Here is a 72,089-nt window from a genome sequence, read left to right as displayed (position 1 = left end):
TTACCCAGTCCAAAGATCAGGGCTTGATCCATCACCGTTATTTAGCTCACTGCCCCATCCCAGCTCAGAACCTGGCTATATGCAAATTAGTCTGTCCCTGGCCCAGTGCATCATGGGAACAGGGCAGACCAAACTGCCAAGCCAATTCCTCACCAGAAAGGAGACAAGCTTCCGGGGACCGGTTTCTGCCATTTCAGGCGTCGTCGGCCCGGCTTGCTTGAATCCTGATGGAGCAGTGAGCAAGGGACTCATGTCTGAGTATACCCTGCCACACCTATAGTGGCCAAAAACGATTCAGAAAAGGGGGTGGTGATGAACAGAGTGTCTGAATTAAGCAGACCACTCTTACCCAGTCCAAAGATCAGGGCTTGATCCATCACCGTTATTTAGCTCACTGCCCCATCCCAGCTCAGAACCTGGCTATATGCAAATTAGTCTGTCCCTGGCCCAGTGCATCATGGGAACAGGGCAGACCAAACTACCAAGCCAATTCTTCACCAGAAAGGAGACAAGCTTCCGGGGACCGGTTTCTGCCATTTCAGGCGTCGTCGGGCCGGCTTGCTTGAATCCTGGTGGAGCAGTGAGCAAGGGACTCATGTCTGAGTATACCCTGCCACACCTATAGTGGCCAAAAACGATTCAGAAAAGGGGGTGGTGATGAACAGAGTGTCTGAATTAAGCAGACCACTCTTACCCAGTCCAAAGATCAGGGCTTGATCCATCACCGTTATTTAGCTCACTGCCCCATCCCAGCTCAGAACCTGGCTATATGCAAATTAGTCTGTCCCTGGCCCAGTGCATCATGGGAACAGGGCAGACCAAACTGCCAAGCCAATTCCTCACCAGAAAGGAGACAAGCTTCCGGGGACCGGTTTCTGCCATTTCAGGCGTCGTCGGCCCGGCTTGCTTGAATCCTGATGGAGCAGTGAGCAAGGGACTCATGTCTGAGTATACCCTGCCACACCTATAGTGGCCAAAAACGATTCAGAAAAGGGGGTGGTGATGAACAGAGTGTCTGAATTAAGCAGACCACTCTTACCCAGTCCAAAGATCAGGGCTTGATCCATCACCGTTATTTAGCTCACTGCCCCATCCCAGCTCAGAACCTGGCTATATGCAAATTAGTCTGTCCCTGGCCCAGTGCATCATGGGAACAGGGAAGACCAAACTACCAAGCCAATTCTTCAACAGAAAGGAGACAAGCTTCCGGGTACCGGTTTCTGCCATTTCAGGCGTCGTCGGCCCGGCTTGCTTGAATCCTGATGGAGCAGTGAGCAAGGGACTCATGTCTGAGTATACCCTGCCACACCTATAGTGGCCAAAAACGATTCAGAAAAGGGGGTGGTGATGAACAGAGTGTCTGAATTAAGCAGACCACTCTTACCCAGTCCAAAGATCAGGGCTTGATCCATCACCGTTATTTAGCTCACTGCCCCATCCCAGCTCAGAACCTGGCTATATGCAAATTAGTCTGTCCCTGGCCCAGTGCATCATGGGAACAGGGCAGACCAAACTACCAAGCCAATTCTTCACCAGAAAGGAGACAAGCTTCCGGGGACCGGTTTCTGCCATTTCAGGCGTCGTCGGGCCGGCTTGCTTGAATCCTGATGGAGCAGTGAGCAAGGGACTCATGTCTGAGTATACCCTGCCACACCTATAGTGGCCAAAAATGATTCAGAAAAGGGGGTGGTGATGAACAGAGTGTCTGAATTAAGCAGACCACTCTTACCCAGTCCAAAGATCAGGGCTTGATCCATCACCGTTATTTAGCTCACTGCCCCATCCCAGCTCAGAACCTGGCTATATGCAAATTAGTCTGTCCCTGGCCCAGTGCATCATGGGAACAGGGCAGACCAAACTACCAAGCCAATTCTTCACCAGAAAGGAGACAAGCTTCCGGGGACCGGTTTCTGCCATTTCAGGCGTCGTCGGCCCGGCTTGCTTGAATCCTGATGGAGCAGTGAGCAAGGGACTCATGTCTGAGTATACCCTGCCACACCTATAGTGGCCAAAAACGATTCAGAAAAGGGGGTGGTGATGAACAGAGTGTCTGAATTAAGCAGACCACTCTTACCCAGTCCAAAGATCAGGGCTTGATCCATCACCGTTATTTAGCTCACTGCCCCATCCCAGCTCAGAACCTGGCTATATGCAAATTAGTCTGTCCCTGGCCCAGTGCATCATGGGAACAGGGCAGACCAAACTACCAAGCCAATTCTTCACCAGAAAGGAGACAAGCTTCCGGGGACCGGTTTCTGCCATTTCAGGCGTCGTCGGCCCGGCTTGCTTGAATCCTGATGGAGCAGTGAGCAAGGGACTCATGTCTGAGTATACCCTGCCACACCTATAGTGGCCAAAAACGATTCAGAAAAGGGGGTGGTGATGAACAGAGTGTCTGAATTAAGTAGACCACTCTTACCCAGTCCAAAGATCAGGGCTTGATCCATCACCGTTATTTAGCTTACTGCCCAATCCCAGCTCAGAACCTGGCTATATGCAAATTAGTCTGTCCCTGGCCCAGTGCATCATGGGAACAGGGCAGACCAAACTACCAAGCCAATTCTTCACCAGAAAGGAGACAAGCTTCCGGGGACCGGTTTCTGCCATTTCAGGCGTCGTCGGCCCGGCTTGCTTGAATCCTGATGGAGCAGTGAGCAAGGGACTCATGTCTGAGTATACCCTGCCACACCTATAGTGGCCAAAAACGATTCAGAAAAGGGGGTGGTGATGAACAGAGTGTCTGAATTAAGCAGACCACTCTTACCCAGTCCAAAGATCAGGGCTTGATCCATCACCGTTATTTAGCTCACTGCCCCATCCCAGCTCAGAACCTGGCTATATGCAAATTAGTCTGTCCCTGGCCCAGTGCATCATGGGAACAGGGCAGACCAAACTACCAAGCCAATTCTTCACCAGAAAGGAGACAAGCTTCCGGGGACCGGTTTCTGCCATTTCAGGCGTCGTCGGCCCGGCTTGCTTGAATCCTGATGGAGCAGTGAGCAAGGGACTCATGTCTGAGTATACCCTGCCACACCTATAGTGGCCAAAAACGATTCAGAAAAAGGGGTGGTGATGAACAGAGTGTCTGAATTAAGTAGACCACTCTTACCCAGTCCAAAGATCAGGGCTTGATCCATCACCGTTATTTAGCTTACTGCCCAATCCCAGCTCAGAACCTGGCTATATGCAAATTAGTCTGTCCCTGGCCCAGTGCATCATGGGAACAGGGCAGACCAAACTACCAAGCCAATTCTTCACCAGAAAGGAGACAAGCTTCCGTGGACCGGTTTCTGCCATTTCAGGCGTCGTCGGCCCGGCTTGCTTGAATCCTGATGGAGCAGTGAGCAAGGGACTCATGTCTGAGTATACCCTGCTACACCTATAGTGGCCAAAAACGATTCAGAAAAGGGGGTGGTGATGAACAAGGTGTCTGAATTAAGCAGACCACTCTTACCCAGTCCAAAGTGAGCTAAAAAACGGTGATGGATCAAGCCCTGATCTTTTGACTGGGTTGGAGTGTTCTGCTTAATTCAGATACTCTGTCCATCACCACCCCCTTTATGAATCATTTTGGCCACCACAAGTGTGGAAGGGTATGCTCAGATGTGAGTCCCTTGCTCACTGCACCATCAGGAATCAAGCAAGCCGGGCCGAAGACGGCTGTAATGCCAGAAACCGGTCCCCGGAAGCTTATTTCCTTTCCAGTAAAGAATTGGCTTGGTAGTTTGGTCTGCCCTGTTCCCATGATGCACTGGGCCAGGGTCAGACTAATTTGCATGTAGCCAGGTTCTGAGCTGGGATGGTGCAGTGAGCTAAAAAACGGTGATGGATCAAGCCCTGATCTTTTGACTGGGTAGGAGTGTTCTGCTTAATTCAGATACTCTGTCCATCACCACCCCCTTTATGAATGAGTTCAGCTTCAGGCGTCTGATCTTCATCCAGTCGACGACGGCCTTCATTCCTTCGTGGAAGTTGGCTTTGGCGGTGATGGGGTCCTTGGTGAGGGAGAGGATCAGCTGAGTGTCGTTGGTGTAGGAGATCATGTTGAGGTCGTGCTGTCGGGTGACGTCTGCGAGCTGGGCCATATTAACGTTGAACAGTGTCGGGCAGACGGAGGATCCCTGGGATATGCCGCAGATAATCTCAGAGGCTGCGGATCAGAATGGGGAAGGCAGACGCTCTGGGTTCTGCTGGAGAGGAAGGAGGTGGTCTATTCCAGAGCCTTGTCTTGGATCCCTGCGGCGTGGAGGCCTGCGGTGGCAGACGGTGTCAAAGGCAGGGGGAGGTCTAAGAGGATGAGTGCTGCAGTCTCACCGTTGTCCAGCATTGTCCTGATGTCGTCGGTGACGGCGATGAGGGCGGTCTTGGTGCTGTTGTTGCTGCGGAACCCTGACTGGGTGGGGTCCAGGATTCTGTTTTCTTCGAGGTATCGAGTTAGCTGTCTGTTGACGATCTTCTTGATGACCTTGGACGGGAATGGGAGCAGAGAGATGGGCCGGAAGTTCTTGTGGTCTGTTGGGTCTGCCTTGGGTTTTTTGAGTAGGGTGTTGATCTTGGCATGTTTCCAGCTCTCTGGGAAGGTCACGGTCTTGATGGAGAGGTTGATGACGTTGCGCAGGTGGGGTGTGATGGAGCTGCTTGCTTTGTTGAAGACGTGGTGCAGGAGTGGGTCTAACGGAGAGCTGAGTGGATTGTGCTCATGGTCTTGATGGTGTCATCGGTGCTCATGCTGGCCGAGGCTAGCATGGGGTCGTGGTCGAAGATGTGCTGAGAGTCTGTTGTGTTGGTGTCTGTTGGGGCTGTCTGGGTGTTGAAGCTGTCGTGGATGTCTACTATCTTGCGGTAGAAGAAAGTGGCGAGGGAGTCGCACAGGGCTTGCAATGGTGGTATGTCGGTAATGGAGCTGGGGTTGAAGGGTTCCTTCACGATGTTGAAGAGCTCTTTGCTATTGTGTGCAGTGTTGTCGAGTCGGTCTTTGAAGGATGTCCTCTTGGCAGCCCTTATGAGATGGTGGTGGTTGCGGATGGCGTCCTTTTGTGCTGTGTGGCTGTCCGGGGTCTGTTCACTTTGCCATTTCTTCTCTAGTTTCCGGCAGGCTCGCTTGGAGGCTAGGAGTTCTGGGGTGAACCAGCTGGCTCTCTTGTTGGTGTCTCTGTGGGGGGGTTTCTTCAGCGGGATGAGGGTGTTGGCGCAGTCCTCGATCCAGCGTCTGAGGCTGTGGGCAGCGTCGTCGGTGTTGGAGGGTACAGTGGGTGGGCTGAGAGCGAGGTTTGCATGTAGTTGGTCTTCGGTGATATTGCTCCAGCAGCGATTGAGGATCTGTTGGATGTGATGGTGAGTGGTGGGTTTCTGTAAGGTGAAGTGGATGCAGCGGTGATCGGTCCAGAGGAGTTTGGTTGTGTGGTTGAAGGAGAAGTGCAGGCTAGAGTAGAAGACGGGGTCGAGCGTGTGGCCGGCGGAATGGGTGGGCGTTGTGACGAGTTGTCTCAGTCCGAGGTTGGTGAGGTTATCAATTAGGGTTTTGGAGTTGCTGTCGTTGTTGTTCTCAAGGTGAAAGTTCAGGTTTCCGAGGAGGATGTAGTCAGAGGAGGTCATGGTGTGCATGCTGATGAAGTCGGCGATGGAGTAGCTGTACTGGGGGCGGAGACTTGGGGGTCGGTAGACGAGGGGGCCTCTGAGGGTGGAGTTGGGGTCTGTGTGGTTCTGGAAATGCATGTGTTTGGCGGTGCTGAGAGTGTCATCGGTGCTGGACGAGACGCTGAATGGTGTTCTTGTGGATGATGGCAATTCCTCCTCCAACTCCGTTTGTGCGGTCTCTGCGGGTGATCTTGTAGTCGTCTGGGATGGCTATGGTGATGTCGGGTGCGGAGGAGTCAATTCAATTCATGAAGCTTTATTCGGTACATAAATATGACCATAAAAGCACAAGACAAAATATAACAATCCATTAAAAAAACACACAAACATTTCATGATTCATGAGCTGATTCTACAATTTAAAATTAACAATCGAGATACGTTAAAAACACATACTTTTCCTTGAGTTGATGCATTGGTTTAAAAACGTTGCAGTATAAAAACAGATGTCTGCCGATTGCAAATTAAAAATTAAGGTCATAGCATGATTAACTGATCGTACACCATATTTGACAAACATAGGTTTCAGAAAGGTAATACGAAAATTCGTGTACAGTGTACAAAACAGCAAAAAGTGCAAAGTGCTCTGAGTAGATACTCCATCACACATACATGGCCCAATTGAATATTTCTTGATATTTGGATGGGCCACTAAATAATGTGCCATACCAAATCTAAGTCTGGTTAGCACAAATTTATGTGAAGGCCTAGTTACCATGGTTAGATACGTAGGAAAACATTCCACTGTACTATATCTGTTGTAAAACATGACAGTGGACATAGATCCTGTGGCAAAAGCCCGCTTCCTTCCCGCACATGCCAAGAATATACTTTTCATTTCGGCTTTAGGTATCCTTGATGCTGCACTGGGATCAATTAAAATGTTTAAGTTGAAGATGTCTGAGAAACAGGCAACAACATATTTAACCCAGGGTATCTCTCGATATTTATCCAATTGTAAACAGTCCTCAATAATAGATCTGTTAAATGCCTTCTCATCCTTCAGCCATATTGACCGCCAAATCATCAAGGGCCTAAGGGATAACAGATCAGTTAAATAATTGGTGGCTAGTTCTCGGTGAATCAATTCAGTTGGAGCTGAATCTGGCAATAGGAACTTTTTTTAAAATAGATTTTCCTCCAGCTGTAAATTATGGACGCAGCTGTGGCCCCATACTCCTGCCCCTTACAGCGCTATAGTAACACATCTAGCCTGGTAAATCGTGAGCATGTCCCTTGTGCGACGATCCCCAACCTTCGCAGCAAATCTATAGATACCATAGGCATTCTTTGCCATTTTGTTCCGAATGTTATTAAATTAATTGGTCCATTTCCTGTCTGTAGAGAAGGTGATACCTAGGTAACAAAATTCGTCAACCTGCTGCACCTTTTCACTGTCTATAAAAAAGCCATTTGACAGTTTACTTTTGGCCCCACAGATCATGGTGTGTGTTTTCCCTTTATTAATTACTAATTTTCTGTCTTTAATAAAGGAAGAAAAGCTATCCATTAATCGCTGTAATCCCACAGGGGTTCTAGAGAGTAAAACGGCCTGATCGGCATATAATAACACCGGTACCGGGACCCCTTTAATCTGTGGGGCGTCAGCATTAACCTTTTTTAAAATAGCATCAATTCCATTAACAAATAAAATAAAAAGGAGGGGGGCCAATACACAGCCCTTCCTAATTCCTCTTTTAACACTAAATTCTGGTCTGCATTCTCCTTTAATTCCAAAGCGCACACTAGTTTTCAGTTTCTCGTAAAGCCTAGCGAGAAAAAAAATTATACCTTCGGGTGCACCTAACTTCAACAGGGTTGGCCATAAAATACAATGGTCGATCATGTCGAATGCGCTACTCAGGTCTGCAAAGCAGAGGTACAGGGAGCCCGGTTTAGCTTCTGTATATTTCCCGATCAGTAGATCAAGATGGATGCACTGATCGAGTGTACCCCGACCCCTCCTGAATCCATACTGGCTGTCAGCCAGAATGCCATCCTGCTCGACCCATTCCTCTAATCTCACCAACATGACTCTACTCATGATTTTAACTGAGGAGTCGAGAAGAGAAATGGGGCGATGCTTTTTAGCGTCAGACCTACTTCCTTTTTTGTAGATGGGCACTATAATCGATTCTCCCCAGGTTGCAGGGGCCTCAGAACACACGGCTGCATTAAAAACGGTGGTCAAAAGAGGTCCCCAGACCTCTGGTGCAGCTTTGTAAACATCTATAGGCACCCCATCCGGGCCCTGGGCTTTCCCTCCCTTGCTTGCACATATGCCAGATTCAACCTCGCTAACTGAGATTTCCAGCAGCAGAACAGACCATCCATTGTAACTGGCATCAATAATTCTTTTAGAGTTAAAAATATTAGAAAAGTGAGCTATCCAACCGTCACTCGAGACTTTAGAGGTTAACTCGGGTTTCTTTTCATCCTTAAGGAAAGAGGAATTAACTGTAGCCCAAAATAAGGTACAATTTGATTGTTCTGCTGCTTGGTTAAGGGAATCCCAGGCCTGTTGCTGCAGTTCACTCTTCCTCTGTTTGAGCGCACATTTGTATTCCAATCTCAAATTAATAATTACATTTTTATCCCTTGGCTTTTTTGCTAATGCCTGCTTGAGATCAGTTAGTGCAGTGGTACAGGAATGGTCGAACCATCCCGATCCGTTCCTGCGTTTCCCGCTAGTATGGATATCACTACGAAAAGGTTGTTCCAACACTGGCCTTAATCTTCAAAAATTAGTATACATCCTATTATTCATCTAAACTAGGTGACAGATATATGACAGAAATCTATTATTTTATAAACTTTTTTATTTTCAGTTTGTCCATCATATTAATTTATTCATTATTTACTGTTTTGTAAAAGACATTTCATCACTTTTTTATAAGCATTTTACAAAGTTCATAACAGAGTGCGAGAGAATATAATAAGATAATAAATATGTACAAAAAAATATATAGCACAAAATACATCAAAGAAAAGACCCCACCTGATCTCATACACACAATCTCAAAATACTACCACATTCACACTCATACTTCTTTCAAACCACATCATCAGAGGAAAAAGGAAGAACTGAGTCTTGATTGTCAGAGTCTTCACGCCAATTTATAGGTCTCAAAAGCCAGTATGAGACCCTGCACCAGGTCAACTGGTCCAGTGAACTTAACGTCAATAGCATTATTGATTCCGTTGAAAGAGCATAGAACCTTCTCATGATCAGTTCTATTTTCCAAAATAGAAACAATGCCCAGCAGATTCTCCTTAATTATAGAGCTGGTTAATTCTTTAGCATTTTCCCCTGCCCATCTAAGCCTTACTCCGTTAGTCCTATGTGGTTCTATATTAGTGATTGTACTCCCTATACTGACTGCGCTACCTACCCAAAGAATAGTGTCCAGGATGATTCGATTATGGTCACTTGATAAGGTTACATCAACTCTAGGGGGGGCACAGCAAGAGATGATATTGGAGAAGACAATCACATGGTCAATTACGGAGCTAGAATGCCGGTTTTTAAAGGTGGGAATGGGTAAACCATTTACATCTTTACAACACTCCAGTATTTCCATATCATAACAGCACATGAGCTTATTCAATACTTCCCCGTAGCTGCTATGCCCAAAGTGCAATACATCCCACCCGGCATTATTAGTGACCCCGCAAACCTTTAGTGATGACAGTTCACATAGTGTAGTGTTAAAATCCCCTATCCAAATAAAATCAAAAACCACATTCACTCCTGAACATAAATCTTCGATGGCACTGGCCAATTCTAGTACTACTTTGACCCTAGTGCCATCAAAATATTATTGTAATAGTTAATTAATAAAATATTACGGTCTTTGTCCTCAGTGAGCCAAAGTATCTGCACAAGATCGCCCACTGGTATATACTTTTTAACAACAAATGGGTGACGAATCGATACAAGTGTCAAAAGACCACATTTGGCTCTGCCTGGTCCCACACTCACCACCAGTAGGTTATAGGAAACATATCCCTCATAACTGACTTCGTCTCTGCACCATGTTTCCTGGAAACATAAGATGTCATGAGCATCGATAAAATTTAACCATCCCAAGTCCCTCTCCTTAGATTTCAGACCTGCCCCATTCCAGCTGACGATTGTAGTACCTTTACCTCTTGTACCACCCCTGTCTAACATCAGGACACTCGCACTCTCATTCTGATTTATATTACTTGCATCCTCGTGTTCCATAGTCTCCCCTGAATCCCCCACCAGGTTTGACTCCGGTATAACTATTAACTCTGGGACCAAAATATTATCTTCGTAGACAACCATACGAGGGCTAATAGTCTCCTTGTATTGGGGCTGTCCTACCTGGACAAGTCAGTCATTTACATCCAAGGAGTTTAGAACCTGAAAACGATTTGGCATTGTGATATCAGGGTATGGCCTATGGGTAACAGGGCAGGATCTGCTTCTATTACTCTCATGGGGAACTGGGGGCCCGATTCACAGAACTAACTTAAGACAAAATCCTAAACTTACTACTTTTGGTATTCACAGAAGTTAGGATTTTGTCTTAAGACAGACTTAAGACAGACTTAAGTTAGGATTTTGTCTTAAGTCTGTCTTAAGTCTGTCTTAAGACAAACTTAAGACAAATGTGAATACCAAAAGTAGTAAGTTTAGGATTTTGTCTTAAGTTAGTTCTGTGAATCGGGCCCAGTGTTAAGATGACTATAGAAAAAACCAAGCGAGCGGGCACACACGTTGTTATCAGTAATTGGTAGAGAGGTAGCTCTCAGGAGTACAGTAGCAGCATGTTGGGGGTATTTAAAATTAACAATAACACAATCTCCCCTAGAGCACTTCCTGGAACTCCCTATCCAGTTGACCCTTCGTGTAGTCAAAACTTGGTCCGAATAAGCAGTCGGGAAACTGCAGTGTCTATGCAACCAGGATATCGTTTTATTTTTTAATGAGTCGTGTGTTTCCTGGTGATTCTCATTCTCGGGGGGGGGTACATTAGTTAAGACTACCACGTATGGTGCACAGTCAGGTGGGAGGTTAGTAGTATGCTTTCGCCTTACTTCAGTCCAGCCCTCTTTCCTTTCTATGACTGTTACATCCTACCTATCGTAACAGGCTGGGGGTGGGACAGGCGGGGTGGTCCGGACAACTTTCTCACTACCGCATGTGCCCCCCCCAGAAGGAACATTATGTTGATCAGTCTTTCTCTTTGTTAGGGCTGTTAAACTACCCACTTCCTCCCCATACTTGTTAAAGAGTCCTCCTAATCTATCAACTTCTGCGGCCAGCTGATCAAGTTTTGCCACTAAAGGTTTAATAATACCCTTAATCTTTGTATCAATGATACTGACTAGGTTTTTAAGGTGTTCGGCATCCAAAAGCCTAATCCTCGGCCGTATCACCATCATCCTTATCTATATTTTTAGGAGGTGTGGCAGCTCTTTTTCTTATGGTACGTGAACCCCCACGTTTGGTCTGCGCCTTCCTATATGCTCTGACTAATCTTTTCACAAGAGTCGCCGAATGCTGTGTTGTAGAGTCTATGGGGTCATCCAAGACAACTTGAGGGGAATTGGACTGCACAGGAGTTTCCCTGATGGAAACGTCGAGATTATTAAGACTACTACTATCATCCAGCGCCAGTGAAACAGGGACAGGACAGGTTATAGGAGATAAAGAGGAACTGCTTAATCCTAACAACTGTCGCCTTTCATTGTTAATTTTATTGACAACCTTAACTAAATAGTTGTCCAAGGTGCATGGCGTAGGAAGAGCCTTTTGTTTAGACATACTTAAAACTAATTGGTCACAGATTTATTGATAAAAGAAACTGAAATAAAGCTCTTGTGAGTTACACAGAATAAAACAAACCACTAACTAGTGGCACCGGTCTTTAAAAGGAACACAAGGTTTGAACATGGACCAAATAGGTTATAAAGTCTCACTGTATAAGGGGCATATGAGGTCCAGGGTCTGTGGCCCAGCCCAGCCTCGTTCTGTCCCGGACTGTCACAGACTGTCCGCCCTTTGTCCGAGCTTCGTCCGGCTTGTCCCACGCGCGTCCCGCGCAGCGGCAGTCGGAGGTGACTATATCCTCTGGTGTGCGAGGGGGCAGGGCACCTCACAGCTGCAAGCACGCACGGACTCCTGGTCACTCGAGTCCCGTGTGGCGAGCGGCGAGCGGCTTCACAACCTCAGCCCCCTCAAAAATGCCAGGCAAAGTTCCCTCGATCCAGGGCCCCTCCGGGGGCAACAACAGCTCCGGTTTTGGGAGGCAGGACAGGGGCAGCGGGACCCGCGCCAGCATGTCCGCGGCAAGCCGTAATGTAGCCCCGGTGTGCGGGGGGGTGGGGCACCTAACAGCTGCAAGCACGAACGGACTCCTGGTCACTCGAGTCCCGTGCGGCGAGCGGCGAGCGGCTTCACAACCTCAGCCCCCTCAAAAATGCCAGGCAAAGTTCGCTCGATCCAGGTCCCCTCCGGGGGCAACAACAGCTCTGGTTTTGGGAGGCAAGCCGTAATGTAGCCCCGGTGTGCGGGGGGGCTGGGCACCTCGCAGCTGCAAGCACGCACGGACTCCTGGTCACTCGAGTCCCATGCGGCGAGCGGATTCACAACCTCAACCCCCTCAAAAATGCCAGGCAAAGTTCCCTCAATCCAGGGCCCCTCCGGGGGCAACAACAGCTCCAGTTTTGGGAGGCAGGACAGGCGCAGGAGTCGTTCGTCCACATCTCTGTCAGTTAGGCGACGTCTGGGGATGTTGTGTCAAGCAGGTCCCAGAGCTCGATGGCGTGTTTGCGTGCAGAGCAGGTGTTTAGTAGAATGCATTGGAGGTGGTTGAGGTATTTCTTGGCAGGTGGTCCGTTGGGTCTGAGGCTGGTGTAGCTGCAGTTCTGGCAGGTGAAGGGGCCGTGTGTGCATTTTGGGGCGGCCTTGAAGCAGGTGTGGGTCCATCCGGGGTTGAGGGCGTGCAAAGTGCTGGCATTGTAATGGCAGCATTCCTTGTGGTGGGTGCGGGGACCAGGGGTTCTGGCGCTGGGCATGGTCCAGGCGCGGACGGGCAGAGACGGGCTTGCCTTAGGCGAGCCTTTGATATTTACAAACAGAGTGCATCAGTTGGCATAAATGTTAATACATGAACAGGGGATATCAAGACCATATCAATCCTATAAATCAATGTCCCTCATACAAGCTCATCGTTAATCCACCATAGTGCATATGTAGATCCCAAAGTCCCAATCAGCTAACAAGCAAGAGTGATCTTCCAGGAGTCACAAGCCATTCTCCAGAAAGGAATCGAATCCCTCCTCCCCCTCATGGGCGAGGTATGCTTGAAGTGGCCCCCATATATCCCTTGGTCTAGAGGCTACCGGTTGTGTTTCTGCATATACAGATGTTTGTTCCTGGAAATACACAACATCACGCATCCAGTCCTTGAACTTTGGGACTCGTCCCCTACCCCAACGACAGGCGACCCCGAGTTTGGCTAAAAAAAGGGTAATATCAAGGAACTTTCTATACTGCTTGGGCACATGTGCTGTATATCCCATTATCATAACCAACGGGTCCTTCGCCAGTTCAGTATCTAGCATGTGTTCAAGAGCGGTGTGTACCTGTGTCCAATAGTCCCACACCCTCGGGCACTCCCATGCCAATTGCAGGAATCCTGCGCCCGGTCTCTCACACCTATCACATCTATCGCTGTGCGACAGCTGAAACCTGAACTTCTTGGCAGGCGTGTAATATACTATCTGCAGGAATTTGTAGTGTGTTACCTTAAACCAACAACTAGCCAATATATGTTCTGTTAATCTGCAGCAGTAGCTCCATTGCTCATCCGTCACTTCCACTCCCAAATCCCTACTCCAGTATATGCGGGCTAAACTCGCTATGCCCTGTCGATGCATGCGTATGCACCTATGCAACCCCGACACCATATGCTTCCCATCCGGAGAACTAAGCATGTAATGTAGCAGACCGAAAATCTCCGGTTCACGGGGGAAGGCTGGAATAATCCCTTTCATCCCTTGCCTCAATCGCACATACAAAAAGACATCTAACGGTGTGGGTTGCACCCAGTGGCGGCTGGTGACATTTGAAACTAGTGGGGCGTAAAAGTTCTGAGTGCCCTGTGGTAAGAGTAGCAAGCAAGCATGATCGCCATAAGGGTGTTTCTGGGGGCTTCTCTCCACAAGAACATTTTTAAACAAGAGTGGGCAAATGGTGCATTTTCAAACAATTTTGAGAAAGTGAGAAGGTTAATAAAATAATTACGAAACAGTAGTTATATCACAAGAAATGCCCCATAAGATAACTTAGTGGGTACATGCACGAGGTGCAGAGCTCGGCAGTCGCCTACTGGCCAAAGGCTCAAATGATGTGAGATAGATGAGTAGGTGCATTGTTTACATTTTATAAAATAATTACCAATGTTATTAATCAATGTGGATATGTCTCCTTATCGTAAGGCAACATGCTTACTATTAATTTGCATAGAAACGTTTCCATGAAAATACATCAAATAAGAAAACAAGCTCACACACATTCATCAAATTATGTCACAAATGAATTGATTTGTGTAGAAACGAATCGTCCTTGAAAACAAAACAATTTGTGAAAAATAGAATGAAAGCAAAACAACACAATTTTCACAGAAACACATTGATTCAGTTCAGTTTTGTCTGTATTCGCTGAACGCAGATTTACGCATTTGTGAAAATTATAAAACCTATTTTGGCCATTCCTAAGTTCAACATAACATACCCAATATAAAAATTCCCCACCCCCACAACAGACCATGAGAATTTCGTTTCAGCGTAGGGCTGAACGGCTTTCCTCATTCTCCCACATTCGGACGTCAACCTTCCCTCCCAAACCACTGACCTCTCATTTATCGTTTCCATTCAGGGGAAAACGATGCGATTTTGGGGAGAAGTTGACCTTTTGCAGACTGGAGCGACAAGGTGTATGCAGCGCACACCACAAATCAAAATTAACTGCCTCATGCCGCTACACAATCAGCAGAAGGAGCAGAAAAAACAAAGTGAAGGTTTCAGGAAAAACATTGTCTGCAAAATACAAACAGGTCTCAGTTTGTCTGTACTACCGTCCATGGCTCACCGCTGCTGGTAGTAGCTTAGCTTTACCCTCCGCCGTCACAAAGTGCACCAGTCTCTGCCCAGCCATCAGAATAGTTCGACCCTTGCCCTGGGACCGAAGCCGTGTGTCGGATGCTCCTGGCAGAGATACCAGAACCCTCCAAAAACTGCACGCTCCCACTGAAGGAGAATGGATTGATGGAAAGAGAAAGGTAGGTAGTTTGAGGAAAGGAAAGATCCAGGGCTGATTTAAATATTTTTCCTAACGCCGCTGCTGGTTTCCAAACCGGTCCGTTACTCAAAGTAGTTAACTGCTGTTCACACTATGCAGGGGCAATAATACTGACTGAACGCACGCACCCCTTAACCACCTGGGCCTGTCGACTGCCTTGCTACCTCAATTACGTTACATAGCTCTGGGTTGTTTGGAAAAGCCCAAAAAGGGTAATTTTAATTTACCTGACCGCCGTCCGTCAGCTCCGCATCCTGGGACCTCCGACCTTGGCGCCTTCATGGAAACCGTTACCCCGCCCTCCGTCCTCAGCCAATCCTGGCGCTGGAGCAGCGCCAGGATTGACACAGGGCATGGTTGCTTTCTGCCCGCCTGCCCATTAGGAGAGCGAGGTTTCGCTCTTCTAATGGGCATACGCAGGCACCAGTGCGCATGCGTGGGCAAGGCTGAAAAATGTGCCTCCGTCCCCACTCGTGCGCACATGCTGCTGCCTGCACCAGACAATGCCTTATGCATGTCAGTCAACATGACACAGGACCGCCCACCCCCTTCAGACTCTGAAGGGGGTGGGCGGTCCTGCATCATGCACACTGACAGGCATTTGTCCCTCGGCGTTTTGAACTTAAGTAAACTGAGAGTTTACTTCAGTTCAGAGTACATCGAGGGAGCTGCGGGTGCGGGCGGGGGGCAACGCCCCAACGCCCCCAATGGACCAGCCGCGCACCTCCCGGAACAGGTGTTCCAAGGAGCGGAACAAACCATCCTGGAACAGGTCTCCCCAAGTATAGATATGAAGCCGCTTGCACATAGCCCGAAAGCCCACTTCCTGGCCACTTCGCCATACGTCTCCACGCATCCACCGTGATAGTGACCATCGTGAGTGGTGTCTTAAGGGCACGCACAGGTCCATGTATAAAACCACTCAGTGGAAGAGGATGTGCCAGCAAATCCTCAGTAGCGAATTGTGGCATGAACGGTGTGGGTCGCATCCAATGATATGCATAGTGTGCCTGCACATTTACGTAGTATACTTCGAAGTCTGGAATGTCAAATCCACCCTTATCATATGGTTGTGTGAGGACGGACCATTTAAGTCGTGGCTGTTTACCTCCCCATAGGAGACAGGTCAATTTAGCACGTAGAGTTTTAAAGAAGAACTTCCCGGATTAATAAGGGACATTTAAAAATAGATAAAGAAACTGAGGGAGGACCACCATTTTTATGAGTGAAGCTCTTCCTGCAAGCGACAGGGGCAACGAGATCCAACGCGTGACGCTATTGGTCAATCTTGTTATCGCAGTACCATTGTGTAGCCGAATTGTTTCTTCCCTATCCCTAGACACCTGTATTCCCAAGTATTGGAGATCAGAGTCACACCATTCAAGAGGAAAGTCAAACTGAAATTTAGTGAACGCAGACGTAAGCGGGAAAAATTGTGATTTTCCCCACTGATTTTCCGAACACTAAAAACTCTCGCAGTAGGGGATTAAAATTCTGTTGTGGATCTCTAATATATAATGTGACATCGTCTGCGTATAAGGAAATCAGGACCTGTCACTGGAAACACTGGAACGCCCTCTCCCGATGGAGCTGACGCAGCCTAGAGGCCAATGGCTCAATCGCAATGGCAAAAAGTAGCGGGGAAAGCAAGCATCCCTGTCGGGTACCAGGCGATATGGATAAAGCCGGAGACAGATGACCATTCATCAACACCCTAGCCGAGGGCTGATGATACAACAATTGAACTCACAAGATAAATAACTTAGGAAATCCCATTCTCTGCAGGACGCCAAATAGATATCCCCACTCTACAAAATCAAATGCCTTGGAGGCGTCTAAAAAAGCAGCAGCGATTGGAAATTCTGATGACACGTCTGTATCAGAGAGTATAAAGTACGTAAATTAGTAGTAGCCCTACCAGGAACGAACCCAGACTGATCGGGAAGAATGATTTTATCCATAAGCAGAGTCAATCGGGTGGCCAGCACCTTGGCTAAGATTTTTGTATTGCAATTGATGAGCGACAATGGTCTATAAGAGTCGTAAACCTTAGGAGGTTTACCGGGCTTTAATAGGGATGTTATTACTACTTCTCTCATGGAGGGGGGGAGTATTCCCACTTCATGGGACTCTTCAAAAACTTCCTTTAGGACAGGGGCCATTACATCTATGTAGCATTTATAGAACTCAGCAGGTATGCCATCTAAGCCTGGCACTTTCCCAGTTTTCAATGTCATGATAGCTTCTCTGATTTCATCAATTTCAAAAGCAAAGCTGAGAAACTTCCTATGAACATCGCTAAGCAAACACAACGCTACATCCCCCATAAATGCATCAAGATCCACCTCCCCTTGCCGTTGCTGGTGTATAATGCAGCAAAATGTGAAGTGAAGGTTTCAAGTATCCCCACAGTGTCCCGACAGATCCCCCCCCCCCGTTTTCTCTATCTCCAGTACTTGAGTGTTAAATCGCGGGCTCCAAGTTATTTCAGCCAAAGCTCTCCCTGGATGGTCAGCTTCCCCATACTTACGGGCCACCCAGTATTGCCCTCTAAATTTAACCTCCCAGGAAGCCTCTTCCTCATATTCAGATAATTTGGCCCTAAACTCCTTCTGAACTTGCCCTGTTTCCCCACCCAGCATCCGACCTTCAAGCCTCTTCAGGTCTTGTTCCAGCTTCCTCAGTGTGCGCTGTATGTCTCTCAGCACTTCAAAGCATTTAGAAATACAATACCCCCGTTTCGTGACTTTAAAAGCCTCCAAAATAACCTCCACACTGTCTACTGATCCTTTATTCCGCACAAAAAAAACCCATTTATTTCCTCCCCAAGTTCTGTTTGGAATACCGAGTCCAGCAGCGTATTCGGTTGCATTCACCAGGTGGGCCTGGGCCTATCAAAACCAGGTATAGTGAGTGTAACTCGTACAGGGCAATGATCAGAATAGGTCCTAGCGAGATGCGTAGCATTCCCCATGCCAGGTCCCAGCCCCTTAGAAATCAGGCAATAATCCAACTTTGCCCATGTCCCGGTGTGTGATGTACAGTGGGTCCCCTCCCTTGTCATCGGATGCAGGTACTGCCAACTATCTCCTACACCCCCTTCTTCCGCTATGCCCTCCAGCACCTCTCGGGATCTGGCATTATAATGGGCTGCAGCATCAGATCTGTCCTAAGCAGGAACCAAGGCTACATTAAAATCTCCCCCCAGATAATATGTGTAGATCTCAGATCCAATATCTTACCCCACAGGGATGTAAAAAATTCAGGCGTATCCACCACTGTACCAGCATGTGCAAAGGGCATCCGTTGTTTAACCAAAATGGCTGTGCCTCTTGCAGAAGAGGAGTATGAAGAAACAACTCATACACGCCCCCATTTACAAGCAAAGGTGTTAGGCGATTTCGGATGTATATGCGTCTCCTGCAGCAGTACCACCTGTATCTGCTGCTGCTCCAGATAATTCAAAAATTTTCTGCATTTCCTGGCATCATTCAACCCCCTAACATTCCAAAACATCACCCTCACCTCTGAATCACCCCCCTTCGTTGCCATATTTCCTTTGCTCATCACACTGACAAGTCTGGGACATGAAATAGTAGAGCACTTCATCCCAAAGAACATCATAAAACGCACCCATTGAGCATATGGTACTGTCAAAGCTGTGAACAACCCTTCCCTTACCTCCCCCACCCACTGAAGCATCCCCATCATACCAGTATCTTTCAATCCCTCCCCCAAACAATAAAGAAGAACAATACATCAGGGGTACTCCCGTTAGGGGTACTACTACCAGGTGGCCCATGGGTACCTCACACCTATTCAGGAATTCCACACCGGCTGTGAAGTCCCCTTAAAGGCAGCGAGTGTGTCCGTCTCTCCTTATCCACCACGTTCCGCCCTGCTACAACAGTGCCAGCATGAAGTCCATAACACATTACCAAAGATAAACCTATGTATCACTCAATGACCATCAATATAGACAGAAAAAGAACCAGTGGTTTCACATTTGCACTGAGAGCCTGAAAATAAAGCAAATAGAACAAAGTTATCACACGCTGTTGAAGAACTCATTCCACATCCGATAAGGTTGTAGCCTTTCGTCGTTTAAGTTTCTTGAGGAAGTCCTCTACTTGTTGCGGTTTCGTGTATATACTTTGAGTGCCCTGGTATGTAACTCACAGCCTCGCCGGGTATAATAGGGCATAATCCACTTGAGCTTGTCTCAGTTTTTGTTTGGCTATATTAAATTTGCGCCTTTCCTCCTGTACATGCGTCGTAAAATCAGGAAACACCGTGAAGGAGACACCATCATAGGTCAGCTGTTTTTTCTCTCTTGCCACTCTTAGTACAGTGTCCCTATCCCTGTAATTTAAAAAACATGCTATAATGGATCTGGGAGCACTACCAGGAGGAAGTCGCGGGCGGAGGGAGCGATGGGCTCTCTCCTCAACAAACTGGGGGGAAAGTGCATCCGCACCAATCACCGCTGTCATAATTTTTTCAACATACCCCTCCAGCCTGCCCGTATTCGTACTTTCAGGTACTCCCAAAATGTGAACATTATTACGCCTACTACGAGCTTTAATGTCTTCATTCTTTGCGTTGATAATTTTCATCAGTTTATCCATCTGGGTTACTGTTTTTTTAGTTGTGTCGTGACATCCTCTATATCCTATATTCTTTGCTCCACTTCTTTGAGGTGTGAGTCATGCCCTTTCAATTTACAGACTATGGCATCCATGCGCGTGTTTAGAGTGTCCATCTTGTCTGCCATTGTTGCGAATCCCTGGCGCACCTCTGATAGAATGGATTGCATATCTGGACTCAGTCCATCACCATTCTCAGGGGGTAACCCCTCTGCGCCATTCTCGGCCTCCGCAGCCTGTTGGCGCTCGCTCTTTTTAGATTCAAAGGTGAGCCTCTGTTGACGCGCATCCACGCGCACCATCTTGAAGCACTCGTGCCACCCAAGGCCCAGTTCAATAACCTTGCGTGATCAAAAATAGTAGTACGCCCCTTTGCACCACACAGCGATCACCCTCGTGACCTCGTGTCTCCTCAGAGGGCACAGTTCACTTCATGCTACGATCAACACAGCGCAGCGCACCTCAAGGCCTACTCCATGTCTAACGCCACCACTTGAAGTCCCTGCTGATGTTTATGGCTATTTCTGAGAGCATATATGTCTGTCACCTCCAGCTGACAGAGACGGGTCAATTAATCCCTGCTATGGTACACCCGCCCCATCACAGGAGCAGGTACAACATGCACCTTGTGGGCCTATAAGCAATCAGCCGCTGAGCACCAGTTTCCCCAGATATAACAGTGGAAGATTTCCAGGCAGGGCTCTTTCACCGCCAATTGCCCGATATCTCCTTGTCTCCTACTCGGGCCATACAGAGGTACTGCCACAAACTTTGCCCCTAGATGTCGATTCGCGCGTCAGCAAAACCAGCATCTCTGCGCGGGATCCGCATTAGGGCATAGTACTCATTTAACATCGAAGCCACTAGTCCTTAACAGCGTGCCTGCCGCAGCCAACAGCAGGCGGCCGCCATTTTGTCGATAAGGTCGGGTAATGGGGGGCAGGTACCCTTCACCTTCCACAGCGCTCTCACCTCACAGCAATCATATGGAAGCACAAGTTTCCCAGCAGTGGCTCACGCTTTGTAGAGTTTCCTCTTTGCGGCACCTTAAACAGTGTAGATCACTCCTGAAATGGCCCCTCAGTCATACGCGGCCCATACACCAAGCGGCGTCCGCGACACTTGCGAACCCCCCTCTGCCCAGTCAGAGTTCCAGGGCACTGTGGGAGTCCGTCCGCTCACCAGTGCCGGCCACGCAAAACTCCGCCACCTCTTCTCGCTGGGTAGGGAAACGAACGCGGCTCTCTCCACAGGCAGTAATATGCTCACATCGGCTTGGTCAGTACGTGCAGCAGGATCAAAATCACAGGATAAATAGCACATTAACAGTCGGACTGCGGGAGCCTCACAAAGCTGGGGCAATTCCGCTCCAGCGCCACCTAGCGCCCCCATTCCCACCTGACTTCTAAAACCCTATTTACTTTGATTCTGTTATATTCTGTTTGATCTCTCTAAGATCTTGACAGATGAGTCTATTAGGGAGATCAGTGTGTAGTTTCCAGGGAGAAAATGGACTCCCCTCTTAAAAAAACAAAAAAACTATGGAGAAGTTTTTCCAAAAGCCAGGTAATGGGGAGGTAGCAAGATTGTTAAAAACATTAGCTAAAAGGGGTGCCCAAAATTCCAAATGAGATATTATGAAGTCAATGTATGCCACATTCGGGCCCGGTGGATTTGCACCGATACTCTGGCTGATTGTGTCCTCCACCGACTGGCCACTACAGAGGGAACCGGAGGATTTTCCATGAGTGTCTGACGAAGTTGATGATTTGCCTCTCAGCATTCGTTGGTGAACCACCTTGGAGTAGAGTGTGCAGGCGGGAAGGTTTCAATAAAGCTTTCCCGATGTTTGTGCACAAATCAATAAAAGAACCCACCACTTGCTTATCAGAATCTACGTCTACCAAACAGGCCTCTACGAATCCTAAATTCTCCTTTATCACTTAAAGAAAGAATTGGAGTGGCTCGCTTAATCTTCAACACATCTAAGGTTATCTGTCAATTGTTGCAAATTACTCACCCCACTATCCACTCTATACTGGGGCTTGGGTGACATTAAAAACACAACTTCAATGGGACTGTGGTCTCTAAAATCTGTACTGACCACTTTCCCATACACAAGGTACTCTGTTAAAGAAGGCAGGATGAAAAATTAATCGATCTAAAGGTTGGCATCAAGCAACTATTAGCCTCCGTGACTTGTGGAATGTAATAGATGTGGCTGTGCTAAGTAACTCTGCAACTCCAGCCCTTTAGGATCACGACTCTCTAAGATGTTTTCTGGCAGGCTAGTTGGAGCACTTGTAACAACATCAGATAGACTACTATGCATAGCGAGCTTTGTATTACAATCCCCGGCTACACACAGAAATACTTCCTGCCCATTATTAACAACATCACCCAGTAGTGAGTTGATATAATCAAATAAAGCTTGTATTAATATATACATATATATATATATAATATATAATATATAATATAATAAAAAAAAATAAAAAAGAGTCTTGTCCAACCTTACAAACCCAGTCGCACATTAAGATCTTCTGCAAACGGCGATTTTGTTGGTCCCAGATTCAAACTTGTAAAGATGGGGGGTTGGTCCTTTTCCCATTTAGGCCCCAAATCCTGGAACGCATTGCCTACCGCCCTGAAATCAGAGACTAACTTATTCTGCTTTCGAAAAAAACTTAAGACCCTACTTTTCCAATAGGTCTATCCTGTTGTTCTAGCTGGCTCATTTTACTGTTGTTGTGTCTTCTGTCTACTTTTGTCTATCCCTGATGCCGGGAAACCCACTGCGGGCAGCAGTTGCGCATTATAAGTTCAAATAAATAAAAAAATTAAAAAAAAAAAAAAAAAGCTGGGAATTTAGAGTTAGGGACATTAATGAAATCATTATTATTAAAGTTAATTAGATAATGATTCATTCCAATGAGCCAATTATCACATAAGTCATGGTAAGGTAGGATAATCTTCCCAAATTACAATGTCAGAGATTGTACCCCAATGTAGACACCTGAGGGGATCAGATATTGTATTCTTACATTTTCACTGAAAAAATATGCTAATTGAATGTTAGATGGCCAAAGAATAGTTTCATTGCCCAATAATCACAAGTTAGCAGCATGGTTCACACAACTTAGGGGCCCAATAGGATTGCGGGCAGATTTCCCCCGCCGACCCGGCGGGGCGATTCGCCCGCCATCCTGCCATGAATGACCCTCCACCACATTAGGATGGCTGGGGGTCCGCGGCGGACGGACAGACTGTCCACCGATTTTCTGCTGATCGACTCGTCAACCAGGCGGAAAACGTGTTTAGTATGGTGGCGGTGTCTGCAAGACACCGCCATCCATATTATGATCATGGCGGTGAGCAGCCATTCCATGGCGTTGCCACCATGGAAAGGCATGCAGTGTCTGCTTTTTGGGGCCGGTTGCGGGCCCCTGGGTGTTGGGGGTCAGGGGGTGCACTTGAGGGGTACCTGTGTTACCCCCCTACATTGGCATGGACAAGGTGGCAGGCACCGCGCGGTGCCTGTCCCATTGTGCAGTGCATGCTCAGCATTGTGGCGGGTGGTGCTGTGAGCACCGCCTGCCACAGTGCTGGGAATGGGGGATGCCACAGTGGCATCCTAATTGCAGGTGTGGGACCGCTGCAACCCTGGGGGACAGTTCCGCATACCGTTACGGAGACAGGCGGACTTTGTCCGCCCGCCATCGTAATGGTACCCTTAATCTGGGGTCCAGACTGGCCCATATGTCCTAACATTAAGACCAAAGTATTTTTTTTTCTCATATCACCTAGTAACACTCTTCACAATTTCTCCCACTAATTCGATACAAAAGCATTCTATTGGGGATGCTCGGTGTAATCTTTATTTATATCAGGAGAGCACTCCGTTCGCTTCTTCAAAATCTCACCTGCTGATTCAATACAAAAAACTCCCAGCCGTGTCTTGAATTCAGAAAGAAACACTCCATCTATTATGTGCTTGTCGGTCAGTCCTCACAGGCTAAAGTCCTCCGAGCTAGAAATTTCAATATTTATAACCATCCAAACTCATGGACTCCTGGTGGCCGAAGCCATTGACAACAAGCCATGAAACAAACTGCTCAAGTGCTACAAATCAGCACCCGATTGATATTTCAAGGTGACACAACACATTTAATCAAAGTACATACTATGCAACATTGTACACATTGGCCCTACTGTAAAGTAAAGACCCAGAGACTTCAATATCCCAAAAACATGAGGCTATGTTACCAGCCGTAATGTAATAAAGCACAACATGTATTACGTATAGTTGAGTTAAATTATATATAAAAAATAAAGTGAGGTTGGTTTTTAACCATATCATTTATGAACCACCCCGGACCTTGCTAACATGTAAAAGTAAAATAACGCAGTAAAGGGACAGACGTATTGTCAAGTACTTTAAAACCATATTGTGTAGATAATCCCCTGAGCCAAGTTAGCGTCTCGGTAGCTCGTTAGGTTTTTCGCTATTGTGTGGGGTTTTTACATCCACGATTGGTTGAAGAATTTAACATTGGGAGGGTAAAATAATATGCCCATCCCCTTGGTTGAGTTTGCTTTGATATATTTTATTGTAGTTATTTTAATTGTTTTTAGTGGTTATGGTTTTGATTAAGTCATTTTTAAACTTGTATGTTTTTTCTTGCATATGGATTGGGATACATGTTTACTTATGTGTTTTTACATGTATTGTTTACAGCCCTGAGGAAGTTCAAGTCTATTGATCGAAATACATTGGCTGTTTGCCTGTGTTGATATAGTACTTGTTGATTGCACAGGCTCCTGCCCACACACTCAAAGTCAAAGAAAGCTTTATTCGACTGCTATTTCAAACAATCATAAAAGCACATAAAAATAAACACATCAATCATTTCATAGGTTAAAATAGCAAACAATTAAAAATATTATCCATAATTCATTATAAAATTGTAAACATAATAGAATTATCATAGTTCCAATTTCCGATAAAAATTGATTAAATAAACATACAATTCCTTCGACTCAATACTCGCTTTAAAAAAGTTATAATCCTAAAAACTCTATGCTCATTATCCAAAAGTGGTAAACCAAGGAGAGCAGGTCAACATTGGAGAAGCCCCAACGATTTTAAAACTGGTAGTACACAAACCGTCCTCACAACAGTATAAACCTGCAAAAAAGAACGACACGTATCATAGATTGTGCTGAATAGTTATCGCAAGGACACATTTGAAGATCTTGAGCCCAGTCGTTCATTTTTGGAAGGGTAACAAGTCTGTGAAAAAACCCCAACCTAAATCTGGTCAATAGAAATCCATCAAAAACACCTGGTACGAAAATGAAATAGGGTTGAATATTAAAAATAGTTAAAATCAACTGATTGTGCAGGACAGATTGTTTTGTATTCTTGATGACATTCTAATAGCATCCAATAACAGAAGGCCCTCTTTTTTTAATTCTTTCCTCTTTATCATCTGAGTAGTTCTTGGAATGGTGAAATATTCTATGCGACCTAAATCTTGTAAAAAGTCTCAAAATATCTTACCCATGGGATCTTTAGAGCCCCTCCAATTTCAGACAATCTGTAGGAATGTCTCTATTTAACTTTGCTTCTTCTTTAGTCCAGAGCCTATGCCATAAGAGAACAGGCTCTAACTTTATTAAATCAGAAATTAAGGGAAGGCCCAACTCATCATGACATATGTATGATGAGGTACTATTCAGTATGGATAAAATATATCTTAAAAAAGAGTTTTCCACTTGTTGAATCGGAAGCAAATCAGCAAAGTTTCAGACCCCAGCCCCATACACCGCAGTGGAGACACTTTGCTTTATAGATTTAATAAGCTCTTCAGGTGGTCTCCTACCCAGTTTTCTCAAAGTTGGTAAGGGTCTTTGTTGTTCTTAAGAGAGCTGGTTTTTTCGATGAAACTGCTTGTACCCATGTGTCATTTTGGTCGAAGAGAATTCCCAGATATGAGAATCTCTTGGTGGCCCAATCTTCTGTCCTGTCACAAACATTTCCTTAGACCTCTTAATACCATGGCCGTACTGCATAATAAAAGTCTTTGAGGAGTTCACTCTTAGACCGAGATCTTTCATAAAATAAGAAAAGCTATCTAAAGCTCTCTGGAGGCCTACTTGTATACGGGACTTCAATACCGTGTCTTGCGCATATAGGAGAGCTGGTATTTGGCGTCCAGCTACTTGAGGGAAACCTTGATTGTCTTTCAAGAGTGTCTCACCCAGACCATTAATATAGAGATTAAAAATAAAGCAGCCAGGACACAGCCTTGCCTGGCCCCCCTCCTTATTGAAATTGAGGCTGAACACTCTCTATTCAAAGCACAGCATACACGTGCCTTGGCATCAGTATTAAAATGCTTAAAAAAATATTCTGAACATCAACCCCTATAACTTCTAGTATTGACCAGAATTTGCTGTGGATCACATAGTCAAAAGGGGCTGTGAGATCTACAAACGCTAAAAACAACTTCCCCTTCTTCGCCTGTGTGTATTTCCCTACTAAAACTGATAGATTTAAACTCTGTTCTACCATCCCCAAGCCCGCACGAAAGCCATACTGTAGACCAGATAGGACCGCGTTATCCTCCGCCCAGTCCTGAAGACATTCTAGTATTATGCACCCGCTATTTTTGTCAGGGCATCAAATAAAGAAATATTCCTATAACATCCAGGATCCTGTCGATCCCCCTTTTTAAATATTGGCACAATGGTAGATTCTACCCGAGTGGATAAAAAAAGGACAACGGCAGCTAGCAGCAATTACCTGGGCGATTATTGGCCCCCACATTAGCTAGGCGATTATTGGCCCACACACTCAACTTCACAGTTGTCTCAACTCCTGTACTGCTATGTTTATAAAACTGTCAATAACATTTTTTTTTCATTAATACAGTTTTATTAAGATTTTGGGGAGTTTACCAAAGAAGAAAATTGGCAGAGAAAATAAAGCAACGATGTAGTGGAATATTAGGAGACATAGTTAATGCTCAGGCCGAGCACAGGTGGAAGTTGGAAGTAAGGATGGGCAAAGAATTCCGCTCCACCAGAGGAGTTCACAGAGGGGCATATTATCAAGGACCGGTGTTAAAATTATCGCCATTTTATCAGCAGGAAACTGCTAATAAAACGGCGATAATGGGTTTGATAATACGCCCTTGTTAATTCCCATAGAAGCCCATGTTAACATCAGAACATGGGCGTATTATCAAGCCCATTATCGCCGTTTTATCAGTAGTTTCCTGGCAAAAAAATGGCGATAATTTTAATACCGGTCCTTTATCATATGCCCCAGAGTTTTGCCCGCTCCGCGCGGAGTTTGAAGCAAATCAATGAAGTGACATGGAGCAGAATTTTTTCTCTCGAGCGGCTTGCCAGAAAAAATCACGCTCTATAACTTCATCCCAGCAAGATTTCTCATTGCGCAAGGTCGCATCCGCTCGCATTAAGAAATCTGCATCTCATATCGAGGAAGCTGCAGCTCGAGTAGAATGTCTACTCAAGCTGGCAGAAAGCTGCAGCATCTTCTGGTGCAACACGTAGTGCCAATCACACTGATTTTAAAACACAGGAAAAACTCCTGGCACTAAAAATCAGTGGGAGCTGTGCGAATTACCAAACTCTGCCATGGGCGGACCTCCGCTGCAGTGTTTTTCTGGCACTTCGCAGAGTTCCATTGAGCAAAACTCTGCGACCTCCACCCAGGCTTAGTTGGAACCTCAGTATAGTAAACGAGCTAGAGCCCATAAGAACAGGTGGAAGCTAGAACTCCTGTGCATAGTTGCCATTTATAACCACTAGGTAGAACTGAAGGTTACAACCCTAAGCAAATCTTTAGGTAAAAAAACCCTCAGCACAGGTAGATAGAGGAAACTGTGGAACCACTGGCCAATGGTGGAGGATAAAATCGCCGGTCAAAAACAGAAGCTAAAATCCCTGCGTACAGGTGAAGATTAAAACCACTATTTACTTGTGGATGATGGACCCTCTCTGCACAAGTGGAGGTTAGGACCTCTGAGCACGGGTGGAAGATAAAACCCTGACGCAGAGGTGGTGGATAGAACCTCTTTGCACATTATGCATCACAGGGATTCATACAACTGAGAGGCAGTAGAAGAACGTTGCCATCTTCTACCTTATTGACAATCAGACACAAAGTGGAAAATAATTTTGTTGTACCAGTTTTTCAAATGGATCCTTGTGAAACTCATTTACAATTATTCGGTGTGGCTTCAACTCATTTCACACTCTCTATAACACCTTGTGCGCATGGACAACAACATATGGGTACAATGATTGGAACACTGGATAAATGGAAAATAAAATAGCTTTTTTTTTTACTTTTACACAAGGGCTTAAAACAACATATTTTCAGTCTGTCTGGTGTCTCCAACTAAAAAAAAACATAAATCAAACAATTTAATGAGGCATTTAAAATTCAAGTTAGTCAAATACAGAAGAACAAATAAATGCTGAATAAGAATGCTTAGGGCCAGATGTAGGTGGCCCATTAGCGGTCGGTAAACGCAAAATTCGGTAAATTTCAGGTTTACCGACTGGTATTGAGCCATTTGCTATGTAGGGGAGATTCGGTAAATACCGATTCGGTATTTACCGATTCGGTATTCACCGAATCAGTAAATGACATGTAGGAAGCACTTTGAAGAGTGCTTCCATGCTTTAAGGATTTGTTATTTACCACCAACTATTAGTTGGTGGTAAATAACGAATACCTCTGTAAATGCAAATCTGTGCATTTACACCAGTGCCATATGGCAGACATACATGCCCTTAGGGCATGTATGTGTGCCACATGTGCACACAAGCACTATTCAGGGGTGCAACAGTGAGTCAATGTGACACCCTGCCACCCTTGACTCTTTCCCTATTTTACCAAATCGGCATTTATCGATTCGGTAATTGACATTCATTCCTATGGGCCTCAGGCCTATAGGAATGAATGGCAATTACCGAGTCGGTAAATAACGATTCGGCAAATACCGGATCTTAGTGATTCAGTATCTTTTACCGAATTATTTGCTACATAGCATTTACCGATTCTAAAATACCAAATCGGTAGAATTCGGTATTTTAGAATCGGTAAATACTATTCAACTACATCTGACCCTTGGTCTTTTCCCAACACCTCACAGAGTGACCAGATGTACCACATTTGCTGAGAAAGTCCTGGTTTTGCATCATTTGTCCTGATGGATTTTGGAAATGTAGTATGTTCTGGTTTCAGGTGGTTAATTGTGGTAAAAATTTTATTATCATTTAAAAACAGGACACCTTATCACAAATGGTGCAGTGAGCATCCCTACTCAGGCATAGTATATACTAAATAGGATACCTAGATCATCATTGCCAGAATTCTAAACCAGGAACTATTCGACAATAGGTCAAGAACCCACACTCCACTTAACACCTCCCACTCTTACCCATCTTCCCCATCGCCTCCACAGATAGAACCAAAAACATTTAGCAATTTCACATAATGATCCCACACATCAGATTGCATGGGCAAACCCTGAGATAAACCGTCGTCCCACTCAACCATGTCCGTCATCCAGGCACTCAGTGAAGGGGGCCGCAGACCCATCAAGTAGATGGATGTCCATCTTTTTGCCACTGTGAGGCTGAGCATGGCAAACCGCCTAAGCTTCTTCTTAGGGTTTTCTGGGAGGAGTCCCAGCAAGCATTTCTCAACCATGCAGTTAATTGCTCATCCTGTGGCCCTCTCTTGATTTGCAAAAACCTGAACCCAAAAGGGCACCAAAGGAGAGGAGTACCACACCATTTGTAAAAAATCATAGAATGTTACATAGAATGCAATCTCTTTGGGGAAAAGTAGGTCATGTGGACCACGTTATATGGATGTATGATGGTACAACGCGGTACATAACACCGCAGTACCATCACAACGCAGCTTTTACAACGCAAGTCGTTACCACGACTTGTGCTGGACTTAGGAATAGTATGATTTACTATTCCAACTCCAGCCTACGTACAGTAGGGAAGGTGTTGGAATAGTAAAGCACACTATTCCTTAGTCTAGAGCGCCCTCCAGTGCAAGTCGTGGTAACGACTTGCGTTCTTAAATCCGCGTTGTAATGGTACTGCTGTGTTATGACCGCATCGTAATGATTGTTTACCTGTAATACTGGATCAGTTTGAATTGAGCACAGACCGCTACTATGCGCACCCCCTCATGAATTTTGGACTAGTCTTTCAAGGGCCCATCCATGTACTGCTGCCATGTTGTCTCTATCTTGAGCATCCGAAGCAGTCTATCAGTGGTAAGTGCTTGATATAAATTGGAAATGAGGCTGCGTCCCCGTCAGAGCCAAAAGTGTTACTAAGGTCTGTGAGGTATCGGGCGCCTCCGAGAAAGGGGGCCACAACTGCTGGCCTATTGCCCCTATCTTGACATATTGCAAGAATTGGCCATGTCCTAAACCAAACATGTCAATAGCGTCCTTAAGGGAGACAAAGCTTCCCTGTGGATATAAATCAGACAGCATTATACAACCCCCTGCCTGCCATTTTTCGACGGACATCTCTTTAGACACCTGAGCAAATTGGTAGATTAACCAAAGGTCCAGCCCAGGCGCATATGAGGACCGGAGGACCTGCCTTGCCACTCATTCCCAGATCCCCCTCAAACGAATCAGGTGCATCCCTGCAGCAGGAGGACCTCTAGCTGCTGGTCCCCATGAGTGCCAGCAATAAAGGACCGTTCCCAATAGGTATCAGCATCTAGCCAATGAACAGCATGTTGCAATTGTGCTGCAACATAATAAAGTCCTAGGTCTGGGACCTCCGTACCCCCCTTATTCCACTCTTGATTCAGGGTCGACAATCCAACTGCATCGCCTGCCTTACCACACTGTAGTAATTTATCAACCTCCTTGAATACTGTCCAGGCAGTTTATAAAAAACATGCAAAGTGTACAGGCACCATGGGAGCGCCACCATTTTTATAAGACTGATTTTCCCTACCAAGGAGAGGCGCAGATTTTCCCAAAACCTGGGTCTCAAATTATCCAGCACTCTTCCCCTACTGTGGACATAGAACTGGGCCCAGTCAGTGGTAACATACATACCCAAGTACTTCACCCATTCAACCGTCAAGGGCAAGTCCAAGCTCAGGAGTTGGGCAAGGGGACGGACCTTCAGCTTACTCAACGGGTACAGGACCGATTTGCTTGGGTTAAGCCTCAATCCCAACAGTTCCCAAAATTCAGACATCACTGCTAACATTTTTGGGGCAGATATGTCCAGCTAGCGTAAATAAAGCATTGCGGTATCTGCATAACAAAGAGAAACTATATCTTCCGTCAGCCCAACCCTTAACTGCATATTGAGGTCTGCAGGCCAAAGGCTCCATAGACAGAGCAAAAATCAATAGACACAGGGGACAACCCTGTCTCGCGTCCCCCTGGAGAAGGCACTCCATCATCACTTAATGCCTAGCATGCACGCTTGCCACAGGGTTCTTGTATACTAACTGAACCCATTTTAAAAAGTGGGGACAGGGCCCGTAGCTGCTGCTGATCCTCTGGTCAGTGGTTTGAGGTCCTCTTCCACCCACAGGCTCTAGCCTGTTACTCATTCCAGGTGGTCCAGTGGTAGAGCATCTCTGCTCGCCTGCTGCTCTGCCCTCTGTCTTCTGATCTCTTTTTTCCTCCTTTTCATTTTTCTTTGCTTTTCTTTGCTTCTTTTCACTTTTTTCTTTTCCACACTTGCCTCTTCTAGTGCCTTTACCCTCCAGGTCCCTGCCGCTGCTTGTCCCCCACAGCCCGCCCCCCTCCAGGCCGATTACTGCTTACCGCTTTCCTGCCTCCCAGCTGTCTAGCCCTCCCCCACTACTTATGGCGTCCGCTACACGGTGAAGGTGTAATCCACTGATCTTGTCAGTAGACTGCTCCCTTCCATGCCCAGCTCCACCTTGTAGCTGCTGCCCCCATAGCTGCAGCTGACCCTCTGGTCAGTGGTTCGAGGCCCTCCTCCACCGTAGGCTCCCACCTGTGCCTCATCCCTGGTGGTCCAGTGGTAGAGCATTTCTGCTCTGCCGCTGCTCTGCTCTCTGCCTTCTGCTATCTTTTTCCCTCCTTTTCAATTTCTTTGCTTCTTTTCACTTTTTTATATTTTTCCCTCTCTGGCCTCTTTATGCACCTTTTACCTCTGTGTCCGTGCCGCTAAATGTTCCCCGTGGCCTCACCCCCTCCAGCGCAGATTACCACTTTCCCGCCTCCAAGCTGACCAGCCCTCCCTCTCACACTACTTATGGCAAAGTGAAGGTGCAATCCACTGACTTTTTCAGTGGATGCTACCTCCAATGCGCAGATCCACCTGGCAGCTGCTGCCCCAGCACCTGCTACCGACCCAATAATCAGTGGTTCGAGACCCTCCTCCACTCGCAGGCTCCTGTCTGCACCTCATCCCTGGTGGTCCAGTGGTAGTGTCTCTGCTCTGCCCCGTCTCACTGCCTTCTGATCACTTTATCCCTCCTTTTCAGTTTTCTTTGCTTCTTTCCAATGTTCTCTTTGTTTCCCTCTTGCCTCTTTTTTGCACCTTTTCCCTCTGTGTCCCTGCTTTGCCCTCACAGCCTCGGCCCCTACAGCACCGATTCCCACCTCCCAGTTGTCTAGCCCTCCCCTTCACACTACTTATTCCGGCCGCTGTGCAGCTGCCCTGCTTACGTGCCAAAGGCACACCAAAGGTAGGTCTGTTCGTGCCCGCTTGTGTCTGGACCAGAATCAGGGTGAAGGGAACCTGGTCAGCCACCGATACGATGCCAGCACCCTTCACGCCCTCAACACTGGACGCAACACCGCCTGCCGCTAGACATCGCCAATGGACACCCATGTACCTTTTTTCTACCCAGAAGTTAGAACTGCAGATATGCCTTTGCCTGGCACTGTACAACAGCCCCACCCGACGCATTACCGACTAACACCGGACCCACGTTTACCTTCCCAGAAGTTAGAACAAGGTCACCGAAGAACAGCTCACCACCTCTCTCAGAAAAAAACCTCCAATGACATCCACAGACTCCAACACCTCAGCATGCAACCTCCACCGACGGATGCCCGGGCCCCGACTCTTTGGCTGCCCTGAAGAAAGCCGAAAGCAAGCAACACACCAAGAAAGCCAGCTGGTTCTCTCCCGCCCTCCATGAGTCTAGACACACCTGTAGACGGCTCGAGAAGAGATGGAGGAGCAGCAAGACCCCAGAAGACCACTCAGCCTTTGAGTCAGCTGTCATCGCACAACACCATCTCATCAGAACAATGAAGAAAGCAGCCCTACAAGAAAGCCTCAAAGCCAATGCACTCAATAGTAAAGATCTTTTCTCTGTGGTCAAAGCATTCGCCAGACCCAGCACAGAGACATCAGACATCACTCCTTCCAAAGACCTCTGCAACAACCGTGGCACCTACTTCCACTGCAAGATCAAGGAGCTGCACGAAAGCTTCAACAGCCTCGATACCCAAGACCCTCCAACCCCACCCAAAATCTCACGACATGGCGCCGTACCCCAACATACCCTACGCAGCTGGACTCCCCTCTTTGTGGACAACGCCCTCAAGATCATGAAGAGCATCCAATCCAGAGCACCCTCAGACCTGCCCACATCATTCTTCAACAAATCAAGCACCACCATTGCCACAAAAGTTTGCCGCACCATCAACTAAGCCACCTTCCCAGAAGACTGGAAACACACGGAGATCAATTCCCTGCTGAAGAAACCCTCTGCTGACGCGACAGACCTCAAAAACTTCAGACCCATATCTCTTCTCCCCTTCCAAGCCAAAGACATCGAGAAGGCAATCAACACCCAACTTTCTGAGTTCATTGAAGCGAACCACATCCTGGACCTTTCCCAATCCAACTTCCGAAGCAACCACAGCACCGAGACAGCCCTCCTTGCTGTCACATATGACGTCCGAGCCCTCCTCGACTGAGGCAAAACTACAGTTCTCATCCTACTGGACTTCTCTGTCACCTTCAATACTGTCCCTCACAGCACCCTATGCACAAGATTCCATGATGCCTGCATCTGTGACAAAGCCCTGGAATGTATCCATCCCTTTCTCACCGGCCGTACACAGTTTGACTACCTCCGTTCCTCTTTAAACCCACAGAGATCAGCTGCGGAGTGCCCCACTCTTTTCAACATCTACATGGCCCCCTTCGCAGCCAGCGTAAGGAACCCGAGACTCAACAGTATCTCCTACGCCAATGACACCCAGCTGATTCTCTCCCTCACCAACCCACAGTCGCCAAAAACACATTTCACAATGGGATGAAGGCTATCACCACCTTGATGAAAAACAGCTGCTTTAAGCTTAATCTGGACAAGACCGAAGACCTCATCATGGGCTCCACCCCCTCTGCCTGGGACGACTCCTGGGGGCCTGCAGCATTGGAACACCCCCACACCCACACTGTACGCACAGAACCTCAGCCTCATCCTGGACTCCTCACTCACCATGAGCCGCCAGATCAATGCAGGCTCATCATCCTGCTTCCACACGCTACGCCTGCTCTGAAAGATCTTCAAGTGACTCCCCACCGAGTCCAGAAAGATAGTCACCCACGCACTCATCCGTAGCATAATGGACTATGGCAACACACTCTATGATGGCACCACCCAGAAACTCCTCAAGAAACTGCAGAACATTCAGAACGCCTCCGCCAGACTCAACCTCAACATCATCCGCTGTAGCTACATCACCAGCCATCTGAGAGACCTTCACTTGCTCCCGATCAACAAAAGAATCCCCTTCAAGCTCCTCACACACACCTACAAAGCCCTACATGACATAGGACCAGAGTACCTCAACCACTGTCTCCCGTTCCATGAACCCACCAGGGATCTCTACTCCCCTCAGATCTCAATGTACCATCCTGATTGACTAGGATCTGTCTCCCTGCACGGTCCGAAGTTGATCCATTCTTTTGTGCAGAGGGCTCGCATTGGTGTTGCCATCGCCTCATTCCCCTGCGTCTCAGTTCCGTCCATTCAAGGTTCTGGTCCTGGTGTGGGAGGCCAATCAAGTCCATCCAGTCGAGGGCCTCCTGGGGAGTCTTGTAGAAGAGCACTTTACTCCCATGTTGAACTCGCAGTTGGCCCAGGAATAGCAAAATGTACTTGATATCCTATTCTCACAGACGTTGTTCGACCATCAAGAAATTCTTGTGCAGTTCCTGGACTTTCTGGGCCCGATTCACAAAGGCAATCTGAGACAAAAGTATAAAGGCCCAGGTGCAGAGAGTATGGTCCGGATGCAGAGATTCCGGGCCGGCTGCAGATGTAAAGATACTACTCGTAAATGATCTCTGTGAATACCAAAAGTTGTAAAGTTAGACTTTTGTCTCAGATTGCCTTTGTGAATCTGGCCTTCAGGGTGTAAATTGGATACATTTGGATTGGGCTATCCTCATAACAAGGCAGGCCATGGGCTAGGACATGCTTCAAATTATGTCTCTCTTCTGATAATCAAACAAACAGGTGACAATAGCCCGGGGCAGTGCCCCGTGGCATGGCAATGGGCCCAAAGCCCAACGTTCTGTGAGCAACCTCAATGGTGAACATTCTGGATAATTTCAATTGTCGAAGTGCTGAGGGGAGCCAGTCCTCCAGGAACAATTTGGCCGAGGGTCCCTCCGCTCCCTCCGGGAAACAAGAAAATGCTAATTATTGTGCTGAGGCATTCCCTCTGCATCCTCCTGGCACCAATACATTTGCATTGTACTGTATTTGAGCCCAGTCACTTTACATTGCAAGTCCTGAACTGCGCTTTTCAGGACTCCATTGTCGTGACACACTCTGTAAAAAATGAATATCAATGGCCATCAAGTCAATTTTGGTCTTCATGGCGACCCTGACCCTTGGAAAGCCTCCAATATTGCTGCTGTTCCCTGTGGGGCCCCGCTCTTCCTCTGTCTGGGGTGGTATCACCTGATCGGTCCCTCTGGGACCCACCCCAGGGATCATGTACCGTCAAATTTTGTTAGCACCTCTCCCCCTGGGTTTACCTTTCACCATACTGTTGTGCAGGCAGGCACAGGAGGCGCCCCAAACATGGGGAGGAGGGAAAGCCCCAATTCATAGGTCTCATTCGAGTCCTCCACCCAGGCGCCCAAAGCAGTCCACCAGTACCAGATCACTCTCTGCCAGCTACCTCTTGTGCCTCGGTCTCCAACTCAGCCTTCACAACAGTCAGGTCACACTAAACATCCACTATACTCTCGGTAGCGAGGAATGTGTGGCCCTCGCTATAGACATCCAACCAATGCAGGCATCATGGCCGGGCAAGTAACACTTCCAGGCAACTCCAAACGAACCGACTGCAGCAGCAACAGCGTCTAGGGCAACCAGGCAGGTATAAGTAGCTCCAGCTGCTTACTGCCAGGGACCAGACTATTCATCTAGGAATGGGTTGCCACGTGGTCCCCTGCACTTGACCTCTGGTGTCACTCAATGGCTTCCAATGGCCTCCAACTCCTGCTGGCCTCAACACGTCACCGGCCCTCACTTAGGGCCCAGGAACTATCTGCTTTCACCCCGGCTTCCTTTCTCCTCCACCAGAGCCAGGTAGAACCAACAGGAGTCCAAGGGAGTCCCAAACAACAGTCCTCTCTCTCCACTTCGCACCACCACCTGGGTCGAGCAGCCACTACGCCACTGTGCCATGCCAGATCTGAAAGTCCCTCCAGACTGTAGTGTAGTTCCTATATTCCCAATAGGCTCTGCGCATTGGAATAACACAAACAGCAGTTTAGACGTAGGACTGAGGTCATCTAGGTCTCTACTGGATATGCTAGACTTAATTAGTTTTGCCAGCTAGCTCAGAGGTCACTAGAAACTTTCTCGAATGTTCAGGAAGGAGTTAACTTTCCTGATTAGACAAGAACGGATTAGTTTCTGACAACCGCATAAACATGACAACTTTGCTCCCCCCAGAATAAGGAGTGTATCTACAGAGTCGTGTGAAAACAATAGATAGCTATTTCACTCAGTCAATCGTGCATGCTTAGTTTCACCAGAGTGCAGAGAAATAGAGAGACAGGCGTTTTCAATAAAAGGTGTTATTTATTGAGCAGTCCTCTTTCTCATGCAAGAGAAGTGAGTTGCCGCAATTGCAATACTTATCATGAAGTAAAGTGCGTACAGTAAAAGTAGTATTATGAAATAATGCTGTAAAAGCATTGATATGGTTTCTGAGCCATATGATACTTTAAAATGGATAAAATATATACATACATAAAAACATTGACTAACGTACTCAACTGGAGCTTCTAAGATACGCCTACCCCGGTGTACCTGACCTAAGCCTAATACGTGGGAAGGAGTAAGTAAGTTGCAGTTTAAGTTAAGTTGGTTTTTTGCCAAGAATCTGAATCAAGAATTCTCTTAAGATCTAATCAGCTCTGTACCTTGGTTTTTAGAATGAAGGAGGTCGTGTATCTCTCTCAGGACTCGATCTCCCAGCAACCCGCAAGGGTGACTGGAAACACCGGAGCTGGAATTTCTCGGCAGGAGAAAAGACAGCGTCTCTCTCAGTGCGTCAAATGGGAGGGTCGGCTTCCTTCAGCACTCGCATCAGCTGGGCGTCAGGAAAATAGATAGCCGCTCTGCTCCAAACCACAGTGTGTTTGCTTAAGGCAACGTTGGTATATTTATACCTGAAAGGTGCCGAGTTTGATGTAAGGTTGGACATAAGACGTCACTAAGAACTAACAGTTCTTTCTGGACTCCAGGAGTTTTTGTGTAAATCAAAATAAAAGCAGGGGGAATTACCGGGCTGCTGGAGGCTTGGTTTGTTTAAAGAACGCGTTGTACTTTCTAGGAGTCTATGGGATTAGCCTTGCCGTATTTGGACTGCATGGGCTATGACTAAATATGGACATGATTCTTATGCCTTTATAAGGATATGTTTTGTTATAACCACGCAAGGGCATGAATCGGGAATATTTAATTAGGGTCCTAGATACATTCGCAACAAGACAGAGAGCCTTTATGGTGTGCCCCCCTCAGTGTCAGCAGCATCACTCTGAGTCCCTGCCTGGCACCCTGCTCTCATGTCTTATGTTGCCTTTCAGCCAATCTAGCTCAGAAGGATCACCAGAGGCCCGCTCCGATGCAGAATGTCATGCCAACCCCAGGCTCAACTCCAGCAACAGTTTCACAGGGCCCCCTGGAGCCAAAAAAGAACTCAGGTGTCTTACTCTCACCATCCACAGCTGCTGCTCCGGCAAGGACTCACCCCCACCCCAGTGCAGGTTAGAGTCAGAGGTCAAGTCGGGATGGCACATGCCCAGCCTAACACCCTCCATGCCACTCCGACTAAACTATGGGCTGAGTCCATCCACTGGCTCCAACAGGCCTCTGCAATGGCTGGCTGCCATCCAGTCACTAGCGGTAGGCTCTGGTCTTACCGCAGCCCCCAATCGCCGGCAGGGCTTCTGTGTCCGGCACTTGTATATTATCAGGACAGGATGATGTTCACCTGAGAGGACCCACTCTGGGCCCCTCCAATACTGACACAGGTCACGCCCACCTACTGACTTCAGCAGCCCTCAGCCACATTAGTCCACCGACTCCACTCCCTGTGGCGTGTTTAGGCTTTGCCATGGTCTTCAGCCTTTAGTTGGGCACACGCACCCCTCGTTGGTGCTGTTAGCAGGAATTATGCTGCTAGATTACTGTCTGTGTATAAGGATAGTGCTGGATTATCGTGCTTGGTCCGGGAGCTCCACAGAGGCACATCTAGTCTGCCATCTCATCAGGCCACGCCCCTAAATGAATGTGTTTTTCTGTCCCAGTGCAGAATCAGTTAGATGGCTCAAACAGATAGCAATCTGCATTACATATAATATGGAGTATAAAGGCTGCATTGAATTCACCATATACCCTCATTTCTGTAATTTCTATGCTGACGAGTGCTGTCAATTGAGCTGTTCTGTGCTCTTTAGTCGCTCTAAAACTATTAGTTCTACTTATATATTTGCCAAATTTCCCAGAGTTTGGTTTTTAATAATTTGGTCATCCTACCCTTCATCCATTGTGTGATGTGAGATAACCCACTAGAGTGCACTTTATAGTAAATACTTTCTCACATTCATTATATTCTAGTGGTTTCTGTCTGGTGTGAACTTTCATGTTACATAATATATTCCTTTCTAATGAATGTCTTGTCCGAGTCAGAAAACTCTTGTTTTGTGCCTGGTGGGCACACTGAGCCTTTTCACATTCAAACACATTCATAAGGGTTCTCTCAGATGTGGACATTCTGATGACCTAGTATGTTTCCTTTTATAATTAAATTTTGATCACATTTGGTACATTCGTATGGTTTCTCCCCAGTGTTGGTGTCCTGCTATCGCATTAGCTTATAATTTCTAAATCACATTGTCACATTCAGCAATTTCATATGATTTCTTCCCCTTGTGGAGATTCAGATGTTTATTTAGTGATGAGTTTATGATGAAAGTATTTTCACATTCAGTAAATTTATTAGAGTTCTCACCAGTGTTAGATTTCAAATGATATTATCGCCCAGTCTATGTAATGTATGCTGCATCACATTTAGTACACTGATGTGGCTTCGCCCTGTGGAAAATGTCAAATCAGAAAACAGTCTTCCTTTTGGTGAATAAATGACTTGTCACATTAGGGCTCATTCCGATCAGCGGAGTGGCTTCCACCCCGTATGAACCTCCCAATCTAAAAATAGTCCTCACCTTTCAAGAAATGCTTTGTCAGATTGAGTACATTGATAGAATGTTGCCCTTGTATGAATTCACATGGTTTCTCTTCTGTTTGGGTTCCATGATATTGCAGTGTTGTTTCTAATGACTGCCCTGTCACACCGATTACAAGCAAATGGTTACTTCCCGGTGTGGATTTTCTGAGATGGCTCTAATAGGTGCTTTAAATCGAATGCCTTGTCCTATTCAGTAGATCAATAGGGTCTTTCCCGTGGACTTTCTGATGCTGCATTAGGATGTTCTTTGCAACAAATGTCTTGTAACATTCTGTACATCCATATAGTTTCTCCCCAGTGTGGACTTTCAGAAGTAGCATTAGGCAGTCCCTTGGAAAACCCTTCCCACATTCACTTCAATCGTATTGTTTCTCGCCAGTGTGGATTTTCTGATGTTGCACTAGCTTGTGCTTTAAAGTGAATGCCTTTTCACATTCAGTACATTTATATAGTTTCTCTCCTGTGTGGATGTTCAGATGTTGCATTAGGTGTGTCTTTCTCCTAAATGCCTTGCCACATTCAATACATTGATATGGTCGCTCTCCTGTGTGGGTTTTCTGATGTTCCAACAAGTGGTGTTTTCTACTGTATGCCTTGTCACATTCAGTGCATTTATATGGTTTCTCTCCAGTGTGGGTATTCTGATGTACCATTAAGTGTTGTTTTCTGAAGAATGCTTTGTCACACTCACTACAACAATAGCGTTTCTTTCCGGTATGGATTTCCTGATGTTGTTCTAGTTGGTGCTTTAGAGTGTATGCTTTGTCACATTCAGTACATTTATACGGTGTCTCTCCAGTGTGAACTTTCTGATGTCGCGTTAGGCTTCCCTTTGCAAAAAATGCCTTGTCACATTCATTGCATTGATATTTCTTCCCAGTGTGGGTTTCTTGATGTTGCATTAACCGCTGTTTTGTAATAAACGCCTTCTCACATTCACTACAGCCAAATGGTTTCTTTCCAGTGTGTCTTTTCTGATGTAGTATAAGGGTGTGCTTTGCAGTGAATGCCTTGCCACAGTCAGAGCAATCATATGGTTTCTCTCCAGTGTGAGTTTTCTGATGTTGCTTTAATTCCCCTTTTGTAACAAATGCCTTCTCACATTCACTACAACCATATGGTTTCTCCCCAGAGTGGAATTTTTGATGCTGTTTTAATTGCAATTTTGTAAAAAATGCCTTCTTACATTCACCACAACGGTATGGTTTCTCCCCAGAGTGGAATTTCTGATGTTGGTTTAATTGCAATTTTGTAACAAATGCCTTTTCACATTCTCTACAAGCAAATGGTTTCTCTCCGGTCTGGAATCTCTGATGTCGCAAGAGATAGGTTTTTGTAAAGAAGGTTTTCTCACATTCACTACAACCATATGGTTTGTCTCCGGTGTGGATTTTCTGATGTTGCAAGAGATAGCTTTTTGCAATGAATGACCTGTCACATTCAGTGCATTCATATGGTTTCACTCCAGTATGGCATCTCTGATGTAGAATAAGGGCTCCTTTTGTAATGAATGCCTTGTCACATTCAGTGCATTTATATGGTTTCTCACCAGTGTGCACTCTCTGATGTCGTATTAGGGATGCACTTGTACTGAAAGCCTTGTCACATTCAGAGCATTCATATGGTTTCTCCCCAGTGTGGACTCTCTGATGTCGTATTAGTTCTCTGTTAGTAATGAATGCCTTGTCACATTCACTGCAACTGTATGGTTTATTTCCAGTGTGGATTTTCTGATGTTGGTTCAACAGTGCTTTTGTGAAGAATGCCTTGTCACATGCAGCACATTCATACGGTTTTTCCCCATTGTGGACTGCATAATGTCGATGTACCTCTCCCCTTGTAACAAATGCCTTGTTACATTCAGTACATTTATATGGTTTCTCCCCTGTGTGGACTGTATGATGTCGTATTAGCTCTTTTTTTGTAATGAATGTCTTGTCACATTCTGTACATTTATATGGTTTCTCTCCAGTGTGGATTTTCAAATGTCGCATAAGGGATTCCTTTTCAACGAATGCCTTGTCACATTCAGTACATTTATATGGCTTCTCTTCAGTATGCATTTTCCAATGTCGCATCAGGTTTGCCTTTGCAGCAAATGCCTGGTCACATTCTGTACATTTAAATGGTTTCTCCCCAGTGTGTATATTCAGATGCTGCATTAGGTTTGTGTTTGAAATGAAAGCCTTTTCGCATTCAGTACATTTATATGGTTTCTCTTCAGTGTGAATTTTCAGATGATGCATTAGCGCTCCCTTAGCAACGAATGCCTTGTCACATTCACTACAACTAAAGGGTTTCACTCCAGTGTGGAATTTCTGATGTTGCTTTAACAACTCTTTTCTATAGAATGCCTTGTCACATTCTGTACATTTATATGGCTTCTCTCCAGAGTGAATTTTCAGAAGTCGCATTAAGTTTGCCTTTCTGATGAATAACTTGTCACATTCTCTACATTCATGGGGCTTTTTCCCAATGTGGATGTTTTGTTGTTGTATTAAGTCTGTCTTTGTAATGAATGCTGGATTACATTCAGTTAGGTTAAAAGGTTTCCCATCAGCATGACCATTCTGATATGCCTGCAAGTTGCCTTTTGTAGTGAATGTATTTTCCTCAGCATGGCTTGCCTGTTGTACCGGTAGGTGTCCTTTTGCATGCACTGCCTTCTGACATTCAGTACATTCATGTAACTTCTTCCTGGTGTCAAGACTCGTTTGATTGAATGTCTGCCCACATTCCCTGCATTTACATGTTCTGAGTCTTGCTTGGGCGACCTTGTGTAATTGTAGACGGCCAGTGGCCCTGAATGTTTTATCACATTCTGAATACTTATGTCTTTCCATTGCGTGAGATTTATGTTCAAACCCTACTTATAATAAATATATATTGTCTTTCTTCTATGCTGACTTCATCCACTCCTTATAGAATGCTATAAGAAACAGCTTTGAGTGTTTTAGTACATTTAGAAAGTTCTCTATTCCCTAGTGTCTCTCACGTTAGTCTTTTCAAGCAGTGTATTTGTTTTCATGCTACTTCAGTGTATAGATTAAGATTTCTTTTTGTTTTTTGAACGGATCTTCATGGGATGAATTTTCAATGCCCAGCCTTGCAGACTTTTGCTTTAAAAAAATATACCCGAATGTCCTTTCAATCTTCCATTCCTAAAGCATTCCTTTCACCTGTAACAAAAAAAAGCAAGTTAATATAAAGTAACTATAATTATAACCTAATGCTATCTAGAAAGACTTATACTTCACATTTAAAACAAAGTGAAAGAAACTCTGCAATACATTTAGTCTTTGCTGTTTTCAGTTTTTGATGTGAACTGCAGCGGGGGTTTGTCAGTATAAAATCAGTGGTTATTAATGTTAAGGTGTTTTTAAGCAGTGCAAATTCATTTGCACAGTTTCTATCTAGACCTTTTAGAGTAGAGATCACCAACCTTTTGTGTACTTAGAGCTACTCATGTTCAATTAAAATCATTGTGAGCTACTATTATTTGTGTTGAAATAGTAACCACATCAGGCAAGATCACATTAGTCCCCCCCCCATGCAAGATTACTCACAGTGATCACTTCAGTAGTACATCCGGCAAGCAGTAAAGTAAAAAAAACCTTTTCAGATTGGAATGCCTCTATACGGTTAATATGACATCCATAGCTACAATACCCCTAGCATTAAGGTATAATATCAGTAATAGTGTATGATTTATCACTCCGATACTAGCTTTACATATATTTTGGACATTCAGACATTTTTGTCTCTAAACATTAACTTATGAGTTCTGAAAACACACACTTTTTTGTCTTGAATACACTCATTAGGTCTGTAGACATTAATTCAACAAAGAAAAACGTTCCAAATTAGTAAGCTGGGATGCACATAAGAGAGCTACTTCTATCTAGTTGGAGAGCTACCAGTAGATCACAAGCTACTAGTTGGAGAAGCCTGTTTTACAGACTTTTGCTATAATTATTGTTTGCTTTGTGCACGGACATTGTAGGATAAACATAGTGTATATGAGGTTCCCCATGCTGTGGGTATGCCACGGAACAATACTATTCACTTGTATTACTTTTGCCCAGGACCACTTCTGACCAAAGGGGAAAGAAGGAGATTCACTCACTAGTACAGTACATGCCCGGAGCAGCACATGACCAACCCCTCACCAAGACCTGCCCTTCTGACGAAAACAAAGTATGAAACATATCAAAGGTGACCAAGCACTGGGCTGCAACTTGTCATGCAAGAAAGCACTCTACAGCCAGTAAAAAATGTGTTTGCTTACATGTAGCACCATGCATTGGAAATGACTAGGATAGTCTTGCCAGAACTAGTATGCAACTCAATACCTTGTTAATATTTTGAGCTCATGGTGCTTACGGTTTGTTCTAGGCCAGTCATCGCTGACCGACACTGGGTTCATCCACAGAGACTTACTTAGTTCTAGGTTTTAAGCCTCAGATTCTACATGAAAGTACATTTATGCTGAAACATAACAACATAAATACACATAACCCAGAAAGGTAGGCTGCTCTAAAAGTAGCTAGAATACTGAATTTGGTAAGAAGTCATTTGTGTAAATCAGTGCAGTAGATCAGTTTTCCACGATCCCAGAGGAATCAGGGTTGTCATGTTCAATCGTTGCCAGAACCTACCTACACCACTGTAGAATACATGGGGTTGGTAGTGGCACTGTAAAGCGAGCTGGTCTAATGGCTGACATTTCCTGGTTTCGGAAGCAGTAGGGACACCAAGCCCTCAGTTTCGGTCATCCAAAACACGCAGGTCCTGGAGGGTTCCTAAGAACTACATGACAAGACGTCTTACGAGGTGATTAGACAAGTGAATACCAAGTCTGTTACAGCACCTAAGCATGACACACTTTCAAGTCATACCCAGCACTTTATTAAACAATCTTAAGAAATATTCTGTACAATTAGTAAATATGACAGGATGTCGAAAATGTCGATTCCAGGCCCTACATGATAAACCACCAGTTGACCTGTATGTAGCCCCCGCTTCAAGGGCAGTTTCACAGGTACATTTGAGAGGTAAGAACCTTTTGTGAATATTAGATCTCTACCTAAGCACCATAGTGAAGTATGGGACCTGATTTCTTCTGTGCAACCAGATCTCTGCTTCTTAACTGAAACATGGCTAAAACCTCATTCGGCTACGGTTATTACCTTAGGGATCCCAGAGGGCTATAAAATAGTCAGGTTAGATCGTCCAATTAAAACTGGGGGAGGCATAGCGATCGTATATAGACACAATCTGTCGATCTCCATTTTAGAGGAAAATAGCACTCCTAATCTAGAAATTTTGCTTTTTAAGGTCTGTATCTCTAATAAAATCAGCCATAAAGGGGCATTAGTCTATCGCCTTCCAGGCCTCTGTACTAATTTCTCTATCTCATTGCTGGAGATATTGGCCAGACACATTAATGCTGAGAATGAATTTATTCTCTTGGGAGACTTCAATGTACATAGCGAATTGAAGGAATGTGGGGAGGCACAGTCCTTATTGACTGATCTTTCCTTATTTGGACTAACTCAGATGAATACTGGTCCCACACATCAGGCAGGACATACCTTGGACCTTATTTTCTCGAATAAATCCAACACCATTAAATGTGTTCACCCTATACAAGTAAATTGGACCGACCATTGTGTCATGGAATTCCATACCTCACATTTAGGGAAAGTTCCCGTTCAGGCACAAGCTCTGCCTAGCAGACAGTGGCAATGGCATAAGGTAACCCCTGAAGCCTTTCATGAGTGGTTTGTTGAGCCCCCCATTAGCCCTTCAGAGGGTGTGGAAACGGTTTTAGCTAATCTTAATCAAGCTATTCTCAAAGCTGTTGATTCCATTGCCCCTATGAAAACGTTCAAACCACGCTCAGCACACAAACAGGAAGTATGGTTTTCGGAGCATCTAAGATCTCTTAAACAATCCGCTAGAAAGCTGGAAAAGGTGTGGAGAACCACCCAGAGTGAAGCTGACAAGAATCATTATTGGGCGGCCCTTACAACTTATCACAAAGATATTCGACGTGCGCGAAAAACGCATATTGAGTCCTTACTCTCAGCTGCGGGTAATACCCCTAGGGTTCTATATCAAATCCTCCAGTCCTTTGTGAAGCCAGCTGCCTGTGAAACCCCTGAACTATCCTCACAGCAACTGTGTCACGAAGTCGCTCAGTTTTTTACTACTAAGACAGATAGGATACATGATCACATTACTAATGTAAACTCATCTTCCGTAGGAGGAACATTTTCTTCCCTGGATGATGAAGAAGAACCAGGCCTTATGACCTTGGACATATTTCCCCCCATCTCTCTGGTAGAGGTAGAATGCTCTCTAGGCCAGATTAAGAGTGGTAGCCCCTCAGACTCTATCCCGGCAAGAATTATGTCGGTGGTAGGGAGCACTCTGAGCCCACGGATTCAGTGCCTTGTGAATCTCTCATTGATGGAAGGTCAGGTTCCTGGGGAATGGAAAAAAGCACTGGTTAGACCTATCAGGAAAAATCCTTCTATTCCCTGGACTGACATGTCTAATCTCAGACCCATATCCTTGCTTCCTTTTACGGGGAAACTTATAGAGAAACACGTAAATAAGCATGTATCAAATTATATTGAACAGGCTGGTAGGCTAGATTGCTCCCAATTTGGTTTTAGACCAAAACATAGTACCGAGTCTGCCCTATTATCGGTAACTGATGGCCTTCATATGTACCAGGACAGAGGGTACTCTGTTATCCTGGTACTATTAGACCTGTCGGCAGCGTTCGACACGATATCTCATAAGATCTTAATCGAACGACTGACCATGATCAGCATTGAGAGCACAGCATTAGCCTGGCTAAATAGTTTTTTATCTAACCGTACCCAAGGTGTTAGCATGGGCTCATTTCAATCGGCAGAGACTAAGATCACCAAGGGGGTGCCACAGGGCTCTTGCTTGAGCCCCACTCTTTTCAATATCTATGTGGCGCCCCTGGCCAGAATTCTGAGAGAGTTTGGGTTCATCCCCGTTTCTTACGCGGATGATACCCAGCTCCAGTTTCCTTTTAAGAGTCTCTCTGACGAAGTGAGGACGTCATTTTTCGAATGCATGAAAGCTGTGGCTAAATGGATGTCATCGAACTATCTCCAATGCAACGTAAACAAGACTGAAGTCATGCTTTTCGGGGAGGCTAGGATCATGTGGATGCCGGACTGGTGGCCGCACGAGCTTGGTCTAGTGCCAGAACCCAAACAGGTTGTAAAAAATCTAGGGGTACGCCTCGACCGTGAGCTCTCCTTTAAATAACATGACAACTGGGTGGTGGGCTTATGCTTCCATGTTATTGGTCTCTTACGAAAAGTATTTCCTATGTTACCGGATTCTACCAAAAAAACTTTGGTGCAGGCGTTATTGTTAAAAGGGGCGATCTCAGAGGGCCAGGTTATGCTCACCCGACCACCCCGGGACCCACCTCTCCCACAAGTAATGCCGAGTCTTAACGTGAGGTCCTCGCCGGGGAGGACGTCGGGTCTAGGATCGTACACACTGAGCTCACACCACACTTATGAACGGACACCACACCGTAGGTTTTCAGTAACAGGTTCTTTATGAACAGTAAAAAGGAAGCAGCACTCTTATTTACAAGCGATCGAGGGATCGTAAAGACTCAGGAATTCGGGAAGAGGGAAGCGGGACAGTCTCAGTCTTTAGGCCAGTACGAAGCGTACCCTGCGCACAGCTCTCAATCCTCGAGCCGGGGGATACGGAAGATGATGGTCATACTGGCTGCTTCACTCACTTTGAGTCGACTCAGGTCGTGTCGGTAGCGTCGATGGTCCAGCCGGACCAGAGTTCTCCTCGAGCCGCGACGAGGTCAGCAGGGCTCGATCCGGAGGTGTTCTTGAGGAGCCGCGACAGCGTCAGCAGGGCTCAGGAGGTTTCACGAAGATCTCTTTAGAGTTCAAGCTCGAGCCGCGACGAGGTCAGCAGGGCTCCGAGGTTCTTAGTTCCGTCTTTGCGAGGACGAGCCGCGACAGCATCAGCAGGGCTCCGACGTTCCAGTTCCGTGATACGAGAAGGAGCCGCTACAGCGTCAGCAGGGCTCGAAGAGTTCAGAGGTTCAGTTTTCCCCAAGGTTCAGCCGCGATCAGATCAGCAGGGCTTTCTTGTCCAGTATACAACTGCCCGCTAGTTGTTGGGCGGGCCTTGATATAGTCCAGTGGCCCTTTGATGTCCGGACCCTCGCAGGCAGAGGTCTCATGCCTTGGGGGGCTGGTCATTGGGCGGGTCCGGCGGTTGGCTCTTTGATCCTTTTTGAAGATGCGCCCGGGAATTCCCAGACGCCCAGCAGGTCTGGAGCCAGCACTCGGGGGAGCCAGAGGTGCGATCGAAACTGGCCCTCAGGGGGAGGACAGAGGTGTGAGAGAAACCAGTCTCTCGGGGAGGCCGGAGGTCCAATCGAAACTCCCTGTCTTATCTCACTCGGGGAGCCCTTTACCCCCCAGCCGGGACTGGCACGTCTAGAGCCTAAGTTTTGCTGGGGCCGGGGTCATGCTAGGCCCAGGGAGTCAGGGGCCTCAGGAAAGGAAAATGGCTGTTGGGCCCTGTGGGGTGATGCAGGGGCATGCGGGGCTGGTCGTCGGCTGCGGGTCGTGCAGGCAGTTTGGGCGTACAGGGAACAGGACGATCAGGGGATTCTGGGTACTTGGCAAGGCTAACGGGGTGCTGAGGAACGGGGGGAACCACGCCACGAGGCCAGGTCCAACAGTTAGTATTGAGCCGCTTCGATTATTGCAACAGACTCCTGATGTCAGCCAATGAGGGTGTACTAGCAAAACTCCAGGTGGTGCAAAACACTGCAGCGAGGCTAGTACTGAATAACCCGCCAAGATCACCATCTAAACCCCTCCTGGACAAACTACATTGGCTCTCAGTTCGTAATAGGGTTAAATTTAAGATATGCTGCCTAATTCATAAGAGCCTACATGGACTTGGGCCATCTTATTGGATACGCAAATTTACTCCATACAACCCAGCTCGATCTTTGAGGTCAAGTAGCCAACTTCTACTGAGAGTGCCAGCCGCAAAGAAGGCCAGACAAGGCGGCAAGGCTTTGTCAGGTGTTGGACCCACTCCGTGGAACAGACTCCCTCTTGCGCTTAGGCAATGCTCAGAACATCTAAGCTTTAGGAAAAAACTTAAAACGTTTCTGTTTCAGACCTAATCTATGTATCCACTGACTATACTGAACTGTCTGCCTACTCTGTACTTCTGGCTTGTCTCTGTTCTGTCTCTCTTTTTTTCTGTGCGCAGAGATACTCTGTATAGAGTCGATTCTAGCGCATTATAAACCCGCAAATAAATAAATAAAATAAATAAATGAAGAATGGTAGATGCGGGGAGACTACACAGAAAGTAAATGTGCACAGGGTTAAGGGAGAAAATATTATGATCATTTTGGTTATTATGATTTGCACAGTGTACTATTGTCTAAGGCAACAATACTTTGACAAACCTTTCAGATATGTAATCAATAATATGAAATGACAGCGCAATTTAGAGAAATAATTAGATTGTGATGCTGAGTGGTAATGGGTTAAATAACAAATTTAAGGATAGAGCAATAGATATATGGCTAAGAGGACATTCCCCGGATGCAGTATTGATTCAGGAAACACACTACATTGAGAAAAAGGAACCAGCTTTCAAAATGTTCACGCAGTGGGCCGGATATCATGTGTTTATCATGTGTAAGTGCAACAGAACAGGGGGGTGTCACTGTATGTGAGAAAGCATTTCCCCCTACAAGATACTATTTCCCAAACAGATACGGAAGGCAGATGTGCTTATATTTTAGTGTATTTCTTAATAACAACAGGATTATGATAGCTACAATATATTCCCCAATAACTGATAATCCATCCCCAATTATAGATATAGATGAGGTCCTACCTCATATCCCAGGTTCTTTTTTTTGGTGCAAAGATATGGAGATATAAACAGTTAATTATTTTAAAATAAATAATAACTCAACTAGTATTGAAATTGTATGGGAGGCTTACAAGGCCATGATATGTGGATATATTACATTGAAAGAGATTGTAAAGAAGAGGAAACAGTCGATATTAAGGGCCGAGCTTGAAACAGAATTAAATCAGGTATGTTTAAAAGTACTATGCTCAGCGACAAAAGCTAACAAAGACTTCCTTAGGAAAGCCAGAATATGCATGCAGGAGTATTATGATGAACAAGAATACACAGCTAAAAACATATCTTTACAAAAGGTATTTGAAAAGAGCGAGTATGGTACTGGCTTGGCAGACAAGAGATCTCCAATCAGCAAAATAAGATAATATCAATAATAGATCCAGAGACACAGAGAAGTATCAAAGACCCTGAAGAAATTCAGATGTAATCTTTTAAGCACTATAAAGCAATATCTGGTACCCCCCAAACATCAAAGGGATATAAGAGCACTTACTGATTGTTTAGTTAAGCGAGAAATCCCAAGACTGAAAGAAAACCAAATACAAGCATTGGTAGCAAAATTTACCCTTAGTGAGATTGAGACAGTAGTAAAGCCCTGAGCAATGGTAAAGCCTGCGGGGAAGATGGCATTCCGGCAGAGTCGTATAAAAGTTTTGCGTCAGTTTTAAACCCAGAACTACTAAAATGAGCTAATCATGTTCTGGAGGGTGGGGAGATTCCGGATTCATTTTGTTTAGCAACGGTAGTCAGCTTTATAAAAAAAGGATAAGATAATGAATACATCAATTCATATAGGCCATTCGCCTTTTAAATGTGGATTATAAATTATGAAGCTTTTAGCTAACCAAATCAGTTCGGTAATGGGAACTTTTATCCACTCAGACCAGTGCGGTTTAGTGTCTGTAAGACAGTTATCTTTTAATACAATCTTTCTAACTGAAGCTTTAGATTATTTTGCACGGAAAAACATGCCTTTTTTATAATTCTTTTAAAAGATTTCTTATTAGATTGATTCAGTTAATATCTGGTATGTACAAGAGAGCAAAAGCCCAAATAGTTATAAATGCTAGAAATAGTGGAACATGCATGATAAATAGGGGAATAAGACAGGGCTGCCCTTTATCACGCATTCTTTTTGACCTCTTCATTGAACCTTTAGCTATCGCTGTTCGTGATTCACCAAATATAAATCCACCTGTAGATGGTATGACTCCCATTAAATTATACGCAGATTATATACTGTTGTTTTTAAAACCAGATATTGAAAATCAGAAAAGAGTTTTGTCAATCTTTCAAATGTATTAAGACCTGGGAGGTTATAAGATTAATAAATCAAAAACTGAAATTTTATTATGTAATTGTACACAAGACACTTTAATGCACAAAAGTTATCTATTAATTAATTCCAGAACCAAGCGATATCTGGGGGTGTATTTCACACAAAATATTAATAACTTATTTGAACTAAATTAAACCCCCCTTTCCAGTAAGATTAAGGCACTATTCACTAAATGGAATAAGTTGCCTCTCTCCATTATGGGGTCGAATTGGGTTAATTCGGATGTCAGTTTTACCACTATATAATTTTATGTTCGCTGCTGATCCTGTGGCTCTACAGATGAAGTTTTTTAAGGAAATAGAGAGCATGTTTATAGCTTTTATTTGGGCAAAGAAATCCCTTTGCTCAGCACTAGACACTTTATATAGGCCACTGAAAGATGGTGGACTAGCCCTTCATAATTTAAGAATTTAATGTTTTACGAATTTTGCACTCAGCACTTTTAGATTCACTAGATCCTCAGGATGCTATGGAATTAAAGATTTAAAAAATAAGTTTTTTATGGAATTATGATACTTCAGATTTTTCACATCTTGCTAAAACACCTTAAACAAGCATTTACAATGCAATGGTCTCGGCATTATTAAAGGTAGAGCTATTGGCATTGCTCATGACATTTTTTTAAATAAATGGTATTGACATTTACAATGGCAATAGGTGAGCATTAGGGAGTAGTAGAGAGTATTTGCGGACACAGAGCCACACACACACAGACAGAGCCGTGCACACACACACAGACAGAGCCACGCACACACACACAGACAGAGCCGCGCACACACAGACACAGACAGAGCCACACACAGACAGAGCCACACACACAGACAGAGCCACACACACAGACAGAGCCACACACACACACACACACACACACAGAGCCACGCGCACACAGACAGAGCCACGCGCACACACAGATAGAGCCACTCGCACACACAGACAGAGCCACGCGCACACGCAGACAGAGCCACGTGCACACACAGACAGAGCCACGCACACACACAGACAGAGCCACACATAAAAAGTCAAGCTGGGATTCAGACGCATGGCCTGTAGGTCACAGCAGAAGCAGGCCTCTCGAGCCTCACGTGACCTTGTGTGACTGGCTCCGTCAATCCAGGTTTTTGCATCTGCATTCTGTGATTTGAAGCCATCTTTACCCCATTATTAATTCAGGACTATAAGTCCCAGAATGCAAAGAAAACCATGGTCTGGCGCTTCTATTCCTGGCGTCAGAAACTGGAGAGTTCCGGGATGTGGCTGAGTGGCTGTGGTTGCGGCTCTAACACTAGTTTCAGCCCATCAAGTGGTCCTGGGCACGTTAGTAGCTAGATTCATGCTTTAACAAATGAAAGTCAAACAATGTCATTTGGGCCGCGTTGAATGTATGCCCGGGTCCGAGTACAGGTGGATTCAAGAAGCAGCCAGCAGCAGCAAGCACATGGTTTCATAACAATGTAGGTCACTGGGACACCCTGCTCCAGTCCGGGAAATCCAACTCACACCCCGTTGCATTCTGGGAGTTGTGGGCTTAGTTCACTTCAGTTGAAGAGACAGGACGAGAACAATGAGATTACAAAGGTTTGCAAGTGAAAGGGTCAGGACTGGGGGAGCCCAGGGCGTCAGCTGGCACGGAGCCCACTAGTCACCCTCACCAAACACTCCCTTGCACAGTACTTACAATGAAATGGGGACAGACACACACTTCCCCCTTGGCACGCGACAGCCTTTGATCTTGGAGAGCTGTGGACGGCAGAGTAAACTAACCGGTTTGTGCCCTGGTCTAAAATTAGACTGGAAGCAGCGGATGTGTTTGTAGCATCATCACTATGGCAGCCAGGCCCCGCCCCCAGCACTGGTGTGACGCACCGACCCCTGGCAGGCTCTGAGGCAATCCCCACCCACGCACAGGCCTCTTATCTGGGTAACAAGGGCAGGGCAGGGCGTCTGTGTGACCCTGGGGATGGGTGTGTTTGCCCTGCAGTGACGCCAGAGGCCGCCCAGAGGATTACTGTCTGAAGCTGGTGCTACAAGGGACAGGACAAACTCTTTCACGACCAAAGGCGCGAGTAGGGAACTTTGAGCAACACTCAAAACCCTCAAAAGGTCCAAACTGAGATTCCTACAGAACCGCTTCCAGCCGCAGGTTCAATCTGCTGGAGACATACATGCATTTAAAGCATTATAGACACTTTTTAAAATACATTTGCAAAATTTTAAGAAGCTTATTCCCTTCCACCCCCCAACCACCATATACAAAAAAAAAGCGATATGACGTGACCAGCACTGGCCACTTCATAGCGCTTTTTTTACCGTCACTTTCCCCGTTATCCACCGCAAGTAGCTTTTCATCGATGAGACCTATTGGCTTTGCCAGTGCGGCCACTTAGAATATAATCTTCTCACAGTATTAGATAAAACAAAATATTGAAGTATTTATAAAATTTTAAATGTCAGCCGGCCCAGCTCTCGCCCCTCTACGCACACCCTCAGGTTTAATGTGAAGCTGAGGACACGCACATTAAACACAAACCTAATTCTAGAACCTTCTCTTCCTCGCCGAATGTACACAGCTGAAAGCCCTTCACAAAGAGAGCCTCAGACTGTGGACGTAGGTGTTCAGCAGCGAGTATCCGCGGGTCCCCTGAAGGGAATGATTGAAGCGACGCAGTCAGATTTGAAGGAGCAATACCTTAAACGCATTTCTCGACAAGAAATAATCTCCAATAATGGGAACTGTACTTAGTAACATGACTGCAAGGAGGAGAGTAAACCTCCGAGCGTGATTGAATTGTACAAAGTGGCACCCTTCATTTCATTTTATCGCCGGGCAGTAAACTCGCGCTTCCCTCAAAAGTGCATTGATTGAAAACAAGCACTGGCCGCACCTGCGCCTCGCGTTTAAAGTTAAAACAAGCAACGAGGAGGGGCAGGACAGCAAGCACACACCTGAGGACGACTTCTTCCGCCGGCGGTCGGGGGGAATTGGCAGAACAAAAGCGCCGCCATTTTCGCAATTCGGGGGCGTGTTTTTTTGCTGAGTGACGGATGACGACACTGATTAAAATTTTTTTAAAAACACGCCCCCGAATCTGCTCAAGCCGGGGCTAGAACCGAGTGACGCCCCTCTTCTCCAATGGCTGGCCAGCATTTACGAGGCCAGCCAATGGAGAAGAGGGGCGGGTTCAAGTCCCCATACTAAACAACATGAAATCTTCGGCTCCGCCCACTGCTTCGCAGTGCGACGGTAGCCTCGACCTAAAATGTCAGATATAAGACTCTGCAATGGTATATAAAACGAAAGACACAGATATTTAAGCACTGCAAAATCCCAGTGATTAATGGTGTTACTAAATTGACGGCTGTGCATGTGGGGGTTCGCCACCTAATGGAAAAGAAATGCAAATCAGTCTTGACCCTGTGCCTCATGGGAACAGTCCAGACCTAACTGCCAAGCCAGGTCCTCCCTGGTTGGGTCTAACCTGGGGTGGCATGGTGAGAAAAAGAATGATGGATTTAACCCAGATCTCTTGACTGGGGTGAATGTATGATTTATTCAGCATTCCGCCCATCATTTGTTTGTACAGCACTTTTCACCCTAAGTTTGATGGGTATGCCCACACGTGGGTCCCTTGCTCACTGTGCCACTGGATTCAAGCTAGCCTGGCTGATAAAGGGTAATACCCAGAAACAGGTCCCAGGATGCTTGTTTCCGGTTCAGGGAGGACCTGGCTTGGCAGGTCGGTCTGAACTGTTCCCATGAGGCACAGGGTCAAGACTGATTTGCATATGATTGGGTCTAAACTGGGGTAGCATGGCGAGCAAAAGAACAATGGATTTAACCCAGATCTCTTGACTGGGGGTGAATGTATGATTTATTCAGCATTCCGTCCATCATTTATTTGCGTAGCACTATGCACGAAACCTAGGCATAATGCTAGACTCATCGCTCACAATCAAAGGCCAGATTAACATCATATCTTCGGCCTGCTTCAACACCCTTCGTATACTCTGAAAAGCTTTCAGATAGATCCCATCCGAATCCAGAAAAACGGTCATGAGGTTCTGTGAATTCTGAACCCTTGGGTTCCCTTTTGTGCATGGTAGCCATTTTGTGGTTGCCCTCACATAGGCCTATGACTGTGGCTGACAAGTCTTTAGGACACGTACACCTTAGCTTGAGTTTGTGCTGACTCCTGTTTGACCTGAGTGAACTGACCCTGTTGCCTGAAGCCGACCTTGCCAAACCAGTTCCTGCCCTTTCGCTGATCAAGATTAAGGATCAGAGCACAGGACATCGTAAAGTTTTACTGCACACAAACATGCCTTATCCTACTTCTATCTGTTTCTGTTCCTTCTTTTATGGTCTGTTTATGATATGGGTTGTGGTCCGTTTATTATGGGTTTGTCCGGCTTGTGTAAGAAGGAATGTTAGGTATTTTGTATGCTTGCAAAAGCTAGGACTGCCCCTTACTTGTATGCTGAAGTTTGTAACCCTGAGAGCATATAAAAGGCCTCTGTTCTCTGTACTCTGGAGACTACCTCATTCAGTTGCTACGGCTTCTGTGTGACGTGGCCTCACTTATTAAATTTAATAAAGATGTCTTTTCATATTTTCAGCTTCTGTGCCAAGTTCTTTTTTTATTAGTAAGTATTCCCTGAGAATGAAGATTACAGTTCTTCAGTCATGCGCGCCCTCATCAGTAGCAGACTGGACTACGGCAATGCTCTCTATGCAAGAATCTACAAGAAACGAGTACGTTAAATCAAGAACATTCAGAACGCCACAGTCAGACTGATCCTAGACATCACCCGTCGCAACCACATCACCCAACACCTCCGAGATCGCCACTGGCTCCCCATTCAATGAAGAATAACCTTCAAGCTCCTCACCCACCCATACAAGACCCTCCAGAACTTCGGACAATCATACTTAAACAACCACCTCGTTTTCCACGCACCCAAGAGACTCTTCCGATCTCCTGACCACTCTCTGGCCACCGTCCCACGCATCTACAAGACCAGGACTGGAGGAAAGGCCTTCTCCTACCTCGCAGCCAAGACCTGGAACACCTTCCCACTCTACCTCCGGCCCATCCCTACACTGCTTCTGTTCAGCAAGGACCTCAAGACCTGGGTCTTTGGATGACCCCAGCACTCAGTGGAGCCATCCCCCCTCCCCTAGCACCTTGAGACCATTGTGGTGGAGTAGCTGCGCTTTGATGGAGCACGGTTGCACATGAAAAGCAACTTGCTCAGACTCAGCCCTCTCTAAATAACTTGTAAACCTACTAAACTACATGTTTTGTCTTATTAATATTCCACCACATGACATTTTTAGTATCTAGGGGAAGCTTGCCTATGTGCTTTTACTAACCGTAATCCTTTTTCATTATTATGGGCGCCACAACGCAGGTTCTGTTCTACGCATGCGTCAGTCATACTCATGTGACATGATGTACCTTTCGCTTGAGGGGAAAACTTTGCTTCTGCGCACTAGAACCTAAAATGGGTTCTCTATGTCATAACGTGATAATGCTTGCTTTGCTGCTTTAACTAAATTGTTCATTCTGCTTAACCCCTAACGCTATAGTTAAAATAAAGTAATGGGAATAGAGTAGAGATACGTGGTATACAGAACATTCATTTATTCTTTGTTCTAAAACTGTTTGTTTTCTATTTTTGCATGTATCACATTTCGGACCTGATGAAATCCCACTGTACTCATTTTGGACATGCGCAGAAGAAACCAAGAAAGCCCAAGTCATGGCATTGAATGAGTGCCAGGGACTGAGATGCGCCTGGGAAGATGACCTGCTGAACTCTCAAAAGGAAGTTATATTATAACATTGTATTGACTATTAGAACATCCATTGTTGGGTGGAATAAACGTGCATGGGAAAATAAAGTTATGGGCGGGAACGCTAATTTCAATATTCTAAAGAAAAGTTTCATTTTGATATGGTGTGATGACCTCTCCTCGTCTTTTGTCCAATCAAAATTAGGGATCCTTACACTTGCAACATTGGGGGGTGGTACACTGCCCTGAAAAATAGTATAACTAGAGTATGCTTAGCTAGTTAGTTTTGTCCAACTTGTCTGAATAGCTGACCTGTCACTGACCCAACGCCAGGCGCGGTGCGTCCATTGGGGCGTGGGGGTGTAGCCCCGCCGCCCACAGCTCCGACGTTTCTGAACTTAAGTAAACTGAATAGTTTACAAGTTCAAACACCGACGCCGAGGAAGAACTGACAATGCATGCCAGTCAGCATGACGTCAGACCGCCCACCCCCTTCAGAGACTGAGGGGGGGGGGCGGTCTGGCGTCATGTTGACTGACATGCATTGTCAGACATGGGGGCAGCAGCCAGAAGCACAACACAACTGCGCATGAGTGGGGACAGAGGGCGAATTTTCGCACCGTGCCTACTCATGCGCACTTGTGTTCTTACTTGTTAGCTCATGCCCATTAGGAGCCCCTCGGACTCCTAATGGGCGTGCTGCGGGCGAGGAGTAACTGTGCCCTGGCGCTGCAGATTGGCTTAGGGGTTGCCACTCAGTGCTGCTGCTGCTCCTGTTCCGGTTCCTGTTTGAAGATGAGGCGCCAACGCGGACAAGGAGAAGAGGCGGTCATGTAAGTTTTCTCAATGTTATTCTCCCTTGGCGCACCCCCCACCGTGACCCCCTTCCCCGCAACTCCCCCACCCCCCCCTCGCGAGTACTGCGAGCCGTGACTGTTTGAATGGTTTTAATTAACTGTGAATAAATTAGCACTGGGCAGTGAGCGAATGATACACTCACGGAGCACTGCACGCACACTACAATCATTGATAATTCCTCTGTACCCCTTGCACTGGGTCTTGGGGGCACACTTTAGTTACTGGGCAGCGCGTGTACTCTACTCATAAAGCAGTTGGCGTCGACTGCTGTCACCGGACTGCACGTATTCGTTTATTACTGCACTACCGCTGGCAGTGATTGCACATTCAGATTACTGGCCAGCCCTTTAACCGAGGGACAATGCGCTTCACTCGCTGTGCATTATGTGTGCACTGGTAGCTGCAGCGCGTGGACTCTATAATCGCTCGCTCGTACTGGTGTTCTGGCGCCGGTCCCCGTTGAGGCAGACTGTATTTATGGCAGAATTCAATGCTCAAGCCTTAATGTGGCAGAGATGTCTGGGTTGGGAGCGTGTTCAGGCAGCGCTAGGAAGGATCCTAACAGAAATAGTGACACAAACCCCAAATACCTCCCGGAGGTGAGCTTCTACCTCTGGGCACGAAGAGCTCACGTCACTTCTTTGTTCCACTTGGGTACAAACCTGCCAGACAGCAAATCCCTTATTACTAGAAAGCGGATAATAAATCCCTGGGGCAGTGATTTCAGACAAGACCCATAAAAAGCATCACTGACAATAGAGCATGTGGCGGGTCTGATATGAGAATAAAGCTCGCAAACGAACGAAATTAAATTTGGGCAGAGCGCGAGCAGGCACATTGACCCACGGTTCTATTCTGACTGCTGCATCTACACCCACTTTCCTTTGCAGTGCAGGCTGTTGCAGTGACGAACATCCTACAATAACAACACCAGTGTCTGTGGGGGGGCTGCTTGCAGGGGCTGCTTGCATTCTTGGGTCTGTGCTGAGCACCCCCAGCTGCTCAGAGGCCCCAGCTGACGTGGTCTTATGTACTGGAGTCTGTCACCAGGCAATGTCAGGCCTAGACAGGCTGAAAGACATGAAACCTATTGAGTGCAGTGCATTGAAGGGTGAGTGATGTCTGTGTGAGTGCAGGCTGAGCAGTGCGCCTGTTTGAGTCCAGGGTGAGTGATGTCTGTGTGAGTATAGGGTGAGCAGTGTGCCTGTGTGAGTCCTGGGTGAGTGATGTCTGTGTGAGCGCAGGGTCAGCAGTGTGCCTGTGTGAGTGATGTCTGTGACAGTGCAGGGTTGGTGATGTCTGTGTAAGCGCAGGGTGAGCAGTGTGCCTGTGTGAGTCCAGGGTGAGTGATGTCTGTGTGAGTGCAGGTTGAGCAGTGTGCCTGTGTGAGTCCACAGTGAGTGATGTGGATGGGTGAATGCTGGCTTAGTGATGTGTCAGGTAAGGGTGAGTAATGGGTCTATGAGTGTAGGGTGACTGTGCCTATGCGAATGCAGGGAGAGAGATGTATCTGTGCAAGTGCAAAGAGACTTGTCTGGCTAGTCCCAGAGATGTATTGGCCAAGATATCTCTTTCTCAAATGTGCTTGAGAAGGCACCATTTGCCCACTCTTTTTTCAAAATGTTCTCGTGGGAGAACCCCTGAATCCCCCATAGGTGGTTGGGCCTCGCTCGCTGCGCGCGCTCGCCACAGCGCAGTATTTACGCCCACCACTTTCAAATGTCACCAGCCGCCCCTGCCCAACGCACTCAATAGGCGATCGAGAGCAGAGATGCTGGCCGAGCACTCTGTCAGAAAAATCGATAGCAATTTCGGTGTTTCTAAGGGAGAAGATTTGATGACCCATTTGGGGTTCGACTGTAGAGAGGGTTGTAACGCTGGTGGAGCAACTTTAGCTGTGGGTGTCGGTCTTAACCTATGGTGGTCTTGTCCTGATCCACTTTGGCTTTACCTGTCCTGATTCTGGTCTGCACCTGTTTTATCTTGGTGGCACCTGTGTATTCGGGGTTCTGTCCTTTATCCCAGCCCGTTGCCAGGGTTGGTCTTCACACTATTTTAGGTAAATATAAATAAATGTAGGTATGTTATCGTCTGTCATCCCTTTTCTCTTCCCTACCTTTGTTTAAATGGCAAAATTAAGTTTCACTACTTCTTTGCATATTATTGCTTTCATCATTATCTTCCTAATTGAAAGAGCTTTGATCTTGCATATTTGGACTGTGACATTTAATAATTTTCATAGATAAAGAGTTGAAATCGTCCCTGAGTTTGTGGTTACTTAAGGTAAATGAAGTATTATTGTTCTACCTATTTTCTTGCTAACTCCCTTGATCCTGTAGGACTTTAGGTACCGATGATAAGGATTGGTAAGACAATGGTATAGGTCCTAAAACGAAATTCATAAATCACTGATTAGAGTTGGCGCCAAAGTCACCTGGTGGTTATTAGGCTAAGTCATGCGTATGGGCCCAGGTGAAGATGGTAAGACTAGCCGGGTGACCTGCGCGCTCTATCAGCTTCACTAACCTCTGATTGATTGATTGCCTGCTCCCTGATCACCTCCTGCACCTCCTGCCCCTCCCCACCCAGGGGGCCCCATAGAATCCTTCACCCCTGCCCCCACCCCAGGGGGCCCCACAGAATCCTTCACCCCTGCCCCCACCCCAGGGGGGCCCATAGAATCCTTTACCTCTGCCCCTCCCCCCCAGGGGGCCCAATAGAATCCTTCACCCCTGCCCCCACCCCAGGGGGCCCCATAGAATCCTTTACCTCTGCCCCTCCACCCCCAGGGGGCCCAATAGAATCCTTCACCTCTGCCCCCCCAGGGGACCCATAGAATCCTTCACCTCTGCCCCCCCAGGGGGCCCATAGAATCCTTCACCCCTGCCCCTCCCTCCCCCAGGGGGCCCCAGAGAATCCTTCACACCTGCCCCCACCCCAGGGGGCCCCATAGAATCCTTTACCTCTGCCCCTCCACCCCAGGGGGCCCAATAGAATCCTTCACCTCTGCCTCTCCACCCCCAGGGGGCCCAATAGTATCCTTCACCTCTGCCCCCCCAGGGGACCCATAGAATCCTTCACCTCTGCCCCCCCAGGGGGCCCATAGAATCCTTCACCCCTGCCCCTCCCTCCCCCAGGGGGCCCCAGAGAATCCTTCACCCCTGCCCCCACCCCAGGGGGCCCCATAGAATCCTTTACCTCTGCCCCTCCCCCCTCCCCCCCCAGAGTGGGCCCCATAGAATCCTTCTCCTCTGCCCACCCCCCCTTGGGTGTCCAGTGACTCCCCTCTGCCTGGGTCTGGTTCAGCTCTCTCTGGTGCTGTGAAATCCCATAAACACAAACAGTGATGACGCTGCACTCACCCCTGCACTGGGGATCCTGCTCTGTCTGCTGCAAACCTGAGGTCAGGGCTCAGCTGTCAGGACATTACATTGGTCCCTCAGCGCATGCGCAGACCCCTACGGGCAGCAGTCGGGTAACATACTGGTCGCACTGCGCATGCGCAGACCCTGGCGGACAGCTGTCAAGGTACCACAGGCCGTGCTGCGCATGCGCAGACCCTTAAACATAGGTCTCCCTCTCAACTTGCAACTGAAGGTGCGCGCATGCGCAGTTATTAACATTCGATCTTTTCACAACTGCGTAACCCGAGTTGCGCATGCGCAGATCTACACTCACTACGTCCACTGCGCTCACTGCCCCATAAATCCGTAGTCAGTGAGTGGCGCATGCGCAGATCCGAATTCACTACCTCCGGAAGTGACGTCTTCCGTAGCTGCAGCCGGTGAGTCTGACTCGCCTACGGTGGAGCTGCAGCCCTTGGGCGCCTCGAAGCGGAAGCTTCATCTCTCGGCGCTGTGAGGCCTGGTGAGTCAGAGGGGAGGGGAGGGGGGGGTGAGAAGCCTGGAGAGACAGAGGGGAGGGGGGTGAGAGGGGGGAGGGGTCATCGACCCTCATCCTTCGAGCGTCGATCCCTCAGACCCTGTGTCGACTCCTCCTCGAGGCCCGGGGCCTTTACAAGCCTCAGTTTATGATCTGCATGTTTATAACCATTCGTGAATTCTGTATCTATCTCCTCAGAGCACAAGTCCTGAACAATCATTGGCAAAGCCAAGAGATTTCAGCCATGCAAAGTCTCTTGGCTTTGCCAATGTTTGTTTAGACATGCTGCACAGCACTGCGGCTGCTGTGAATACAGCTCAAAGTAAAGTCAGACAGAGCAAAGCGCTGACACCCCAGAGTGCACCGCGGCCTGGGACTTTGTTATTCTTTGTCACGTTTTGGGTGACCAGGTGTCCTTGTTTGGCCAGGACGGTCCCGGTTTTTCACCAGCTGTCCCAGAAAATGTCAAGAAATTTAGCTCATGTCCCCGTTTTTGGAGAGGGTCGCCTAAAAACGGTGGGAGGTGTTTTTCATGTTTAACAAAGCAGGTATACTTAGCAGTTGTTTCAAGAAAGCAATTTAATTAACGGGCAAGCTACTGGGCTTAAAAATTGAATTTTATGTGTGTTCTTACTGCCTGTTCTGTAATTCTCTGCTGAGGAGCGCTCTCATCGCTTGAAGTAAAATGGTAGTCCTTCTTCTATTTTTGTGAAATGTCCCGGTTTTTAGCTTTAAAATTCTGGGCACCCTACATGTTGCACAGCAGCTTGCGAGCTTTGCATCATGTCTAAATAAGCATTGACAAAGCCAAATACCTCTCATGTTATCTGAGAGCTATTTGGCTTTGTTAATGTTTTTTTGTGATGACAATACCACACAAGCAATATTCCCTCTATTTTTTCCTCTGTGTGCGAGAGAGTAAGGTCTCTGTGTGTTGCAGCCAAGGCTATGTGCTTCAAGAACCTGGCCACGCATGTAGACCAGAGCTTTAAGTGAGATGAAAAAACTAGGGTGTCTCTCAAAAAGGCTGACTAATGCATTTAAGGACGTGGCTTACAAAGCAATTAAGATAGTTTAGCATAGTGTGCCACCCGACTGATATTTCGCTTCTTCTGTCATTGCATCCAAATATATAATACAAGTATCTTTACACCTACAAGAAGCCAGATTTATTGGCTTTGTCAATAGTTGTTCGTTGCATAAAGTTGTATATCATATTGTAAATGCTTCCGGTCTTGTGGTAGAGGTTGTGGCTTAATGCTCGAGCTGCCAACTTGGGAGATGGGTTTTCTGGCTCGGGTCAGACTAACATTCTGTGATTCTCTGCAAATCCGTGAATCTCCCGAGGCATATAAATAAAAAAATCCAGTAAATCTCTCCAATACCTTTGGGTTGAGTTCCCACTATATAAAACTTGCTACATTTCTTTTCTAAATGCGGGGCTGATGGTTTGCCTGTTGAAAGAATTTATGTAAAATGCAGCCCATGATCAAGGGAGCAACTAGACCCAACCTTCGGGAGGAAGCTAACACTCCCACCCAGTGATAGCCCTTGCACGCGTCGCACACTGTGCAACAGTCTTTCTTGGCGCCCCATCTCCTTCTTCTCCATGAATTCCATCACTACCACTCACCAACATCCAGGATCATCTGAAAGCACACATTGTGCTTTTAAACGTCCTGCATTTCTTTTCTTAAAGCAGCACAGCTGCAGGGCTGATTGTGGGCCTTTTGAAAGTATTTATGTTAATCACAGCGTCCGTCAAGGGCTGCATTTAGCATAAATACTTTCAAAAGGCACACAATAAGCCACACAGCTGAGCTGTATTTAGAAAATAAATGCATCAAGTTTAAAAGCACGTACTTGTTCTTTCAGATGATTCTAAAAGCACACCTCATGTTTGTAGACTTGTTGCATTTCTTTTCTAAGTAGAGCACAGCTTTGGGGTTGATTGTATGCCTTTTGAAAGTATTTGTTAAGTGCAGCCCTTGACGGGCACTGTGATTAACATAAATACTTTCTAAAGGCCCACAATCAGCCGAGCTCTAGTTAGAAAGGAAAGGCAGCAAGTACATGTTATGTTAATTAAACTTTTAGAGTGCAACGGTTACCCTGAGGTGTCCTGGCGCTATGCACTGCATATCAGGAGAAATGATGTCACTGAGTAAACAGCCATGTTTTCAGCCCCTTGTAAAAGAGAGGAGATCTGCTGAATTTCTCAAATGGAACGGCAGATCCTTCCAGGTGATGAAACTCCGAGCTCCCCCACTGGCTTTTTAGGTCTCGTATAGGGCAGCGCATGCGCTGCCTCTGCGCGGCATCAAGTAATCAGTATTACTACTGAAACTCCACCCATTGCATTTGTCTTTGTACTGTCGCTTGCCATTGGTGGAATCTGGCATTGCTGTTCTTATCTTGCGCATTGTTGGCTTGTGGTCCGATACATCACTTCCTTTTTCTTTGGTTTCTGGCGGAAGCAGCATGGGCCAAATACAGTTAACTTACGCTGCTGGCTGTTATCTCTTTATTTAGGACTACTTTTTTTCTTGTGGCATTTCCACATGTGGCAGCTTCCTGCACTTACCTAAACCTGTTTATTTATTTACCTTTAATTTATTCATAACTAAATCAGGCTTAAATGATGCTGCCCATGAAGAGGCTCGAACCCTGTTTTCCTGCTCCAAAGTCAGCAGCATTATTATTGAGCCACCTCTTTGCACCGTTTGTTGTATTTGGTTTCAGATGGTACATTTGTCCCTCTCAACCGTGCTTTTTAAAAATTGTATCTGTCTCCATGTGTATTATTTTTTTCTATTTATCTCTCCCCACCCCCCTCCGAGATTCTTGTTTATTTTTTAATAAGTAAATAATGTAGCCCACGCCGAGTATCGGAACCCTGTTCTCCAGCTCCAAAGTCAGCAGCGCACGCAGCCTGCCATCTGTGTTGTGTCCGGTTACAAATGGTTTAACTTTCGGGGTTTCGCTGCTGCGCTTGTTGTAAATGCCCCTCCTTTCGGTGCCTGGTTCTCTCCCAGGTGATTTCACTCACTGAATATTTTTGTGGGCTATCATATCGGCGTTCGCGCTTCCTTCTATTCCGGCATGTGATGGCCCCTCATTCCTCCTCCCGTGTGGGTCTGGCCGAGGCTGGCGATGGAGAACTCTTTCAATTGTCTCTAAACACTTCACTGTAAACACACCCGTCAAGAGGCCCCATGTGATGTGCTTCACCTTGCGTCAGGCTCTTTCATGACCTCTTCCCCAAACCGTATGTTCCATTCTGTGACTTGTAGCGTCAAAATGTAAATTTTAGAAATGGTCGTAGTGGCATTGCCGTGGCATGCGACCACTTGGACACAAAGTCTTAAGTTACTAACACGCTTTTATAATAGTGATAGCCAACGTACATAGCCACGAGTATATTTTTATATTATTTTCCTTTAATTGTTTTCATGATTCCCGAGTAAACATGTCACTTATCTAATGAATGTTGAAATAACTTTGACCCCACTAATACAAGTTCCGAGCGTGAACAGGACATGCCTTAAATACTTCAAGTGTGCCGTGCCATGTAGCTTTAATTATATGCACCAGCCCACCCCCAGAAATCAACCCGCAGCCACTCGCAAACAATGCACACGGTTTTCTGTCGAGCAAAAATGTACTTCTATTATTTTGAAATACGAGTTCCGAGCTTGAACAGAACGTTCGCGAAGTAATTCTCTCTAAACACTTCACTGTAGACGCACCCGTCAAGAGGGTCCATGTTATGTGCATCACCATCGCCTATTGAAAATACAAGTGAATATCAAAGCATTGTTGCTCTGCACAACTCCAAAGCCAGTTGTTTTATCTGTTTCTGGCACATGTGCAACCCAGAAAAACATTCTTACACCTCTAAAGTGGCAACCCTGGACAATTTGGAGGCAGTCTCTAGAACAGGAGCTGCTGCCACAGGTGAAGCAACAGGAGCTGCTGTCACAAGTGAAAGATATAATTGCAAACAATAAGTGCCAGGAAAGGAGGAGGTCATTTGCAGAGACCCAAACAACAAGAGGCCCATTCAACCGGCAAGTTTTCATTCAGATGATGTTCGGTTGTTTTAGCTCTGCTGCTCTTTTCACGTTCTGCCAAACTGCTTTAATCTCTTGTTTTTATCTTGGTTAACCGAGTTTGTGGAAGATTATAGTTAAACACGTGTCCTTCAGAAGAAAAAAGCTGAATGTGTTAACTTAAAGCGGCGGATTGCAACTCAGTTCGTACATGGCCTAATCAGTGGCATGAATGCATCTTTGCCGAGTAGTAGTTTACCATAAACTGATCAGTGAGTCATCAAGTTGCCTGAGCATGACCCATCAATGCAGTGGATAGTAATGTAGCTCAGTGGGCTAATGTGCATACTTTAGAAAAATTCTGTCTGAAGTGCAGGCTCAAAATCAATGTAGGGTAAGGAAGCAGGGGTGTTTGGGCTGCAAAGTATGTGTCATGAGGATGGTGAAGATTATAATCCTAGAAAGGATGTTAGTGGGGCTAATGCGCCTGCTTTGCACTTATCGACTTCTGCTATTCTCGGTTCCCGTATCAAAAATATGTGAGCTGCGAAGATCTGTAATGTGTTGGTTTAAGTCCTTTCAAGTCAGCTCATTGGGTTAATGCATGTTTTGCAGAGATTATATTTTTATGGGTAGTTCACAAATACCAGTGTCAGAAAATACTTGAGCAGGAGGTGTCTGCTGTGCCAGTCTTTACTCAATTTGCATATCAGAGACTTGATTGTAATGCACGCTCACTGTTATCATTTTAAGGGCAATACAACTAATGTTTATCAGCGGTTGACAGAGCAGCAACAGGTCTCGCATTTACACAAGTTTGAGCTATTGGCATTGTAAATGAGAATGCCTTTTATTTATGTTTTGGTTTTTGAAACATAAATAAAACGCATTGTGATTTGTAATGTCAATAGCTCAAACACGCGTAAATACAAGACCTATTGCATTGCAAATGCAATAGGTCTCACATTTGCGAGAGATTAAGCTATTGGCATTGTAAATGACAATGCCTTTTATTTATCTGTTTTGGTTTCAAAACCAACACATAAGCGCGGGGACACGCCGAGAAGGCGTCACCAGGCGCTTTATAAATTCCCTTTATATTATATATATATAAATAAAAGGTTTGTCATTTAAAATGCCATTAGCTCTAACTTTTACAAATGCGAGACCTATTGCATTGTAAATGCTTGTTTAAATATAGGAACTAGGACATGTTTTGCTACTGTGGACCGAAGAGTCCTTCCAGGAACATATCATTTGAATCTTTGACTCAGATGGTCGGGCCAATTCCATTGAGGGCTTTAAATGCCATACAGAGGCCCATAAAGCGTACCCTTTCTTTCACAGGGAGCCAGTGTAGTTGTATTAGTTCTTTTTTGACAAAATGTAGGTGTCCCTGTCAACAACCTGGCCGCCGTGTTTTGTGTGATCTGAAGCCTGTTAATGTGCTGTTTTTGGGCATTCGGACAGAGGCTGTTGCAATAATCCAGATGTGCCATAACAAGTGCCGTGACCACCGTCCTGAGACTTTCTTCTGGAAGATAAAGCTTTATTTTTCTTATGATTCTGAGTATCAGAAAACAAGCTGACACCACCGTGCTTATGTGGTCACTAAACGTAAGTTTGTTATGCACGAACACCCACAGATTTGTTGCTTTCCCGGTGGGGGCAAGGCAAATACCAAAATCTTCTGGTCACCAGTCTGGTGTCCATAGGTGTGGGTTATTCCCGAATATGATGACTTCTGTTTTGCTCGAATTTAGTTTCAAGCAGTTGGTCGACATCCACCCTGAGATGGATTTCAGACAATCATGAAAACATGCCCCAGTTTCCTTTTTATCCCCATCTCTAGGAGATAAGACAATTTGAGTGTCGTCCACATAGGAGGTGAGTTGGAAGCCAAAGGATCTTATTAAACATGCCAGAGTTATCAGGTACACATTAAAAGGTGTCTGGCTTAACGATGAGCCCTGAGGCACCCCACAAGAGAGGGAAAACGGCTTTGACATGTTGTTGTCGTCCATTTCAACTGTTTGTGTTCTTTCAGATAGAAAGGACTGCAGGAGGTTCCAAGCAGCAACCTGTACCCCTGCTTCACACAGCCGGTCCATCAGAGCTTCATGATGGACCGTGTCAAAGGCCGCTGACAAATCTAGCATAATCAGTATTGCCTTGCCTCCACAGTCCAAGGCCTCCCTCACTTCCTCTGTAGATTTAAATAAGGCCAGCTCCGTGCTGTGTTTGCCTCTAAACCAGTATTGAGACTGGTCGAGTAGATTATTGGTTTGAAGAAATAAATCGAGCTGGGTATTCATAGCTTTGTAAGCAATTTTTGCAGGAGGCGGAAGCCTTGAAATTGCCCTATAACAACTTGGGTCCTTAGGAACCAGAGTTGTTTTTTTTTAATAGAGGGAGGATAGAGGCCTTCTTCCAGTCCCTGGGAAATATGCCGGTGGTGAATATGGTGTTGAGCAAAGGGGTAAGAGCTGACCCTATGACTTCCGGGATTAATTTCAATACAAACGCCGGACATGGGTCTATTGACCCTGATCGAAAAGAGTTCAAAAGATTGATTGAGTCTGATGTTTCTAGCAATGAGAATTTCTCTAAAACTGGTGTAGGGTTGGGTCTATTAGGTTCTATTTTAGGTGGCTGCACTCTTTCACCTTTTTGGGCTAAAGTGAATGTAGAAAAAATACATTCTACCTTTTGTTGGAAAAAAGGATCCAATTTTTCGCACAATTCAGGACTACATAAGCTCTTATGGGCTGGTGCGGCAAGTTTAGTAATACTTTTAAAGAGTTCTTTGAGACTGGATTTAGCTCGAGAAATTTGTTTTTCTTTTTTGTTTCCAGCAATAGTTCCTTATAGATTCTGAGACTGAGCTTATACAGTTCTCTATCCTTGCTTTTATACCCTTTCCTCCATGCCCGTTATAATCTTTTACAGGCTGTTTCAGGTTTTTTAAATCATCTGAGTACCAGGGGGCTGAGGTTTGGGCCCATTTAGGGGTCCAATGTTTAACCGGAACTAATTTGTTGCATGCCACGTCTTTCCAATCTGTATAGGCCGACGTAGCCTCGTCCACCCCAGAGGGGAGAGGGTGCAAGGTTCTCTTCAAACAATCTGCATTTTTCCAGGCTCTTTTTGCAATCTTCCTTATGGGTTCAGGCCTCGGTTGAAGGCCTTTTGACCCTTTCGGTTCAAATAAAATGGCACTGTGATCGGACCATGCCAATGGGAGTAGCACAGTGTCGGTCAGATTTGGATTATTAGAAACTGTCAGCATATTACTTGCCTGTATTTTATATGCATAGCTGAGTGGGTTAATACGCCTCCTGCAGAGAGTCTGTCAGCATATTACAGGACGGTATTTTATATGGAGAGCTCAATGGTTTTATGCACCTCCTGCAAAGAGTCTGTTAGCATATCACAGGGCTGTATTTTATATGGATAGCTCAGTGGGTTACTGTGCCTCCTGCAGAGAGTCTACCAGCATATTACAGGACTGTATTTTATATGGAGAGCTCAGTGGGTTAATGCGCCTCCTGCAGAGAGTCTGTCAACATATCACAGGACTGTTTTTTATATGGAGTACTCAGTGGGTTAATGTGCCTCCTGCAGAGAGTCAGCTGCATATTACAGGACTGTATTTTATACGGATAGCTCAGTGGGTTAATGTGCCTCCTGTAAAGAGTCCGTCAGTATATTACTGGACTGTATTTTATATGGATAGTTCAGTGGGTTAATGTGCCTCCTGCAAAGAGTCTGTCAGCATATTATAGGTTCTGTATTTTATATGGATACCCCAGTGGGTTAATGCGCCTCCTGCAGAGAGTCTGTCAGCATATCACAGGACTGTATTTTATACGGATAGCTCAGTGGGTTAATGCACCTCTTGCAGAGAGTCTGCCAGCATATTACAAGACTGTATTTTATATGGATAGTTCAGTGGGTTAATGTGCCTCCTGCCTAGAGTCTGCCAGCATATTGCAGGAGTGTATTTTATATGGATAGCTCAGTGGGTTAATACGCCTCCTGTACAGAGTCTGTCAGCATATTACAGGGCTGTATTTGATATGGATAGTTCAGTGGGTTAATGCGCCTCCTGCAGAGAGTCTGCTGCATATTACAGAACTGTATTTTATACTGATAACTCAGTGGGTTAATGTCCATTGCTGCAGTCGTCCTAAGCAGCACTCCATTGCAGCACTCCATTGCAGCACTCCATTGCAGCACTCCATTGCAGCACTCCATTGCAGCACTCCATTGCAGCACTCCATTGCAGCACTCCATTGCAGCACTCCATTGCAGCACTCCATTGCTGCACTCCATTGCTGCACTCCATTGCTGCAGTCGTCCATTGCTGCACTCCATTGCTGCACTCCATTGCTGCGGTCCATTGCTGCAGTCGCCCATTGCTGCACTCCATTGCTGCACTCCATTGCTGCACTCCATTGCTGCGATCCATTGCTGCACTCCATTGCTGCAGTCGTCCATTGCTGCAGTCGTCCATTGCTGCAGTCGTCCATTGCTGCAGTCGTCCATTGCTGCAGTCGTCCATTGCTGCAGTCCATAGCTGCACTCCATTGCTGCACTCCATTGCTGCACTCCATTGCTGCAGTCCTTTGCCTCACTCCATTGCTGCAGTCCTTTGCCTCACTCCATTGCTGCAGTCCTTTGCCTCACTCCATTGCTGCAGTCCTTTGCCTCACTCCATTGCTGCAGTCCTTTGCCTCACTCCATTGCTGCAGTCCTTTGCCTCACTCCATTGCTGCAGTCCTTTGCCTCACTCCATTGCTGCAGTCCTTAGCTGCACTCCATTGCTGCACTCCATTGCTGCAGTCCATTGCCTCAGTCCATTGCTGCGGTCCTTTGCTGCGGTCCTTTGCTGCAGTCCTTTGCCTCAGTCCATTGCTGCACTCCATTGCTGCACTCCATTGCTGCAGTGATCCATTGCTTCAGTCCATTGCTGCAGTCCATTGCTGCAGTCCATTGTTGCAGTCGTCCAGTCCATTGCTGCAGTCCATTGTTGCAGTCGTCCATTGCTGCAGTCCATTGTTGCAGTCGTGCATTGCTGCAGTCGTCCATTGTTGTTCTCCATTGCTGCAGTAGTCCATTGCTGCAGTCCATTGCTGCGATCCATTGCTGCACTCCATTGCTGCAGTCGTCCATTGCTGCAGTCGTCCATTGCTGCAGTCGTCCATTGCTGCAGTCGTCCATTGCTGCAGTCGTCCATTGCTGCAGTCGTCCATTGCTGCAGTCGTCCATTGCTGCAGTCGTCCATTGCTGCAGTCGTCCATTGCTGCAGTCGTCCATTGCTGCAGTCGTCCATTGCTGCAGTCCATAGCTGCACTCCATTGCTGCACTCCATTGCTGCACTCCATTGCTGCAGTCCTTTGCCTCACTCCATTGCTGCAGTCCTTTGCCTCACTCCATTGCTGCAGTCCTTTGCCTCACTCCATTGCTGCAGTCCTTTGCCTCACTCCATTGCTGCAGTCCTTTGCATCACTCCATTGCTGCAGTCCTTTGCCTCACTCCATTGCTGCAGTCCTTTGCCTCACTCCATTGCTGCACTCCATTGCTGCAGTCCTTTGCCTCACTCCATTGCTGCAGTCCTTAGCTGCACTCCATTGCTGCACTCCATTGCTGCAGTCCATTGCCTCAGTCCATTGCCTCAGTCCATTGCTGCGGTCCTTTGCTGCGGTCCTTTGCTGCAGTCCTTTGCCTCAGTCCATTGCTGCAGTCCATTGCTGCACTCCATTGCTGCAGTGGTCCATTGCTGCAGTCCATTGTTGCAGTCGTCCAGTCCATTGCTGCAGTCCATTGCTGCAGTCGTCCATTGCTGCACTCCATTGCTGCACTCCATTGCTGCGGTCCATTGCTGCAGTCGCCCATTGCTGCACTCCATTGCTGCACTCCATTGCTGCACTCCATTGCTGCGATCCATTGCTGCACTCCATTGCTGCAGTCGTCCATTGCTGCAGTCGTCCATTGCTGCAGTCGTCCATTGCTGCAGTCGTCCATTGCTGCAGTCGTCCATTGCTGCAGTCGTCCATTGCTGCAGTCCATTGTTGCAGACGTCCGTTGCTGCAGTCGTCCGTTGCTGCAGTCGTCCATTGCTGCAGTCAATTGCTGCAGTCAATTGCTGCAGTCAATTGCTGCAGTCCATAGCTGCACTCCATAGCTGCACTCCATTGCTGCACTCCATTGCTGCACTCCATTGCTCTCTTTTTATCCGGGGTTGATGTCAGCAGCAAGATGGTTATTAAAATGTGTTCAAGATCAAACTGGAGCCATAGTTTAAAAAACTTTAAAGGGGCTGAGTGCTTGTTTCAACATGTAGGGGCTTGATGGGGGAGGGGGCAAGGGAAAGTGGAGAAGACTATTGGTAATAACTCATCAGGGTTATTGGTGACACCGTATTCTGTTTTCTGTTACATTTAGTATTGCGAATCTGTTAATGGAGCACCTATCACCAAGACCCAGCACTATATAAATTAGGATACAAATACACTGATTGTGTTTTATTTTAATTTTATTAAAATATGATTTACTGTCCCACTTTCGCATAAATAAATGTCTGCTACAGCTTCATTTTCTTTTTCTTGTGTGCGTTTGCTTGAAGGGAGGGTGGGTGTAGTTTCGCTTGCCTGTCAGTTGCGTGAAGTCAGAGGGGGCCGCATGCTGTCACTGCTGCCTGGGCCTGGCGTGTAAAGATGGCGT

General features: G+C 46.2%; 1 protein-coding gene across 1 annotated transcript; it reads right to left on the bottom strand.

Annotated features, from left to right (window-relative positions):
• Positions 1-39,751: 39,751 nt before the first annotated feature.
• LOC144807635 (uncharacterized) lies at positions 39,752-60,887 on the bottom strand. The gene is made up of 2 exons (XM_078673254.1): positions 60,792-60,887; positions 39,752-42,618 (listed from the first exon to the last, which is right to left on the bottom strand). The coding sequence occupies exon 2, from the start codon at positions 42,280-42,282 to the stop codon at positions 39,796-39,798; it is 2,487 nt and encodes an 828-aa protein (XP_078529380.1). The 5' UTR covers positions 42,283-42,618; positions 60,792-60,887; the 3' UTR covers positions 39,752-39,795.
• Positions 60,888-72,089: the final 11,202 nt, after the last annotated feature.

This window comes from Lissotriton helveticus, chromosome 1_2, assembly GCF_964261635.1.
Source record: "Lissotriton helveticus chromosome 1_2, aLisHel1.1, whole genome shotgun sequence".
Lineage (NCBI taxonomy): Eukaryota > Metazoa > Chordata > Amphibia > Caudata > Salamandridae > Lissotriton > Lissotriton helveticus.
This window is presented reverse-complemented; position numbering and strand designations above follow the sequence as displayed.

Excerpts from the sequence above, each read along its gene's own strand:
- LOC144807635 (XM_078673254.1), bottom strand. The coding sequence starts at position 42,282 with ATGGAAAGACATAAGTATTCAGAATGTGATAAAACATTCAGGGCCACT.